The 71,901-nt window shown below is 45.8% G+C and overlaps 2 protein-coding genes across 2 annotated transcripts; both read left to right on the top strand.

Annotated features, from left to right (window-relative positions):
• Positions 1 to 1,073: 1,073 nt before the first annotated feature.
• LOC115325338 lies at positions 1,074 to 12,643 on the top strand. Its single transcript, XM_040209930.3, has 5 exons — positions 1,074 to 1,215; positions 2,259 to 2,400; positions 3,172 to 3,308; positions 7,916 to 8,039; positions 11,334 to 12,643. The coding sequence occupies exons 1-5, from the start codon at positions 1,158 to 1,160 to the stop codon at positions 11,539 to 11,541; spliced, it is 669 nt and encodes a 222-aa protein (XP_040065864.2). The 5' UTR covers positions 1,074 to 1,157; the 3' UTR covers positions 11,542 to 12,643.
• Positions 12,644 to 20,266: 7,623 nt separating this feature from the next.
• Positions 20,267 to 51,433, top strand: LOC115325339. The gene is made up of 5 exons (XM_029986058.3): positions 20,267 to 20,451; positions 40,677 to 40,818; positions 42,175 to 42,314; positions 46,142 to 46,265; positions 50,860 to 51,433. Exons 1-5 carry the CDS (start codon positions 20,385 to 20,387, stop codon positions 51,062 to 51,064), a joined length of 678 nt encoding a protein of 225 aa, XP_029841918.2. The 5' UTR covers positions 20,267 to 20,384; the 3' UTR covers positions 51,065 to 51,433.
• Positions 51,434 to 71,901: the final 20,468 nt, after the last annotated feature.

The following is a 71,901-nucleotide window of genomic DNA, read 5'->3' on the forward strand; positions in this document are numbered from 1 at the left end:
TGTCAAGCTGGAAGGCGACCTGCAGCGTAAACAGGAGTCTACCACATCCACCCCAGCTGCCGTGAAAGGGCCAGGGTAGCGGCCGGCGACGCGTGCCATTTCTCCGACGCCACCGGGCGGAAGAGCGACCACTTTTTAGGAGGACATGGTAAAAACAGACCAGTCGAAGACACGTTCCGGGCACCGTCATCTTTTTTACAGCGAAGCTGTTTCTGTTTCGGGCTCGGTGGATTTTTCGTGTGCGTCAACAAAAACTCGGAAAGGGCTCGCACCGCCCTCTCTTTGTCGTCGTTCCAAGCGTTTGCGTACCTAGTTTCCTTTCCTTCCGCCGGGTGGCGGTCCCGTCGCGCGTGCCTAGTTTCCTCCGGCCCCTCGGGGCGGCGATAGTCCTCGATGTGTGTGTGCGTGCCTTTCGTCACGATGACCACCGATCAAGACAATAAATCTGTTCGTTCCTTTGTTCAAAATTCTGTGTCGTGTGTTAAACAGCTTCGCTGGTCGTCCACCCCCACAGAGTAAAATAACTCCCAACGTTTTTTTTTTTTTTTTTTGTAACACACGCTTCAAATAAACTTTTCTCTTTGAGTTTAGTGTCAACGTAAGCACTGTTGTAATCAAGGGGGAAATCGGCAGGCCTCCACTCCACTTGATAGGTCGACATTTGTTGTCATTAGGTCAACAGTGACACTCACTGCTCGTGCCCGTACAAGCGCGTGTGCCACATAGTTTCAGACACTCGCAGGTGAAACCAGAGAGCCTAGATTTAAGAGATGGAGGAAGTGAAACCGCGGGGAGCGTTTTCAATTCAATGGCGAACGCCCCCTGCGCAAATGGGTCGTAAGTGCGCATGTGTTGCGTTGGCTCCAGACAAGAAGGAAAGCGGACGAAAAGGCGGAGGCACACGCAGACGATCAACGCTTACGTAACCCTCGCTCTGCAGCTCTTATTGCAAACGCGGCCTGCAAACCACGTGACCCCTTTCGAGTGATTGGAAGCACTCTGAAATCTGGGCACACTAGGTGTGACCTTTTGGCACGAAAGGCCAGTCCGATAAGCGGCCCTTCTTCGACTGTGATATTACGTGTGCGCAGCGGGATATCTTTCGCGTCCTGCGCGGTATTCGTCAGACGCGAGCCGCACCCCGGGACCCGACAGTCATGAAGGCAGCTTTCGGCGTGGTTGTTCTTCTCGCCTGCGCACTCCAGTGGCCCCGAGGTATGATGTGACCAATTGACGCGTGGAGACCCTCGATGAAATGGACGATTCGCGTTTCCAATACCCTAGTTAAACATTCACACTTAACTGCACCTAGGGTTAACCGCAGTTACCGATCGAGGAGAATGTTGAGAATGTAACTACACGCCGCACGCGCTCGCCTTCCCGGTATAAAAGATTCCATGTAAATAACCGATAGAAAGGTTTGATGAACAGGCGTGCGAGGTAAAATTCCTTTTGCTTTTGCTTTAGAGCATTTATTACTGCGGGAGGCACTCACTTAATCGAATGACATTTTAGCGAATGACGCCCCGCCCCCTACGTTTGATCGAACGACGCTTTAGCGAATGGCGGCGCTTATTTGAGCGAATAACGGATTAGCGAATGGCTTTTCGTTTCTGGCGCACCTCTTGATTTCTGTAATGTTACCTTTTTCACTTCCACGCCGTGTTGCCTCGTAATAAATTGCTACGTTGTTTCATTAAAACCAAAATAGGCACTTCCGTGTCGTTGTTTTCCGCCGCGGTAAAAGAAGGAAAAGCCAGACAAGCATCTCCGGCTCTAGTAAAAACAAAAGCGAAAGAAGCATATTCGCTAAAACATCGTTCGCTAGAACGTCATTCGCTGAAATGACCAATGTTCGCTAAAATGTCGATTTGCTCAAATGACCTCTTTTTAGTTAAGTGTCGCTACGAAGACTTGAAAGTATAAAACATCGAGGACGGGGGCGCAAACAGAACTTCTTTCATTAAGCAACAACATACAATGGCACAAAATATAAAATATAACAACCAGCTTCCAAAGGTTTCAACGTTATCGAAGGAGGAAAGGAGGAAATTGTTAAAAAGGGAAGAGAATTTAGTATAAATATAAAACAGTTTAAAAAGCGCTGGCTATAAACCTTATATATATATATATATATATATATATATATATATATATATATATATATGTGTGTGTGTGTGTGTGTGTGTGTGTGTGTGTGTGTGTGTGTGTGTGTGTGTGTGTGTGTGTGTGTGTAAAACAAATTATTTCTTTTTTAGGCATTTTGGCCGTCGAAGAATGCGATCTTCGAGGTGCTGCGAAATGCTTCAAAAAGCTGTTCGATGTCATGAATGACAACATGCCCCACCTGGCACAGGAAGAGGAGAGCGCTCTGGACGGTCAGATCGACATCCTCATTGGGTATATCATAATGATAATAACAATTATAATACCTCATTATTCCGGGCCTCTGAAAGACCGAGGTCGTGATATAAGGCGCGTTCGTGATCATATCATGATTTGAAGGGAAACTGAAGCGGTTCTGGAGTAAAAACATCTAAATCGTCTTTATTTGGCCTCCAGGATCAGGAATATCGAGGTTATTTTTCAAATTGGTGCACGGAGGCTGCAGAAAATAATTTTCAAAGTACCGCTGAATCCCCTCTCACCGGAGGGTTACGTCATATAAGGAGTTTTCGTAATCTCCACTCTCGCGCATCTTCAGCGCCTATAAAAGCTATGCACGCACACTTTTGGTACTTTTAAAAAGACCAGAAAAACATTTTGAGGAGACCTTAGCTAGGGTGACCAGACGTCCCGTTTTGGCCGGGACATTTGAGGTAGGTCCCGTCTTTTTGTCCCAATAAAGAATAATGTCCCGTTTTCGCAGGAGTACATAGTTTTGAAATTGTCACCAAGCGAGTTGAAGCAAACCGAAACTATGCCTAGTCATTACAAGTCTAGTTTACAAAAATTACAGTAGGTACTTTAAAATATTTACCCAGAGAGTAAAATTTAGAACTGCTCCTGCCTACAAGCACCTTCCGAAAGGACACCCAAGCTTCTGCGTTGTTCCCGTAAAAAAAAAAAAAAAAATTACGAAATTTGTGGCAATGAAAAATAATGATCGACAGTATGGGAGGTTCGCGTGCATGCAATGTTTCGTTCGCACACATATTTCTTCTCTCGCAGTCATCTCCCCGCCCAACCGGACTGCTTCGGACCGTCGGAGCAGTGCGCGACTGCGGCCGAGAAAGAATACTTTACTCGGGCAAGGCTGAACTACGAGAAGTTCCGCCAAGAAATCGTGCACGAGAGTTCCTTCAAAGGTAATCACTCTTAAAAGTTGCACGGACAAAAAAGAAAAAAAAAAGTTTGACTTTTATTTGTAAGAAAGAAGTGACGAGTAGAGGTGAAATCCATAGCGAGTTTTAGTAGACCGTGTTTTCCCCTCCGCTAAGCCCCTCCGTTACCCGGAACTCTTCAGCCAAGGCTATTGGCGCGCAGGCGCAGTGGCGGTTTCTTCGTAGCGGAGGGTTAGCGGAGGGGGAAACACGGTCTACTAAAACTCCCTAATTACAATTCCATTCATACACTTCGAACTTCCCGTTGTGTTTCTTTAGGTGACACGCAGTGACCCGTATCTCAACGTTATGAGGGAGTTTTCGTAGATCGTTTTCGCCGTCCCGCAATGCTCTCCGAAACCCGCTACAATAACCGAAACTCTACAATCAAGGCCGTCGGCACGCAGGCGCAGTAGCGGTTTCTTCGTTGCTGAAGGCTTAGCGGAAGGGGAATTGCGGTCTACGAAAACCCCCTAATGCTGCCTCAAATAATAGGGAGTTTCCGTAGACCGTTTCTCGCCCCCCGCTCTCCGCAGCACTGCACACGCGTCTCGCTAGCCTCAAGAGCGTCCCTAATAGAGGATTTTAGTAGATTGTTTAATTGGTACGCTATCCGCAATTGACTCCGTAAGTGTGACGTATGGGTCCAAACAAACCGTTGCTAGGGTCGTTGCTATGGACTAATGCATGTAGCTAGGTTTCACTACGAAAATCCGACCGTTCGAAAATCGGGAGTAGGATTTAAACTCCTAAAAATCACAGATATAGAAAGCTTGAATGTCATATATGTTTCGACATAAGTGTGGCGGTAATCGCTTGTTTCTGCCATATTTACGACTGCAACTTCCGGTCCTCAAGATGACTGCAGCAGACGACGGATGCAGAAGTATGCCGTCTGCCACACGCCCGCCGGCCAAGCCAGCGCCGGCGTCTGAATCGTGTAGATAAAGACGACATCCTGATATTGCATAAGTTTGAAATATAACGAGTTTCAGACGCTTATAAGAATTCATAGCGGGGTGCGACGCAAAATATGGTTTATTGAAAGTCCTGAAGTCGATTGATTTGATCGGCTGCTAAAAGATCGCATTGCACCCGTGAGAAAAGCACTTCAGGCGTTCGGTCTAGATCCCAAATTTTGTTCGCGGACTCGGCTACGGGAGGGTGCTTCGTACCTGGTTGTAACCATCGCGTGGAGAAAGATTCTTGCTGTTCCTTCAGAGTCCCGCAAGACCCCAAAGCACAAAATAACTGAATAAAAAAACAAAAAACATAGGGTGACTTTATTACAGATTGTACTCGCATCGGGGGTTCGATAGAGATCTTCACCAAAAGAGCACATCCACACAATTTGATGTACACCAAGGAAAAAAAGATACTGCGAAATGGCGATAGACATGAAATTCTTTAATAACCTGACAGCCTCAATTATAATAATAACAAACGACTTACCTCGACGGCGTACGATTTGCTTCTCATGCCGGCCTGCACTACGCAGGTAATGCACTTCAGCTCGTCGTCGTAACTGATCTGCATGGCGTGGTTTGATTTTACGGCATTTTCATCCCTCTGAACTAAGCTGGGTTCTTCACAGAAAAAAACGTACATTGCGGATGCCTGTACGGCCATGGCGATCGATGCACTTGTTTTTATCGCTCGTTTACCGACGCAATTCAATGAAGACGCCCGCTGGAACAGAGGCCAGCGAACCTATCGTGTCGTCTGCTACCAAAGCAAAACTGAGTTAAATACTTCTGAAATGGCTTTCATCGTTGCAATACGACACTGAGACGACACGAACATCTTCGTAATTAGATATCAAGAAGTTAGGTTGCTTACAAAAACTTATTTACTTACTTGTAAGCAAATGTCTAGCCTCAGGTGGAGTCTCCATGCATTAGCCCATAGCAACGCACCTAGCAACGGTTTGTTTGGACCCAGACGCCATGTTGTGACGTCATCACTTACGGGGTCAATCCTCTACGAGCTTCGCTATACATATCGCAGCCGAGCCTTCCTGTTTCCTTAGCATTTGCAATCCCCTAGATATTAGAGAGCCACAACGGCTAACGGCGCAGCAACAATAGCGATTCTTTCAGACGCTGAAGCTCGCGGAAAATAAAGTTTCATAAAGCGATTGTTAGCAACCTTGCATAAACACCGCTATCTTGATAAATTGCATTTTTTTTATTTAATGAATTGCTCGTTTTTAATTTGTTTTTATATGTAGTAATGATTATTTTATGTTTGCAATTTATTACAACTGGCAGTGAGGCTGGCCAAGTCGATTCGATTTGAGTGAAGCGTCGAGCCATCTAGGAGCAGCGAAAACAGTCGGAGCTCTCTTGGTTGTGTGATTGTGGTGGTGCTTTGTTTTAGTCCTTGCTGTTCACACACACACACACACACACAAACACAAAGATAATTAAGGCTTTGAAATTTTTTTGCATCCGTTCACTCGCTTCTTTGGTTTGTTTGCGTTCAGACCTGTGCGTAACGCGTTACTTCTACGTAGTTACTTTTTTTGGTAACTCAGCAACGACCTATAGTCGGTGACAGTTTAAGAGTTCGTGGGAAGCTTTTCCGCCTCTTCCTACCCTAGCAGAGCGGACGCTGGAGAGGAGTTGACGGCCTCTCCAGCGTTCGCTCTGCTGAAGTGAAAGAGCTGGGAGGAGCTTCTCCTGAACCCTTGAACTGCCACCGACTATAAGTACTTTTTCAGAGAAATGAACGAGTTATGTATTTACCTATTTCTCACCCCCAGCTGCCGCCTGTAATTTCCAACACGAAAACACGCTGCATACACCATAGAAAAGGTGTCCTGTTAGTACAGTCACAGTTATCCCCGAATGAACGCCTTTAAATGCAATGAATTATTAATGACGAGCAATACTGGAAGCGGTTACTGCTTCATAAAAGTGACGTACTCGGAGCAACGAGAACGTAACGGGTTACTTTCAAGCTGAGGTAACGCGCTACCTTTGTAACTGCAGCGACGAGTTACGTACTTCGTTAATTTTGGAGTGAGTAATGGGTAACGGTATTTAGTCTTCATCTCAGTAATGCGCATATGTCTGGTGTTGCGTCTAGGGTTCCGTGTTTTTGTGGTTTATGTTTCTTCCAATTTGGGACGCGTATTTTTCGGGGAAACAAGAATCCTAGAGAGGCTCAAACATAAATTGACCCGCGAGGTTGTGGAAGCCTACCACATCATGTCCGCCGCTAATAAATCCATAAGTGTTGAATCGGTAGCCTTAACAAGCAAGGAAATAGACTTTTTATTACGCACAATGAAGACCCTGCATGAGTCACGGTGCCCGCGAGACATCAGGCACGATGACAAAGTGACAGCCGACCACGGATGAGGTGTTCCTCTTCCTCTCTGACAAGGTGACCCCGCGCGAGCCAAGACTGATGCAAATACACCCTGCACCACGGTAACGTAAAGGCCAACAACGGATTTGGTGTTTAAACAAAGAACTAGTGTCTCAAGCATGTGCCCGCGAGGGAACACCCTACTAAGTGTTTTATATTTCTGTTTCTTTTTCTTTCTTTTGTCATCTTTATAGGGATCTTGACGAGGTTCTTCCTTCTCTTCATCTTTGTAAATATAGTTGTGAGTAGCGCTCTTTCCTGTCTCTTCTCTCTTCTCCATACGTGTGCGCTAATACCGTTCAAACGTTTAATTACCAACTGGCCCAGTTATCAACCCTTTTACAGTATTTTTCGGGGTTTATCTTTCCCACGAATTCGGTGTGTTTCGGTATGTTTTGAAGATTCGGCCAAATCATCGTTGTTTCTCTCTCTCTCTCTCTATCTCTCTCTCTCTCTCTATATATATATATATACATATATATATATAACGGGCATGGTGGCGGGAGGCCGAAGGCGTGGGTATAAAACTGAGAAGAAAAAAAAACCCTTAGTGAAAAACAACAACAACGGACGATTTAATCTTCGAAACGTCGAAGATTAAATCGTCCGTTGTTGCTGTTTTTCACTAAGGGTTTTTTTCTTCTCAGTTTTATATATATATATATATATATATCACGTGCACTTTTTATCACCGTTAGTTTATATATATATGTGTGTGTGTGTGTGTGTGAATCGTATTGGTATGTTTTTGACTTGAAACATCCTAACATAATAAGGAACTTATCTCTCTCCCTTTCTCCTAACATTGAATGATTTAAAAAAAAGTAGATTTGCTTTCACTTTACCCAATATTTGTGGCACGAGCAACACAAAGTGTTAAGCGTATATGTACATACGTTTTTTTTTTAATTGTTCGCTTTATTAATTTTGGTTGACAGCCGTATCGACGCTGTAAGCGAGAAGCGCAAGCATGTCACGGCGACTATCGCTGCGCTCAGTTCCCCCATACGGCCTAGCGGCCCCCAAACCTTGGTGAACCCCTATTCTAGAACTTCCTAATGCGGCTATGTAGTCAGAGGTGCGTGTGCACGTACATGAACGCCGATTCAAGCTGTGCACGCGCACTTCTCTCGTCGAAAAGGCCACATAAAGTTGTCCACGGCCGTAGTCTACCGAGTGCAGTGATTTAAGTGACGCAGGCTAATGTTCAATTTCAGAGCTGATTAGAGCTTTCAAGTGCTACGACGGCGAGCGTTTCAAGGCCTGCGTGTCCAAAATTATCCTGAATTTCTTCTCCGTGCCCCTGAAGACGTCGAAGGCTGGCATCAAGGAACTTACCGAGTAAGTTCAATGAAGCTTTTATCGGCCCACCGAAACCTTTTTGTTTTCACCTTTTACAACTTCATGATTTGGCTGCCAGGTGTGACACCTGACGTCCGGGACGTCACAGGTCACGTTAATCTGTGCCGTAATCAGTGTTACAACATTACCTTAGTTGTAGAAATCCCCCAAAAGGGAATATTCCCCCCCCCCCCCCCCCCCACCCCCCTCTCTCTTAAATCCGCCTCCCTTCGTTAGAGGCGCCACTTTGATTTTCGTTTCAAAACTGTGTGCTCCATAAAATAAAGACTTTCAGTGATACTTCTTTTAACAAGTAACGACAACCAATACAAATGTCAAAGCACATTCCGGAATAAAAATGGCGTCACTCAGTTCAGTCGTCTGCTGTGCGCCGCCATTCGCTTTCTAAGACCTGCACCGTCACGCAGTCGGCGCTTCAAAGAAGGTCGCTATTTGTTCGAAGCTCTTGTCTAGGAACTCTATCATAAAATCCCGTGAAACGCCATCTACATGCTGTGCTTTGAAATATACAAGGTGCAACCGCAAGGACTAATTACACATTATGCCCACCTCGCAAAATTCGAATTCCAAACGCACATACCCGAAATTCGGAACGCGAACATAGTTTCGCCAAAAGTTTTCATCTATTCTTTAGAGCCGAATTTTGACGTATAGTGAAATATTGAGAATCAAGAAAAATCGGAACAATAAAAACTGCTTGGGTCTAGTCGGTTCATATCATTTAAAAACATTGTACGCGTTGCGGTTGTGAACCACTTCTAGCTTCGTCGAAGTTTCGAAAAACAACGATTGAAAGGACGGAGGCAGAAATCGTTGAAACTTTCTCAAGAACGCGGTTGAAAAGTGTGTAAGAATGCCGTTGTTTATTCTGCCGAATAAGGAAATGCCTCTTTTAGATGGCTTCATGTAAGATTGCCGATTTCTTATCGGTTTATGGCTTGGTTATAAGTACGCGGTGAACGAGGAAGTGGCTGAGTGAATGTTTCTTAATAAAATCTGTTGTAAATTAGCAGCCTTCATTGTCGTACATGGTACTTATTTCGTGAGTGTCTCAGTTTTCGCTTTTTAACCAGAATCGGAGGCCATGTATATCAGCATGTTCCTCGTCTCCAGAGTGGTTTATGAGCTCGCTCCCTGGTGGCTTGCTGAACTCGAAAAAGGTAAAAACCAACAGCAGAGACTGGGGTTGAGCAAGATAATCGTGATAATTAATACTTCTAACGAAATATAGGAACAATGACCATCAGGAAGCAAGCTCATAACCCAGTGTGCAGACGACAAGCATCCGGCATAGGGCATAGGAAAAGCAAGGCCGCCGTTTTTGCTTGACTTTTAATATTTTACCACATCTGACTTGAGCTCTGAAAAAATATAGGCCACTTCTTACGAAGGTATATTCGGGTGCCCAAATTCAGGTATGTACGTTTGGAATTTGAATTTTGCGAGGCGTGCCAAATTTGTTAGTCCTTACGGCCGCACCTTTACATTCTCCAAGGCAGTGGTTCTCAAATGGGGGTCCGCGGACCCTTCAGGGTCCGCGAAGACATTCTAGGGGTCCGTGTTCATCAATCAAGCCCGGTCCATAATAGTTTTTTTTTTCCAGGTCGAGAAGAAATATTTCAGTTTTTGGGCGAGTTTCCTCGTGTGCATGTCAAAAAGAAAGGTCTACTTTACACTTAAATCCAGTTATTCAATTATTATTATATTTACCCTATACCTTCCCCCTGTCCTCACCCCTCGCCGATCCACAAGGGGTCCGCGAAACATTGGTGGTTGAGAACCACTGCTCCAAGGAATACACTGGTTACCGTGGCAGCCATCCCCCAAAACGGTTGTGCGTCGAATGACAGGAGATAGGACGGGGGGGGGGGGGGGGGGGGGGGTGGTCCTTGTGGAAGCAGCGTTTATGGGCGGTTCCGTAACTGAACTAATCGAGTACTGTTGATCGTAATCAACGTTACCAGATTAGCTCGGTTGTTTAACAACGGCGGAGGGGTACCCACTGATCCCCTTCAGTCCGCCTCCCGTCGGTCGAAGCGTCATCTAGATTTCTACAGCGGAGCTGTTAAGGGCTAGTTTCTCCAGTTTCGTGTCCGTGGACAAATAAAGCTAGACACAACGCTCTGGACAGCTACTGCCATCTATGAGCGACGGCGGCAACCAGACACCTGCTTGCCGGTTGTCTGTTTGCCACCGTGGCTCATAGATGGCAGCACGTAGTACAGCTCCGCTGCTCTTCCTTTTTCACAAGAGTTGAAAGGCTGGTATTTTTTGTTTCAAAACTGCGTATTTTACAGGGCACGGTGAAACGCCATGTAGACGCTGTGATGGCCGCAATGTGACAGCATGATGTCACGTAACACCATGACATGATGTGACGTGAGTCGGGTGAAGTCACGAGGTCATTTTGTGACGTCACATAACGACACACACACACACACAGCATCATGTGTCCTGCTCATTCACAACACATTCTGTGCTCCCTAAAATTTGTCAGCATGTTCCGGTTGTCTTGCGACTCCCGTCTGTGAAGTCGGGACCAGAGTTAGGGATTGCCAGCGACAATTTCGAAGGTGCCTGCACGAAGCACGGTGGACGGTTGTATCATCGCGTTTTCAAACCAACACCGTCGAAGTTGACGTTCTGACATTCCTCGTATTTTCATTAACGAAATTAGAATAGACCGATCTCACCAGCCAGTTTGGCTACGCCACCACTGCCGCAATGCATCCAGGGAACTTCAGTATTTTCGCACGTGGGATGACCATGCTAGAGCTCAGCGCGTGCAGGGCGTAAGACTGAACCAGCTGTCTCGTGCACTGCCAGCTGCCTCCTGCGAACTAAAGTTATGGCGGCATCACGCATGCGCCGAACGCTTGGTGAGATCGGTCTATTAATCGAGTAACTTTGACCGTAAGGTTCGCCAATCGTAGAAGGCTGACCACAGCGACGCTTTTGGTCTCGCATGTCGCCTGTTCTCTTAGCTAGGTTTTTCGCCGCCAGCGGGCGCTCTCACGCAGCCTTCGGTGACGCATCTCGCGAGCCTCGAGTTTGCATACGCGCATCCAAAGCACTGCGGAAGGCAACTGGTGCGCGATGCAGGTCGGGCGTTCCAAAGAGACGCCCTGCCCTCGCTTCGTCGGCGGCTGTCGCGTAATCATTTCGCCCGAGCGACGAGCCGCAGAACGTTGTTTTACCTGCCGAACTTTCGAGACGATCCTTACTGTTCTTTACACCTCGGCGCGCGTCTTCGCCTTCTTCCACTTCCTCCAGTGCCGCCGTCGAGGCCACGCGGACCTGCCTGGTGCCCCAGGGAACGTGTCCCGAGTCGGCCAAGCCAGGCAAGGAGGTCGCCGAGAAGCTGCTCGCCGCCTTCCAGGACGCCTGGAGCAAAGACGTCAACGGGGTGCCAGCTCCCGGCTCTTCCCTCGGAGTAGTGGCGCTGGTGCTCGTCCCGCTGGCGGCGCACAGGCTCCTCTGAATGGCTCGTGGGGAAATTCCCTCGGTGAATTGGGAGCGGTCTTGGAGCGCGTCAGCTTATATTGCCTGGGTGCTTACAGCCGTCTTTGGTTTGGATGGTCGCCATTATAACTGGACTGGTTTCGCGAAGCCGCGGTGCAGTTCCCGCAGTGCTCTTTCGCTCCATTCGTTCCCTGGTTACGTCCACTTTCCCGCTTACGTATAGGGAAACAGTCGCCTCGCACTCTTCCAAGAACGCGCCGCGAAGAGGTGTGGACCGAGCGGCCATGGCACAACGTATACGCGACAGCGTACCGAGGCCCAGAGACGACGCGGTTTGCGGCTGCGCGAAACCGCCGACACCCTGGAGAAAAAAAAAATTGGCTCTTCTAAGACAATAGAGGAACCGTTGGCGGCGATCAAGGTGAGTTGTGGTGGCTGCGTTTGAAACCGCTGACGCCTGGGAGGACTGACCAAATTCCCGAGCACCACGGTTTGCGGGCCGTTGCGAGGTGGGATGCGCCATCTTTCGCCGGGTTAGAACCCCTGCACGAAACGCTATACGCGTTTCGTCGAGATTCAGCGTAGCGACAAGAGCTACTGTGGCATAATTTGTTTTGTTTGTGTCTTCTTGGTTGTGCGAGCGCGCACTTGCGTCTACCGCACTAAAGGTGCGAGCTCTTTTGGGGCGCTCTAAATTCACCGAGGGAATATAAAGTCCGTTACTCCGCGCGGGGACTCCTTTGTTTAGTCTTCAGATTTCTATTAAAGCAAAATGAATACGGGACCGTAAATACCTTTCTAACTCCAAGTTTCCCCTCGTTGATTGTGACTAGGGTTCTGTGTTTTCGGTAGATTCCAATAAACCCCGGTAAATAACCCCCGACAGGGTTTTTATTAAAACCGTGCAAAACCGAACAACCCTGAATTAGATGCATATTGTTGGGCTAGTTGGTACTGGGAATTTGACGTCATGATTGCGCTTAAGAAGAGGACAAAAGGGAGACTAGACAACACGGTGCGCTCCGTGTTGTCTAGTCTCCCTTTTGTCCTCGTCTTAAGCGCCATCATGACGTGAAATTCCCAGAATTAGAGCTGTCCTCGAATAAAAACTACGCAAGCTTCTGCAACTGTCTCCTTTCTTCGCCACTCTTCGGGGCCACACACATTCATTTCTCTATCACTTACCGGTACCGGGACGTTGCCGAAGTTCGACGAATGCCGGGTGCCGGAACACTGCGTTCGACGAATGCAGTGAAGACAACGGCTGTCTTTGTCTCCACTTCACTCGCCGAACGCGCTCGAATGTGAAAGCCAAACGCCGGACGCTGGCGTTTCGCGTTCTATAACGCGTTCGGTGAGTGCAGTGGAGACAAAGGCTTCAATCCTACCCACTAATCATTCGAACCCGAGCTTGGCGTTCGGTCTTCCCCTCTCGTCTCCTGCTCTCCCCCCATTTCTCGCTGCAAACTAAGTTGCAACAAAAAGACCCTTGGCCCTACTCTGAGCACTTGGCGAAAAAGTCGCCGAGAATTTTGGCGTCTATGACTGGAAGGCTCCAGGGTTACGTGGTTTCGGCGTCTCGCTACCGCGAGACGCCGAAACGCACTTCTCCAGAGCGAATAAGTGTGTTTCGGGTCCTCGCCGCTGCAAAACCTGTGCGCTGATGTTTAGGTTGCCCGAGAAATGGCTCTTTGATGCTCTGTGCTACCAGATCCTCGCGCTCCAAGTCTGCAACCGGGCACTCTGTGGCTCCGCCGTTGAACTGCCAGGCTTTGTGAGTATAGAGGAAGCTATGCCCTAGGATAAGCTTCTCTCCCCCCCCCCCCCCCCCCCCCCCCCCCCCCGGCAACCACACACACATCCAAATTCCTCCACTCTTTCCCCTTTAGAAGAGCAAACGCTGGGGAAGAGGCGAGCGGGAACTCGCCTCCTCTGCGTTCAGAGTGGAAAGAGGGGAGGGCTTCGTGGGGAAGCAGCTTGTTCTGCTTTTCTTATGCTACAACAGGGTGTGGTTATAATAATAGAATAATGTCTTTATTTGTTTCATATTAGAAACGGGGGACTCGGAACAAATAACTGCAAGGGCAGCTCGACGAGTGTTCGGACCCCTTTTACAACAGGCGAAATCCAACGAGCAATAATATACCCCCAAAAAAAAATAGTACAACGATGAAATGAAACATACGGCAGGTCACTTTAACGAAAGCACACAAAATACAACAGAGATAAAAAAAAAATGTAGCATTCAAGGCGGAGCAGTGTGAAGATACCATACTTTAGTCTACTGTTTGAAAAACAACATAAAAGTAATAATATGCAAGTACCTCCGCCTGCGTCAATGCATTAATATTCGAGCCATTAACACATAACTCATTTGATACGTCATACTACGTAAAATACAATGTGCGCAAATGTGTAACGAGCCTTTTTTAAATTTTTGTTTGGACATAGTTTGTACGAAGAAGTAAATATGCTAACGTTACTGAGCTTTCTAAAAAATTCTATTTTCACTTGTCAAAAAAACTTCATGTAGGTGACAAAAAGCCTGTATTGATAAACGATGTGAATGAGATTTATATTAAATAAAAAATGTTTTCAGTGTGATGACAATATATTAGCAATAGCATGGAAAACCTTTCTTGCGAAAGGTGAAGTTTGTTCAGGGGGGGGGGGGGGGGGGGGGGAGGGGGGTTATCTTTGTTGTTTTCCCAAATTCAGGGAGGGGAGATATATTTTACCTATGAATTCGGTGTTTGTCGATATAATTGTTTTTGTTTCGGACAAAAATATATACATATATATATAAAAAAAAAAAAACGGAGCTTATGAGGAGTTTTGTCTGAAAATAAACAACATGTGCATGGAATTCCCCAACTTCCGGAGAACATACGGGTGAGCCAATTACTTGGAAAATGTCCAGGTGGATGGATACGTCGAGATGGATACGAGATAAGGTGTGTAGTTCAGAACAGAAGGAAGGACCAACCTCGCGCTGTCAGTTCAATGGGAGCTGTGTCCCGGGTCAAGAAAACAAACAAACAAAATTAAAAAGAAAAAGCTGTAGATAGAAATTTTTTTCCCCAGAAAGTTTTTCTTTTTTTTTTTTTCCATTTAAGCAATTTGGGGGTCGGTTCAGCCCGATCTTGATAAGACCGCCTCCCCGAGTTCTCGTGAGGCCTATGAACCCCGAGTTTGCGGGTTTCTTCGGTATTCACCGAAAACACGGAACTTGAATTTTAACTAGGTTTCGGTTTTTTTTAAATGATAAATACCAATTAACCTAAAAAATTAACCTCCAAGATGGTTTAATGAAAATCCAAGACAATTTAAAAAAAGAAAGAACAGAATTGGAGCTGTCCTCGAATAAAATAAAATGTGAAACTTCTGGGGAGGGAAATCTTTATCTGCAGTTTCATTTTCGATTTCCTCCACGCATACGTACCATTAAAAATGTCGCCCCCAAATGACCATAAGGGATCACAAACAGTGTCAGCACGGCGAGGAAAATTCTGGCCGTGACGTTACGGATGGGGATCATACGAGGACACACCTCTGACTGCAGAATACTTTGCATGCGCAAACACTCGCCCATAAAAAAGTACTTTCGAAAATCACACACTCGCGGTCGCGTCTTGGGTAGCATTAAAGCCAACTTGTGATGAAGGATGGGACTGAAGTCAGTGCAGTAGCACCTCTGGCTCCATTCGAGCTTTTTTGCCCTTGACAACACTTAGTCGAGGGCGCAGCTCAATCAAGCATGGTGGAAGGCAACGCTCGTGTACGGGAGGCGAGGCTCGACGCTCATTGGCTGGCGGAAAGGTCGCGTGATAATAATAATAATAGTAATAATAATATTAATAATAATAGGTTTATTTCCAACAAAAGGTGCAGTGTTGGGGGGGGGCTTTGGAAAACAGCTGTTGATACGGCTTGACTATTCCTAAGCCCCTATAACTTCAGCAGCCACAAGCAGCGTCCACGGAAAAAAGGAAATACACTGAGAACACTAACCAAAAAAGAGGTTGAACAGTCGGCAAAGAGACATATGATACTGAAGAAAATAAGCGGACACTATAGCAAAAGTCACTTGCATACATCGTTCAAGGCACTATAACAAAGTTTCCGGCGTACAATATTTAAGGCAAGACAAAAAAGAGCACTGCCTTACAACATTCAAGGAAAACCCAGAAAAAATACTGTACGTTAATTAATTGTGCAATACTCAAAACAAGCATATCCTCCTCTACAAAAAAAACAACAACAACAACAACAACAAAAAAACACACGAAGGCACCGTTCAATCGTGCCTGATTTGACGCGCCTTGTGTCGTTCCACTTCTTTGTCCTTGTCTTTTTGGCGCTTTTATTTATTTAAAGAACCATAAACCAACTGGCCCATCTTTCCACTTTGCTGCCCAGAGAGTATCATGTCCCGCAAGGTACCCACCGATAGCGTGTCAAGTTCTATGTTGTGCATATGAAGGTGGTTGATGGTCGGTAGCCTGTGTGCTGTGGTATAATGGCCGTAATTCGTTCTAAAGAGGCACTTGCCAGGGTTGCGGAATGCGCGTTTGGTACGAGTGTACTTTTTGTGTCAGATTCGCTAAATGTTCAAGATGATGTACATCCATGTTTTTTTTTGTTTTTTTCAGTCATATATTTTGCGCAGAGGCGATATCTAGACAAATCAAAAATTTTAATTACACCTACTTGAGTAAAAGTGAATCCGTTGGATATGCGAGTGGGACTTCGCAATTACTTCTTAGTAATTATAATGCAATTAAATGTAATACTTCTTAGTAATAAATTAAACGCAACACTTGTTAGTACCTTTTTTCTTGCAAAATGAATATTTTTTTCCAGTTAGTAAAAGTAGTTATGCCCCATACTAGATGACTATAGTTTATATCGGAATAAAATAATAAATTATATAAACAACTTTACCTGAAGTGGAAATATGTGTTCATTACGATATATCAAGCTAACAATGGTGGACAATTTGGATTTAATGTAATTAACGTGATAGTCCCATGACATTGTCTCTGAGAAAAAAATACCCAATGTTCTAAAAGAAGCGACTAACTCAATTCTAGAAAAGTTTTAACAAATGGTCTTGTTTATGTCAACATCTTTATTCTTTGGGCGAAATAGAACTGCCTTAGTCTTATTTATGTTTATTTTTAAAGCGTTACATTTACTCCATCTCGCTATTTTTTCTAGCGTATCATTCACGGTATCTATGCGAGATCTGAGGCGGTATCACCAGTAAAAACTAAACTAGTGTCTTCAGCATGAATAATAAACTTCGTTGATTGGCTGACATTTACAATGTCATTTACGTAAAGGTTGAATAAGAAAGGGCCACACGTGCTTTCCTGGGGAACGCCTGACTGAATGGATTTTATTGCCGATAAATAACCATTAATGTGTATGGGAAGACACATATGAATTTATAAGTAATAACAATTGACCACGGAATTCATACATTTCCGTTTTTTTTTTTAAATATCAAATTGTGATCAAGATGGTCAAAGGCTTTCGTAAAGTCATTAAATAAACTGAGAGTTCGTTTTTTTTTTTTATTTTCAAAGTTCTTGAGATTATATTTTTTTTCTGTGCAAGAACAGCAAGTACAGTGTACCGCTGTCTGCGGAAGGCAAATTGAAATGAACTTGCTATATTAGGATTATTTGCAAATGAAGTCATTTAAAGTAGTAAACTTTTTTCCAGGCCTTTTGAAAACACTGGCAAAATTGAAACCGGTTTATAATTCCCTATTTCATCTTTATTATCTTTCTTAAATAAAACCGTACTTTTGCCAGTTGCATTCGCTTGGGGAACACACCATTTGCAAGGGGAGGTTGAATATGAGTCAGGCTAGGGGAAATAGTATCTATTACATACTTTACAGGCTTCACGTGTAAACCGTCGGCGTCACAACTTTTACTGTTTTTTTAATGCACTGAAGAGGGATATTACCTCTATATCAGTAACGGGACTAAGGAACATGGATGCACAATTTCGAAAATGTATAAACTTCCAAGCATCTGAGTCTGGGGTGTCTTTAGATAAACTCACGAAATACTCATTGAATACATTCGCTAATGATTTTCCTGTCAATTCCTCACCATCGCATTTTATCGTTTCTACTTGTTTCGGGGTACATGTACGATTTAAAACAGAGTTTAGCTTTTTCCTTATAATATCGGTTCTATTATCACACGTTGAAATGAAATCAACAAAATATGTTTCTCGAGCGTTTCGAAGTTCTCTGTTTAACTGGTTGCGATAACGTTTGAAGATAGAAAGTTTTTCTATCTCCTTTGTTTTCAAGATTTTTTGATATAGCGCTCTTTTTATACGAATTTTTTCAAGTAATTTCTTCGTAACCCATGATTTGCCAATTTTCCTAGAAGCACTTTTTTATTTATATGAAAAACAGCTTACATAGAGTTTTTGAAATTCATTGAAGAACATAGTGTACGCTTTATCTGGATCCGTTTCGTGAAGGACGTCGCTCCAGTCCATGGAAGGAAGTTTTCATCTAAAGTCATCCAGGCTATCTTGCGCTATATTCAATCTGAAACTTTACCACCGTTGGTTTATTCTGTCTTTTATTTTTGTTTATCTTTACACACAAAAGTATACCAAAGTAGTCCCTTATGTCAGTTCTTACTACGCCAGATTTAGTTTGTGATGTTGCAAAGCTCCTAATGAACAAATCGAGTAGTGTGGAAGATCCAGTAGTGATCCTAGTAACCAAAGATATCGTATTCATACATCCGTTTGCTTTAATTACCATATCCCTCTGTCTTTTATCCGACGTTTCAAGTAGCACGTTTATATTGAGGTCGCCCCCTAGGATTATATTGTATTTATTTTCATTTGCTAACTCAAGAAAAGATTCTAGGCGAGCAAGAAAAGTCGTAAAATTACTAGCCGGCGGACAATAACAAACTGCGATAACACTATGGCCTATCAAAACAGACAGCATCTCGTAATGTTGGTGAACACAGCAATAACCAGTAAGCATCTCGCCGGACATGCTGTTCCTATACAAATCAAAAGCATAACGCTGACTATCTGATTCCGGGAAGAATGGGGAGGTTCTGGAAAACCGCCAAGGCCTTAAAACCCGACTAGCGCTAGTATCTTCATTCCAGGAACTGCTGTCAAGTTTATTATATGCCGCGTGCTAAGCTATCGCGATGAAGGGCGCCGTGAGCGTAGACGCCGTACTCGATAACGTTTCGGAGCGGTACCTGAGCGTTGCACGTGTAACGCAATTGCCTAGCAATTTGCGACACAATTTTTACGTGAAGTCGGTGCACGCGTCCGGGTATCGGGGCGTCTTTCCACTCCTCACTTTCCTTCTCTCTCACTCGCTGTCTTCAGTGTCATGTGGTACACTGTACGGAGTGAGGAGGAGCACACGGCCCCCTAGACAACAATGGCTTGGTCATGGATTTGCGACGTCACCCGTTGGAGGCCAGCTCGTGACAGGGATTGTGCAACAGTGCTGCCTGAGCGTTCGGCTAAGACGCGTTCATCATCATCATCGTAAACTTAATTAATCGATAAAGTGAAAGGACCTTGCGGTCTCTGGTCGGTGCCCTTAGTCCAGGGCTCCGTTGAGTGAGGATTCGAGTCGCAGCCGGAACACTGACGCGGCACTCGTGTTCAATTCGCGTCCCGCGCTGGCCTCCAACACGTGACGTCACACATCCAGCAGCACGGCCTCGTTGTCTAAATAATCGTTTTTTTGGGTTTTTTTTTTTTTTTTCGTGGCGGTTGCCATGTTGAATTTTTACGTGACTGAGTTGGGGAAAAGAAGCAAATCACTTTATTTGCGGATTGGAAGACGCTAGAATTCGAGAGATTCGTGCTAATAGTTTTTTTTTCTATACTTTTTATATTAATTATGGTTAACTTTTTTACTTTAGATTTTGTCGCCCAACCTAACTACGTTATATTTCAACATGGCTGCCGTCAGGCGAAAACGGTCCGTAGAAAGATTTTATAATTCGTTCCGCGCAGCCCTTTAGAAAATAATTATTTGAAATGTACTAATTACTCTTTTTAATCGGTGAAAATGAACACACGGATATAATTAGAAACCTGCTGAGCGTCATTGAAAACCACAAAATAAGTCAATGTTGGGAAGAATTAATTGCATAGTGTACACGTTCTTCCCAGATGTATTGCACCTTAGCTGCAATAAACGTGCAGCAGGCGGAAAACTTGTGTTGCGAAAACACGAATAATTATTTTATCATCCGTGTTTCTTCATCGCCAGCCTGTGAACGAGGGGAAATTTTAGGGCATCTTCACGCTTCAAGCGGGCTTGAATTCTTCTTAAACTTTCTTAAACTTGACGGATTCAAGGGTTTTCAAAGAGGCTCAGCAAGTTTGTGATGGAAGTCATATGTCTCTTCTCACTAGTAAAAAGTCTGTCCGTCCATCCTAGGCAATTAGCTTGTTTATCAATGCTTCTTTTGCAATCCCTGACGTCCGCCGTGGCTGTCAATTTGTTTTCAAAAAGAGCCTTTTTCTTCAAACTTTCTATTTGTAGGATTTTGTGGGAATATTCGCAGAAACACCCTAAATATCTGCCTAAACAAAAAAAAAATGTTTTATTGATTCAAAAATCTTATTTCCATAGTCTGAAGCCCTCATTCTCTCGTTTTGGGCTTCGTCATACGCGGCTGCGGGTCGCAGGTTTACTCGCCCCTAAAAGATAAGGATCTTCAACGCGACGGTTCTTATCTCGCCCCGTTATCTGGGGCCAGACTACACACGACCGGACGCCGACGTCGAGTCGCAGCTGTGCTAGAACCCGGTAGGTCTTCCAAGCTTCAAGCCATGAAAATTCCGGGCGCCATTATTGGGCTTGCGGCATTCGTCGTCTGTGCGTTCGTACTCCGGCAAGGTAAGGCCAATCTGATATACAGTTCGAACCAAAGGAATCGATGGCCGTTTGAAGGGAACGCATAGATCGGTTTGTGGAGGCGAGCTACAATTTTTTACAGAGATTGCCGAAGAACTTGCAGTAAGGTTATCAAAATTTCACTGAACAAACTTACCCGAATAAAAAGATCGAAATAAAAAAAAAAAAAAAACTTCTAACGAAAGGCTCCTTTCGTTAGCAGATGGACGCCGTAGGTGGGAATTTCAAGTTCTTCATGTCCAACCTTTTGCTCAAGTTAGTTCAATTAAATTTCCATAACCTTAATTCCCGTTCTGCGGACATCTCTCTGCAAAATGTTTGACCGAAACGTCCAGAAAACAATTTAACAATTAAGAGGCCCTCACAAAAGCCTGCGAGGCAAGCATCAGCAAGGCTGTGGCGGCATCTGCTTTGCGCCTAGCAGACGACAAGGGTGCAGTGTGGTTGCAATCTTGAAGAGAAATTCCGCCGCATAATGTAGGTGGGGTGCGTATGGTGTTTCAGAGTGCGTCAGCTATGTGGCGCTAGGGGTACGGAGGGGCCAAGGCTGCCGTGTTATAGCAGGGTTCATTGCTTTCGGATAAATCCGAAAAACCTGTTGTTAGCGCCGCTATTGTGAAAACATCTGCTTTGAGATGCGGACCGCGGGAAGGGCTCCTGGCCAAAGTGTTCATCGTGACGTAATGTCCATCGGGTCAAAATGTCCAACAGGTCACATGAGACGCGTGTCAAAATATCCATCGTGACGAAATGTGCAGTCGGGTCGAATTGTCCACCGAGTCCCGACAAACCCGACAAAGTTGGAAACCCGACAAAAATATTACTAAACAGGATTCTCTCGGAACCCAGAAAACAAAAGTGACTGAGAGCTCCGAAACTACAGAGTGCGAAACATTAAGTTGTCATTGAAACTTTTCGCTTTTCCCCCTTCCGCGTTCCATGCCACTGTTCTTCCGGTGTATGACCAGTTGGCCCAGTGACAATCTGTCCTACCTATGACGAAGTCCCCTGTGACCAATAGCCCTGCTGCGAGTTGTCCTTTTACGAATTGTCTCAACGATCGCCCCACCCCCTCCGCTCCGCTGGGTTCAATTTAAGCTTCACTGTGCCCTGTTGTGTCCGGGGACCTTGTGGTGTGGTGAAGTGCAACATTGCTTAAGGCAACAGCGTTCCGTTTGTTCTCGATCTATATCTTGGGCGTTTCAGCCGCAGTGGTCATTATGTGAAGCTAGCTCATTCATGTTCCAAATTTAACATTCGGCATATTGTTCCAGCCATTGGGCACGTTTTGGCGGAGGTTGAGCGGGCCGTAATGTTTCCTTTTCAAAAAAAAAAGGCTGTTCTCTCCTAAACATCCGACACAGGAAAATGTGGTTTGTCACAAAATTGAAAAGTTATTCAGGTTTGCGAAATCGTGCAGATTATGATCGTTTGTGCGAGAACGCGTGTCTATATATACTACATATGTATACAAGTTGGTATCAGTACAAGTGTTCGAATAGCAGTCAAACTGTCTAACGGGTCGAAATGTTCATAGGGACGAAACGCCCAATAGAATCAAAATGTCCGTCCCGGTCAAAATGCCAATCGAGACGAAATGTCCATAGTGTCAGAACGTCCGACATTGGACATTTTGACTCGATGTACGTTTCGTCTCGAGGGACATTTTTACATGGAATCCGCGGAGAGGTGAATGACGGGAAGGCATCTGGCGATCTCGGCAGGACTGGTCACGTTCCACGTTCCACGAACGGAGCGACTCCGTTCGAATGGCGTGATCCATCTCCGATCTGGTCTACTAACCCCGGCGCGCTCCAAAGCGACCAAGGGAATTCGCAATATGTTTTTCTTTCATCTTCGACCATTGACAAAGAGATAGCTTCCCGCTTATCTCGTCAAGGTTCGTTCAGTACAATGGGCCATTATATACTTCTCGACCGCGACGAAAGTCACTGTTCCCGTTTCCAGTTTGAACCATACTAGTTGTGCTTCCTAGAGGGAGGAAGGGTTTGGTGTTTATAACAGTGCAGTATGTGCACCGGTAGATTTCATAGGATGGGGAGGGCAGCTGAATATTTTATGCGTCAGGGAGTTTCGTCGTTTCAAAGTACCGATGTTTATTTAAGTAACACTTGTTTTCAAGATATGTCGTGTGACGGTTAGTATACTGCCGATCGCAAAGGCGCCAACGCCAAATGCAGCTGCTGAAATATCTTTCGATACCGGTGATTTGTTTCATGAATTTAGTGTGCATTTTGTCCGGACATTATATATATTTTTTAAAGTAGAAGGAAACTCCGAATTTCGGGGAATTGGGAATCTAACAAAAATAAACTCTGATAAACCTTGAATTTCCAAAGATAATATTCTCCAAAGAACACCCTCCGAATTTCACGTACAAAAAAAAAAAAAACTAAACTCGGAAAACACAGTATTCTAGTTATAGCTAATGTAGATGTAGACATGATAGGTTAAGCGATGATGGAACACGTACATTGACATGACGAACACCATGTTATTCGGTTGACTTTTGACGTAGTTTGATTGGCCCGAATAACTCGTAGCATGGGCTGCGTCCTGATTTGAGGGGACATTGACAGGGTATTTACTTTAATGCAATTAAATGCAAAGGTGCAAGGGTGCCGGACAAGAAATGATGAAAATAACCCCCGGAGAAGGGGAACAGGAGGGACAAAGGACCGGCACAAATCTTTAAACTCCGCTAGGTGACTAGTGCGCGACCGAAAAAATCTGCCTGGTCCGGGTATCGAACCCGGGACCTCTCCATTACAGGTGGAGCGATCTACCAACTGAGCTAACCAGGGGTTAGGCGTCAGTAGAGCAAACGGGTTTTATCAGCTGCCACCAGTCCAACACCAACAAGGGTGAAGCTTGCAATTTAAGGTTCAGATTATAATGCAATTAAATGCAAAGGTGGAAACGAGCTGGACAAGAAATTATGAAAATAAGCTATGGAGAAAGGGAACAAGAGGGACAAAGGACAGGCACAAATCTCCAAACACAGCTAGGTGACTGGTGGGCGACCGAAAAAATCCGCCTGGTTCGGGTATCGAATCCGGGACCTCTTTATTACAGGTGGAGCGCTCTACCAACTGAGCTAACCAGGGGTTAGACGTCAGTAGAGCGAACGGGTTTTATCAGGTGCCACCAGTCTAACACCAACAAGGGTGAAGCTTGCAATTTAAGTTTCAGATCATAATGCTATTGAATGCAAAGGTGCAAGCGAGCTGGACAAGATTTGTACTTGTCATATCCCCAAAACCTCAACTACCCAAAACCAGAGGTCGGCATTTTAGGTCGCCCTCACTCACCCTCACCCTCACAGCCACACTCACCTAAGCCCCTCACTCACCCTCACCCTCACAGCTACACTCACCTTCAGACCCTCACTCACCCTCACACTCACCTTCAGCCCTTCACTGAACCTCACTGAACCTCACGGTCCTCACGCACTCACCGCCCTCACGCCCCTCACCGCCCTCAGGGCCCTCACGCCCCTCACTCACTCATGACCCTCACGCTACTCACCGCCCTCACGCCACTCACCGCCCTCACGACCCTCACCGCCCTCACGGCCCTCACCGCCCTCACCGCCCTCACGGCCCTCACGCACTCATAGCCCTCACGCCACTCACCGCCCTCACGGCCCTGCCCTCATGGCCCTCACGCCACTCACCGCCCTTGCGGCCCTCACACCCCTCACGCCCCTCACGCACTCATGGCCCTCACGCCACTCAGGCCAGCTCTAGATGGGGCAATTTCGCCCAGAAACTTTACGTCGCAACACCAGCAACACGGGCCGCCCGCGTTCACACGCAGCAACCAATTGCTGCAGTTTGCCATCGTCATCATAAAATTTTATTTTTCTTGCACTATTTAGACACAATTACGCGTTATAAACGTGTTTTTATGCATTTAAACCTCGTTAAGAATACTAATGCACCTTTCTGAAACAGGCTATTTCCAAAAAACGATCGATTTCAAACCAGAACCAAGTCCTTCAGTGTCATCATCACCGGCACGAGGTATCGCGTGAAAATTTTGCGTCCCTGATTGGATGCAGCCGCTTCAAACGTATTCGAATTGCTCCGAGTTGCTTGCTTATTTCAAGCCGGACCCGATCTCAGCAATTCCTGTCGATCTAGGGAAAGCTAGAGAACAACCCGCCATTAACACCAAAATTGCTGAGAAAGATGCTCGATCTGAAGGGGGCTTCACGCACTCACCGCCCTCACGCACTCATGGCCCTCACACACCTCATGCGCTCACCGCCCTCATGGCCCTCACGGCCCTCACGCCTCTCATGCCACTCACTGCCCTCACGCACTCATGGCCCTCACACCCCTCACGCACTCGCCGCCCTCACACCACTTATGCACTCATGGCCCTCACGCCACTCACCGCCCTCACGCCCCTCACGCACTCATGGCCCTCATACCCCTTACCGCCCTCACCGCCCTCATGGCTCTCACGGCCCTCACCGCCCTCACGGCCCTCACGGCCCTCACGGCCCTCACCGCCCTCACGGCCCTCACCGCCCTCACGGCCCTCACGGCCCTCACAGCCCTCACGGCCCTCACTCACCCTCACACTCATGAATTTTCCTGGTTCAGAAACTCACTCACCCTCACCTCACCTGTGAAGATGAGGGTGAGTGAGGGTGAGTGAGGGCCCTCATGAGTGAGGTTTGCCGATGTATGCCCAAAACCCAGCCCATGCCCAGCTACCCAAAACAAAATATGCGGTTCGAAATTCGCTTTTTTTTTTTTCCTCCCAAAATCCGCCTATCGAGAACTGGCCGGTTTGATCGAGCTCACTCTCTTCTCCGTGGTCACGTGCCGTTCAGAGACCATGGGGATGTGTCAGTTAATTTAAGTGGTGACTTTAGAGTGTCGGCCTCTGCGTTTTTACCGCCTCTTGACCTATGCACATTGCACTCCATTGTGTTTGGTACAAGAAGCAACAAGGCGCTTGGAATTGATAACGTCCGTCTTGCCGATTTGTGTCGAAACTTTGACGCTATCAAAGAGGTCCTTGTATGCATGATAAATAGTTTTTTTTATTGTCCGGTGCCAAACCTGCAGATCTGAAAACGGCGCTTGTTAAACCGATTTTTAAGGGAGGAACGGCAGATAAGCACGAATAGTACCGTCCTATCTCAATCCTGCCATACATGGGGGAAATACTTGAAAAACATCTGTTCATTGTGATGTCTAGTTTCACTGATAGCTCTGACATTCTTTCCCGTAGTTAGTATGGCCTCGTGGCAGGAAGAGGCACACAGCTGCTGCTTGAAGACTTTTCTGATTTAATTCATAGTGCGTTTGAAAACAGTATTTTGTCCTGCGCTTTTTTCTTGAACATATCGAAAGCCTTCGATGCGGTTAGCCACAAATTACTCCTTCAGAAACTTCATAGTTTCGGCTTCCGTTGCCCCTTCTTCAATATACTGATAAACTTTCTTATCGATCGTTGCCAAATCGTATCTGTCGTGCATTTTGAAAGTGCACAGGTGTTGATAAAGGCTGGTGTCCTTCAGGGATCCGTCTTGTCACCGTTACTTTTTACCCTCTATGTAAACGATATTTCAACCAGAGTATCTGGTTGTGCCATCTTTCAATATGCAGACGACAGCGCACTAGTACCACGTCATCTCAGGTATGATAATGCTGTACGGCTTTTGCAAGGCGACGCGGTGCAAATATTGGGCTGGTTCGGCGAAAATTTATTTACAATCAATGCGTCGAATACAAAAGTGGGCTGCTTCAGTAACTCACTGAAAGAAGTGAACCTTGGCTTGCAAGTGGCATTACACTACTCGAGTTGCCTCGACTGTGAGTGTCCTCATCTCGGGCACGTTCATCGCGCGAAATATTTAGGTGTGTTAGTTGATTCTGACATGTCATAGAACTCGCATTTGTCGTCCGTTTGCGGGAAACTTTGGAGTGTTCGCTGCATACTTTTTAATCATAGAGTGTTCGTGCCATTCTTCGTGAGAAAGTCAGTCGCACATGCCCTTGGCTTACTTAGATATGGTAATACAGTGTTTGGGAATTTCGCGGAACTGTGGCAAATTGAAATTGACCGTATATTAAAGGCTTTGTTGAAGAGCGTAGGATATCAGATGGAGTTTTTACCTGACATTAATGTTTTTTAAGTCCTACAGATGCCAAATTTTTCTTCTTTTTTTTTTAAACTAGTGCTGCGACATTTGTGGAGTAATGATTTTTAGCGCCCCTTTGTACGTCAAAGGAGTCTTCGCGGCACACCACTTTTTTTTTTTTTTGTATTCCCACATGTGTTACGCGTTACGGCAAAATAGTTCGGCCTTACTATGTACCCTTAGTTTTCAATAAACTTCCGGAGAGCATATTCAACGCTATTACAAGGAGAACGTTAAAAACAATGCTGACCAATGTAACAATTTAGTGTGATTTCCCAAAATCTGCCATTGGTGCTTTGTGCCACCTGCGTTGCCGAAATGTTGCCTACTGTTTCTTTCTTCTTCAATTTGTACTAACCACATGATATTTTCGTTGACCGACTTGCCAGGTCCTGTCCCACGAGCCCATTGTGCCTTGGACAGGCCCGTATTTGCACTGTGTTACTGAATGCCTGTGAAACAATATTTATTATTTTTATTATTATTATTATTATTCCCGAGTTCTCGAGTGTTCCGGTGTTCCGGTATTATTCCCGCTCTCGGAAACTTCCCGAAGAAGTTCCCGAGAGCGGTCGGTCTTTTTGAATGCTCTTCGCATTTTAAGCAGAAACCAAATTATTTAATGCCCGTCTACAACCATCAGCCAGTCAAAGACCCATGAAGAAGCCAAGGGAACTTGACGGGAGCGGTCCTCAAGCCAAATCAGGTCACCAGCATTTTTGTTGGCTCTAGTTTCCCGGTAGCCTTCCGCAGCATCTAAATTCTCGGCTTTCGCTACCGCTTCAGTCGCGCAGCTCTAGCTCACCTAGCGCAATATATTTCGCGGTGAGCTGAAAGACGTTTCTCATCTGCACGAATCCTCTCGAAACATCATGACAGCGGCAATCGACTGGTGACCACCGAAGCTCAATCTGCGTTTCATCAAGCCCATGCTAGAGCCGGCTGATCGTTGTTGGCGGTCACGTGCACCACAATAACAGCTAGTACTCTGATTTTGCGGGTGAGCCTGGAAGTGTCTCTCTTGCTTGCTTTTAGTTTGATCATTTTTTTCCGCTTCTATCTTCACCTTATTCGTCGTTGAGTAAACACTATGGCAGGACCTGAGATTTGTGCTCGATGCTCCGATTCGGTGCCAAAGGACGGTCGCTTCATGAAATGTGCAGACTGCGCGCTTGCCTACCATTTAGGAAAAAAATGTTCCGGTGTCTCGGAAAGCACGTTCAAAGGGATGTGCGCCGCAAAACATGAGAAATGGCGCTGTCCCGGATGCCGGGGAGGACTGTCTAAATCAAATCTTGACGGCGATCTCACTCTGTCATCTCAAGCGGATCCCATTGCCTTTTTGGCAGAGCTATCGACGGTGAACAAAAAACTTGACCTTCTGCTTGCGTGGAAGGACACCGTTGATGCCCTTCACGAACTACACCCAAAGGTCGACGCTTTATTATCAATGAAAGAGGCGGTCGACACAATGCGCGACTCGGTCAATGCGATGCAGGAATCAATTAGTTTTGTCTCGTCACAGTATGACTCCCTTGTGACCTCAGTTAAATCTCAGGCCACAATAATCAAAGGGCTATAAGCTGAAACATTATTCTTGCAATCCACCGTGTCTGAGCAGGCACGTGAAATCCAACAGCTAAAAATAAATCAGAATGACATGGAGCAATATAATCGTCTCTCCAATTTAGAGGTGCATGGCATCCCATTTTCACCCCAGGAGAACATTATGGATCATCTAACAGGGCTCGCACATCAAATCAACATTGAGGGTTTTCATCCTTCACATATCGTTTCTGCACATCGCCTGCCGGTGAAGTCTGGTGCAGTACCACCCGTGCTAATACGATTCTCGTCTGTCTCCATTAAGGAGCACTGGATGGGCTACCGAGGACGCCTGGGTTACTTACCTCGTGATGATTCTCATCCCCGAGTATATTTTAACGAAAACCTCACGGATTCAAATAGGAAGCTATTTTGGATGGCGCGGACCAGAGGGAAGGAAAATAATTTCAAATTTTTATGGGTCCGACATGGCAAAATCTACGCTAAACAGAGCCAGAACTCTCCCCTCCTCCGCATCACTGACACTGGTGCACTGGATCAAATCACTTAAACATCGATGAGTAGCTCTTCTACAACTTGTCACTCCCTTCCAGATTGTAATTCATTTAATCATATTTTAGGTCCAATTTCTAATCATTCATTAACAATTATCCATGTAAATATTAGAAGCTTAAGAAAGCATTGGGAGGAGTTCCGAATAGTCGTAAACAACTTAGACCCAGCTGTCGATATATTTGTTCTAACCGAGATTGATGTGACAGCTTCTCAATGTAATCAGTTCGTCTTAAATGGGTATAATGAATTTTTTTACACGCGTAATATTCGTAGGGGCGGTGGTATTGCCATCTATATTAAGGACAAATGGCTGACAACGAGTTCAAGTGTGTCTTTTCAACATGCAGAATCAATCGCCATCAAAGTTACGTACTGCACATTTTCTTTATTCTTGCTGGCAGTGTACAGGCCACCTTCGGAGAACCCCTCGCTTTTTCTAGCAGAACTGGACATTATCCTCAAAGAGTTGCGGTCAGAAGGGCAATTTTGTTTAATAGGAGACATGAATATTGACACTTTAAAGCCTAACAAATCTACAGTTTGTGACTACTTAAGTTTACTGTCGGACTATGGAATTGAAAATACCATTAACATCCCAACAAGAGAAGAAGTTCTATCTGGTAGACTAGTAGTCTCTTGCATCGATCACATAAATATCAGAGCCCCAGATGCACTTGTGAAAACCGCTGTCATTCATCAAAAGCTTTCCGATCACTACTTGGTAGGTTGTCACTTGGAGCACCAAGCTACCCAACAGAAACATAGTAGAAGAAACCAAACGTGCGTAATTATAACAGATACTATTAAATTCGATGCTTTAGTCGCTGCCTTCAACTGGAATGACTTCCTGCAGTCTACAGAACCTTGTAATGTATACCCTGCTTTTGTTGCAATTTTTCAGTCTTTTTATGATGCCTCCCAGAAAGTAGTCAATTTCAAACAACGATCAGATAAGCCCTGGCTCGACATCAATATCATGAGAGCCATTAAAGATAAAGAGGCGTTATGGATACGCTCTCGTCGCGCTCCTAGTAACTTGGAGCTGAGAGCAGAATTCTGTTGCGCGAGAAACAAATTGAATGCGATGATCCGATCCTCAAAGCGCCGTTACTTCCAAAAAAAGTTTTTTGAGACGAGGTACAATCCACGAGAAACCTGGGACTTAATAAACGCATTTCGAGGGCGGGCATCTAGGCAACCCATAATAGCATCCCTAGAGAAGCATTTCGGTTCGGACTTGCAGTCAACTGTGAATGACTTCAACAAGCAATTTGCGACATCATCGGGAATTTCCAGGGATTCCAGAGTGACATTCATCACTCCTAGTCATGTTGACAAAATATCTCCATCTGCTTTTCTGCCCCTAATATATGAGCACACATTGCGATCAATTGTATTCGGTATAAAGCGGAAAAAGTCTCCAGGTATCGATGGCATACGAATTGGAGACCTCTGCCGAAATTTTGAAACTATCAAAAACGTCATTCTTATTATGATAAATGGTATCCTGTCGTCTTGCAACATTCCTTCTGAATTAAAAACCGCACTCGTACAACCACTCTTCAAAGGGGGAACACCAAGTCGGATGGACTGCTATCGACCCATCTCAATCTTACCGTGCATTGGCGAGATATTGGAAAAACACATATCCAATATAATGACTAGTTTTGTTGACACCTCTGAAATTTTATCAGAGAACCAATACGGTTTCGTAGCTGGACGAGGCACTCAGTCCTTACATGAGAATTTCAGCGATCTTATACACACTGCATTTGATAATAACCTATTTACGTGCGCCCTTTTCCTAGATGTTGCTAAAGCATTCGATACGGTCAGCCATTAGTTACTTCTTCAGAAACTTTATAACTTCGGCTTCCGCGGTCCATTTCTTGCATTGATAGCAAACTTCTTTTCTGATCGATCGCAAATTGTAAGTGTTGGAAATTTTCAAAGTTCGCGCGTAATGATAAAAGCGGGAGTTCCTCAGGGATCAGTTCTGTCACCCTTACTTTTTAATTTGTATGTGAACGACATCTCAGCCAGAGTATCCAACTGCAGAATATTTCAGTATGCAGACGATACTGTTCTCATATCTCGTCATCTGAATTATGACGAAGCAGTACATCTATTGACAGAGGACGCGACGCAGCTAATGGACTGGTTTGACGAAAATCTAATTAGAATTAACATGTCCAAGACACAATTTGTCTGCTTTAGAAATCCACTAAAGAAATTGAAACTGCGCTCGTCGGTTGTCTTACACAAATCAAACTGCCGCAACTGCAAATGTCTGCCATTAGAATGTGTTAATAATGTGAAATATTTGGGCATACATTTCGACTCGGATATGTCCTGGAACACGCATCTCTCACAAATATGTAACAAACTTCGGAGTGTTAGTTGTTTACTATTTAATCAAAAAGTGTTTATGCCATTTACTATTAGAAAGTCAATCGCGCATGCTCTAGGCTACAGTATACTCAGGTACGGCATCACTCTGTTCGCTAATTGCTCAGAACTATGGCATGACAAGATCAATCGTATTCTAAAAGGCTTATTGAAAAGCGTTGGATACCAAATGAATTTCACATCTGACATAGAACTCTTTGAAACTCTGCAATTACCAACTTTTTATTCTTTATTTCTACAAAGCGTTGTGCTTGGCCACTTCTGGAGCGATGACTTTAAGCGTCCCTTCATCTCTCAAAGGAATTTTCGCCACGTAACTCGCTTTGAAACCCCGCGATGCTTCACGCGTTACGGTAAGAGAGTTCGCTCATATTACGTTCCTCTCATTTTCAATAAGCTTCCAGAGCGTATTCTCAAGGCTACGACGAGAAGAAATTTGAAGAAAATGTTAACTAATTTCAACATTGCATAATTTAGTATACTTCTCATTGTAATCAATATTTTTTTGCATATCATTTTACGGAAATGTGATTGCCCCCGCTCAAGAAGAGTTATATACTCTACGACATTTCTTCCGGTCTACTTCAGCCCATTTGTGCCTGTGCATGCGTGTGTGTGTGTGTGTGTGTGTGTGTGTGTGTGTGTGTGGGCGTCTCCGGGCCTGTCTTCAAACTGCAATCACTCCCGAGGCAACGACCTGGTGCTGCTTCGCTGTGGTTTAGCGCTGCAACAAGAATGACATTTGTGCGTGTATATGTGTGTGCAGATGCGTATGTGGAAGCAATAATGTATTGCAAGCAAATGATAATCTAAACATTTTAATAGACAACTTAGCAGACTGGGTCTGGGCCCATAAGCCCATGCAGGCTTTGTCCAGTCCCGCTAATTGAACTTCTTTAAACTTCTCCCCATCGCCAATAAAATTATTATTATTATTATTATTATTATTAGAGCGCAGCTCTTAGGCGCGGCTTGAGCTGCATCGTCGTCGCTGTCGCTGTCGGCGCCACATCGCGTTGCATTATGGGACGTTTCCCATAATGATGTCACACGTGACGTCACTTCTGACGGAACGAATGACGTCACATGTGACGTCACCCTCGTGACGTCACGTGGCGCCTAGATTTAGTGGAAATATTTACCCGCTATATTTGACGGGAAAATTTTCCCGCCAAATTCATTCATGTATGCTGCTTTTCTTCCATCCTCTCTTTGTTTTAATTTTATCAGGTTCATTTTTCTTGCATCTACGCAGCGCAGCAAACCGTCACAACATCATGTGGTGCTTTATTGGTCTTGCGGGAAGCGTTTTCCCGCTAGATTTAGTAAGGCAATTTTATTGTTGTATAACCATAAATAAACTAAGTTCGCTCCAAGGCGCGTGACGCCACATACGTCATTGGCGTCGTGGAAAGCGTTTTTCGCTAACGGGGAAATCGAGTTGTATTCGCGGCTCCAGCGAAACGGACGCCACCAAGCGGGAAAACCGGGAACCAGCCGGACCAGGTCGCTTTGCGCTCCTCCGCGTCTCTGGTGGCTTTCGCAGACACGTGTTGTCGGCGCTGTGGCGAACAATGTAATTTGTCGAAGGTCCGATCATTTCTTAAGTTTGCCTGAGTGTTCATTAGTGTGGTGAAGCCTCAGTAGATTGTTTCCTTCCATCACGTGTTTGAAAGCCCGTTTACTCCACAACACACGGTCCCGTGCTTTCGATTTCTTGGATGGGGACGATTTCTTGGATGGGGAGGAATCACGGAACAACGTTTTGATTTCTTGTCTGTCTCGAATCACATTCAAAGCGACGACTAGTGGGTAACTGGTAAATGGTTTCTTTATAATGATGTAGCAAAGTTGACTGAGGACGACAGACGAGGTGTTTCACTGAAGGGAACACCAATGTTGCAATCAAGTGAATGGGGAGGTTCGATAGCTCCTTTTCTTGAGTTTGGTTGTGTTCGATTAGCTTCAAGTTTGAGCCACTCACGCCGATCGGTGCGCTATTCATCTTGTTTTTCGCCGTAAAAAAACCTCTGGAGTCTGGACCACACCGAAGGAGTTTGGTTGATTTCGCAATTACATGATTCCGGAAAACCTGCTCGCTTTCAAAAGGCGCTGCTTTCAAAAGGTGGGGGACGCGCCTCGCAAAGTTAGAAGCTGTCACGGCATTATGATCTATCGCGCCTCCAATATTTATATCATACTCCCGTCGAAGCCAGCAGCAATGCGTCTACATTGCTCAGGTTGACCGGCCACAAAAAAATGCTAATTTTCTCCGTTCAGAATTCAAAGTCAAGTTCAGTGCAGAGAGGCTCTGCGTGAATCTCCGATGAAGACTCTCTTCAGTTTGTTCGCATTCATCTCCGTGCTAACGGCTAGAACCATTTGGCTGAGATTAAGTCATATCTCTCTGTCTGTCAAATATACTTTTATTCAGCAGTTCACTTAATAGCTAGTCAACTAAGCTCATATTTCAACCCGAAGAATATACTAATATCGCTTTAGTGGGACATAGTACGTAATATAACACATAGCCCGCTCATCAAAATTACTTCTCGATTGCTACTAAAACCTGAATTGAAATACGAGTATCAGCTGCTTTGTGGGGCGCCAGCGGGTTAACATACTCCTTGGCCCAAGAAGCGCTTGCTTAATTTTCGTAATTTTCCTGCAGCCTGTATTGTTGACCGAGCAGGCGACTGGAGCTGTTTCTTAAACGCGGATACGCACAAAAGCTCGATTTCGCGGACAGATAAGTCGCATGGTCGAGGCATGCGAGTTAGCTGAAAATTATTCTCGGTGGAACAATTCTGTAGTCATCGCCGCTTTCCTTAGCTTATCAAAACTGATTAGAGTCTATTACCGTCTCTTCGGAGCCCAGTTTCGGTTTTGAACGAAATCTCCGAAACAAAAGTTTGACATGAAAAGAACCCTAAAACACCGGGAGAACAAAACTATGCTCTGCAAGTTTATGTGCACCGGTTACACTTAACCGTTGCAGTTCAAATACCTATAATATTGGGCATTAAAGGGATACTTCAACGAAATTTGAAATATTCGTGTCGTGTTCAAAAATAGGTTGAATATGATCCACAATATCCGTAAATGACAATCGCACGTTTGTATTTTGAGCCTGGTGGCTGTATTTTTCGCTATAAACGGCCCACTCTGGCAAGCGCTCGGAGAAGGCCCAGCTTAGAGCACGTGACATCCAACGCAATCGTGACGTAGGTCGTCTCAAGACGAGCAAAGCTACGGCGAGGCTGACGTCGAGAGGATGGCCTAGTCGTTCCAGCCACCGAAGCGGCTGCTTTTGTACGAATTTTGAGTGACGGGTTAATCTCCTGTAATCTTGTAGGGGGACAATAGCGACTTCTGCGACACACAAACGGCATTCTCCGAAAGAGGGGAGTTCCTTCTTCCCCTCTTCTCTCGTCGTGGCCGAAGGCGAGACAACCTCCGCCACTAGCTGTCAAGGTTCCTAGACGGGCATTACAAGCGAGGCGTTAGCGACATCCACCAGTTGCTCTTTGCTAATCGTTTAATTCGTTTTAAAATTCTTTTTCGTGACTTTTTTTAACAAGATATCGGTATGTTCGATGTGATGCTGCTTTTTTGAACACATGTAGACCAAAAAATGAGCGCCGAAATTTCGTTGTAGTATCCCTTTAAAGGGGTAGTGAAACGAAATTTTAGCGCCGATCTTGTTGCATAAATATGGGCTAGGGACAGGCACCACCTCGGAAATATAAATATTGCGCTGTAAAACACAGGAGAACTAATTTTAAACATAATTAAACGATTTCAAATTCTCATCTGGTGGATGGGGGGAAGTTCTCGTGACATCACTTGTGCCGAAATAGCAGCGCCGTTCTGCGGCAATACGGCGTGCCGGCAGAATTCGCCTAGGCCTGAACGCGTTTGCAAAGCCTTGGCGGAGAAAGCCAAAGCGTAGTTGGCCACAGTGAGCTCGTTCTCGTTGCGGCTCTTTGCACGACACGACCCGAGCGTGCTTCTGGCACGGCCGGTATTAGTTGCTGCGAGTCGCGAGCTGCGAGCCGACGTTAAAAAAGGATATGTTTGAACTACGAGGGTGTCAGCAAGAGCCACGAAAATACCTGCTCACACTCGGAGCGGACACGCGCGTTTGATCGAAGTGCTGGATTCGCTCTGTTAGACCGCGTTTCGGTAAGCGCTTCTGGACCGATCTTTTACGATTGCAACTCGATACTGACATGACACTCGGCAAAGAAAGGTTAGACCGACATCGTGTAGCTCCCACGAACTGCTATAGCTCGACAGTGACGTAGCGTCGAGTCAGAATAAAAATGGCATACTAATAACAGAGTGTACATACCGAGTTGCGAAGGTAATCCGTATGGCGTTTATTTGAGCTCTATATCACACAAAACAAGGAGATAGATTCAATGAAAGTCCCTTTTCGACGACAGCGTTCGTCACCGCTGTCTCAGAAAACAAGGAGATCGAGATGACAAGGGGAAAATATTGACCTCTGAAATTTAGTTCAGGGATCAAACTACTCATCCGGTAAGGGTCCACAAGGGTCGCGCGGGCATATTCCATTCAGCAGGCCAGCCGGTCATGGACAGACGGTCTTGGCCAAGGACCGCCGGAGCAACGGTGCGCCGAGTCGATGTTGCTGCTAGGCCTACTATATTCTGCCGAGCTCGCTCGGTCGGCAGAATCGTGGCCGTTGTAGCTCTTCTCGTGTGTTTGTGGATCCTGCGTTCTTGATCGTCGTGGTCTGTTTCAAGTACTCCTTCCTTTTTTCTTGCTGGTTGAAGTCGGGACGCACGAGAAGAGCACGTAGAAAAATAAATGTCCGTTGGTGGCCGATACCAAGTAACTGAGCGACGTTGTCGGCCTTGTTGATTTGATCGTAAAAAGTGCGTAAGACAGCTTCGGAGCTGTCGTAGGATTCTGTCGTAACCTGCTCAAAGGTTACGACAATTTCGTTTCGAGAGTACGGGTTTTCTCTCAAATTTGTCGTACGCACTTTTTTCGTCGTGAGTTCGCTTTGAGAATCCGGCCTCAGAGCTGGTTTTGTCAGTGCTGCCGTGGTTGCCGACTTGCCGTGGTGCAGCGTGCGTGCAGCCCTTGCACATCTCAAACGGCCACGTTGTCACAGGTCGTATATCGTCGACGCGCCACCAAGTGGCAACGCTCGTAACCAGAACATTCACGCCGCAGCCTTTCCCGACTGGCACAAGTGACGTCACGAATGCGCCCAATATCCCAAGACGCATCGCGCTCTACGATGGCCGATTTTTGAGCGCGCGCCCAATCGGGCCCATCAGGGTGAAAAATATAGCCATCCGTTCAAAATACAAACGCGCGATTATAATTTATGAATATCATTGATCATATTGAACCTATTTCTGACCATAATAGGTGTATTTCAAGTTTCGCTTCAGTATCCCTTTAAACAAAAGACAATCTGTTAAATTGAATGCGCCACCCGTTCAGGCGGCCCGGCCGAGTCGACGCGACCTGGACCCAGCCGCCATGTTTGTTTGGTGGTCGCGCCCCCTTTACACGTTTGCAGGCAAGGAGGTTAAAAGTACTAGGAGGGGGCACGTTGCAATATTGGTGAAGCCTAGTCATAAAAAGTTTAAACGATTTTGTGCCCAGCGTGACCACAGATCTGTCTGGCGATTGGTGCGCGTGACATGTCACGTGTGAGATGGATGGTTGATTGTAGAAGGACTCCTTGCAGGCTTGCGTGCGCTCCGTTCGGTAGGTTTTCTCAGATCGAAGTCTAGACTGTGGTGTATTCTAGTACCCCACAGCAAGACGAAGTCTAGCTACGGTCACGTGATGTGGTCACGTTGGCATGGAAGTGAGGAGAGTAAGGGGGAAAATGAGAAAGAGGCGAGGCGTCAAGGGAGCATGGCTTGTGGAGGCTACGCGGCCGACGTCATGGCCTCTCCTACCCTTCTATCCTCCTTGTTTACAAATCCGGTCTCAGGGCGCCGTCGTCTTGCCCAGTGGGGTGCGCTCCTGGGCGCGGCCATGATCCGATTATGATGCCTTAGCAAGGCTTCGTAATCGGATTACGACGCGTCCAAGCGCACCCCAGCCAAGCAAGATTGCAGCGCCCTCAAGGTCGCTGGAGTCGCGAATACTCCAGCTCAAGCTGTTACGTCATGCCATGGTGGTGGCGCTTCGGGCGCACATCCTTTTTAGGGGTGTGGGCGGAAGTCGCCGTGTGGGGCGCCCATTCATGTGTTGTTTTGAAAGAAACTATACACGTTTGCAAGTCCGGCTTCAGGGCGCTGCCATCTTGCTTGGCTGGGGTGCGCTTGGACGAGTTATAATCCGATTACGAAGCCTTGCGAGGGCGTCATAATCGGATTATGGTTGCGCCCAAGAGCGCACCCCACTGAGGAAGATGGCGGCGACCTGAGACCGGACTTGCAAACGTGTATATACCCTTTCAGGCAACATTTCATGGGCGCCGCCATCTTGGCGTCACGTGACTCTGCCGCCATAGCCGCCCTTCAGTTTCTCGCCGTTCCTCCGCGTTGTGTGCTGCACCGGCCACTACCGGAGCTTTGTTTTCGCGTTCTTTTACGTCCCGCGTTGAAATCGTGTGTTTTCTTTAGGTCTTTTCGACATTTCGAGTTTTCATTTAATCATTTCATACCTATATTAGCTCTTGTATTTTCTAATTTATGAAATGGAATCGGACAGCGAAGGGATCGACGATACAAGATTATGGCTTCAGAGACGATGTAAGTTCATCCCATTCTAACGTTTTTGTCGCTAATAAAGGGCAGTCAACACCATTGCGACATATGCAAATTTCAACTGACGCAGTGAGGCTATCGCAGTCGTGTTCCCACGTCATGTGCGCGCTCGTTTCTGTAAAGCTGACCCACATGTGAGCGATTTAGCGTGCGACGAGACGAGCGACGGCGACAATGACGAGAGTCAGCGACGAAGATTTCTCACTGTCGCCTGTTGCATCGCTCGGTTTTTTTGGGTTTCTAGAAAACGTCGCTCAGCGTCTTGGTCGCTTGCTCCCGTCGCTTCCATGCGGTTTGCCTCGTCGCGCGACTGCCCAAGCGACAGCGAAGCGGGTCACCGTCGCTTGTCTCGTTGCTCGCCGAACCGCTTGCATGCGGTTTATACTTAATATCGAGGCGCCAATGCTTCAGTGCTGTGTGCATGGAAATTAATTGAGTACAAACCATATGTAAGCGATTTGGCGAGCGACCAGATAAGCGACGGCGACCCGCTTCGCTGTCGCTCAGTATGTCACGCGACGAGGGAAACCGCATGGAAGCGACAGAGCAAGCGACCAAGACGGTGAGCGACGTTTTCTAGAAATCCCAAAACCAAGCAATGCGACGGGCGACAGTGAGAAATCTCCGTTGCTTGTCTCGTCGCACGCTAAACCGCTTACATGCGGGTCGGCTTTACGGAAACGAGCGCGCATATGAAGCGAGAAGCACAACTGCGATAGCCTTACTGCGCCCGTTGCAATTTACATATGTCGCAATAGTGTTGACTGCCCTATATTAGCGACCAAAACGTAAGAATGGGATGAACTTACATGGTCACCGAATCTTGTATCGTCGACCTATTCGCTGTCCGATTCCACTCCATAAATAAGAAAATACAAGAGCTATGTCGAAATATAAATATCAAATGATTAAATGAAAGTCCTTAAAATAGAAAAGACCTAAAGAAAATACAAGATTTCAACGCAGAACGTAAAAAAACACGAAAACGAGGCTCCCGTAGTGGCCTGTACAGCACACAACGCGGAGCAACGGCGAGAAACTGAAGGTCGGCTATGGCGGCCCGGAAAGCGCGCGAAGGGCGCGCCGACTGGTGGCAGCTCGAGTAACTGACTCGCTGAAAGCGACCTGCCTTCTCGTCAAAACGCCGAAACTGGGGCTGTACCAAAGTAGCTGGTAAAGGTGTGAAGATTAGTTTTTATGTGTTTTCTGCCTGCTCGGTATGACCGAGAACGTGAATAGGTGCCGTGGAAAGGAAAAACCAGTCATCGTCGGACCATGATTGCTTGTGCGGGAAGCCCTTTGGGTCGAATTCGCGGATATTTGTGGTCGTCAGATTTATTTGTTTTGTTCTGCAAGAACGTTGGAAAACCGTCGAGTTGTCCGGAACCGGCTATGCCGGAACACATATGGGCCTCGTTGAATGCGTTTTCACGTTCAAACGGCCGTCTGATCGTTCAAACTGTCGTCTGCATTTTTAAACTCGTTCAAACTGTCGTCTGCTCATTCAAACTAACGCGGTCAGTATACACCAAAGGTTGCGATAAGAAGTAAGTCTAGGACTTATGTGATTGAAGTTTGCTTGGGGTACGTATGCTCGGTGTAAACAGCAGATACACGGAAATGTTCATAATTGATACCTGTGTTCATCACCGACTTGTTATGCCTGATTAAGTTGGTCCGATACTGCTTGTGACTTCCAGTGTCGACGCCGAGCGTCGCAGTTACCGTCCACGCTTTTGCAACCCGAGCGATGTCGGGACTGAAAGTAGCGAACAGGATCTGATCATTTGAATCATCAGGCTTTGGCGTCCATTCTGCGGCGTTCCCGAGGAATGAATCGCCACACGTCACATTATTTGCGCGACGTTTTGCGGTGAAAAGAGTTGCCAGATGTCGCAGTGTTGCGTTACACCACGATTTGACGCCTTGACTTTAGGTCACGTGACCACACCGCGTAACGTCGGCTCACGCGACCACGTCCCGTGGCGTCATCTCATGTGACGTTGGTGAATAAACAATGTGTTCTTCACCCCCAGAAACGACCGCTAAGCGTATTCCGAATTCCTTAAAGAAACACTGACACCCCCCAATTTTTTTTTCCCAGGCAATTTATAATGGTGTTAAAAGACTACACAATCAATATTTTGTTACAGCGCCGCGTATATTTTTAATAAAGTCAAAAACCGCAACTGCTTGAAACCGAAACTGAACTGGGGAGGAAGAAGAAATATAGAGGAGAAAATTGCCAAAAGTCACGCTGTTGTGCCTCATTTTTTTTTTGTTTTTTTTTTTGTCAACGTATTAGTAACGTTTTAGAAGCCACAAAAAAAAAATGGGTGTCTTATTTTCAGTCTTCGTTTAGTATTGAGTGTGTACCTTCGATGACCCGCGACTCTGATTATCTTTGGTGGTTGTGTCTAAGCCATAGAAAACGGCACGTGACCACAGAAAAGAGAGTGAGCGCGACTCAAAATGGCCAGTTCTCGATGAGCTGTTTTAGGGCGGAAAGAAAACGAAGTTCGAGCCGTAAATTGGGTTCTGGGTAGTTGGGCTCTCCTGTGGCATGTGCAAATAAAAACCTTGGCGAGTGTAAATACCCTGTCAGTGTCCCTTTAAATACTACATTCAATGTATTATATGAAACTTTGATGACAAAGGTCGCTACCATTTTTTCGAGTATATCTTTGCTCGCTCACGAGACGATGATCGCAACGTTCTTTATTCAGGTTCTGCGGCGTCTGCCAAGTGCGCCTTTCCGAAGACAACCTCGTGCTTCAAGAGTCACCTAAATGACCTGACAGGCAACTTGACCGACCTCACCAGGAAGCAGGGCGCCGCGCTGGACGCTGCCTTGACCAACTACACAAAGTAACAGCGCCCTGAATACCTAGGACATAGACTTTCCGGTGTTTATGTTTGAGGAAAATCAACGAATGCTTTTCGCCCGTCATTCTCTTTTGAAATATCTGTTATTTCGATAATTTGTTTCGAACGAACGCCTGAAACGGTAATTATCGGTAAAAAAAAAGTAATAAAAAAAAGTAAGTCCATGTTGTTTTTTTTTGTTTGTTTTTTTCATTTTTACGAATCAGTGACCTTTTTGTAATTCCATTTTTTTACTTTTAACACAAACGTTTGTTTATCGGTGTTATTTGGTTAAGAACGATTTTGTATTTTCTACATCGATGGATGTTTATCGCTGGTCCTCGGTTACCAGGCAATCTTTGGCCTCTTGCTCCTTCATTTTCACGTGACATACTTGTTTATTAAAACTATCAAATCTAAGAAAATAAATAATGTTTTAGAACTTGGATAGGTCAAGTGTGTTAAAATATAAGCTTCCTCTACAAAAAGTTATTTTATCACAATATTTAGCCCGAAAAACCCATGTGGATGATTCCGAAACGATGCTCCTATTTTCGGGCGGCCGTATAGAAATGGAACCATATATTTCGCAATCGCTCCTTACTCAAACCGTGCCTCGCAACGCAAATATTGCGCAATCTTTTTTAAATGAATTCTTTTGGGGTAATTGGTATTCTATATAGGCATGGCCAAACTTAGCAACTTTTTTTTTTTTTTTTTTTGCCACGGCGTGCGAAGAATTAACAGCGATAGCTGCGTTTGCGCGTAGTAACAGCCACTTTTTGTGCATCTCCAGTATACATTAGCTCGATAACACTCGACACAGCCTTGTGGTCACTAAAGTATGTGAGAAAGTGAAGAGTAGTGTTTCCCAACTAACGTTCATTTGCAATCTGGCTTCTCTAGATAACCGGCCGCAGTGAACTGGTTCGTCTCGCTGTGTTTCACAAGTTCTGTCACAACACCATCGTTTATGCTCTCCTGAGAACCCTTATACATTTCTCTTCGTCACGATCACTCCAACACGGTTGAAAGAATATCCGGTCGAACTACCGAACTTGCGTGATTTTACCAAAAGCTCGCTCTGCAGTACGCAGGGATCCTGAGTTCAATCCCCCACCCTTACCCGTTTCGATCTGGATGAGCATCGTACCGACGTGCGTACTGCCCTGGCTAAATTTCTTATCTACAGCTGAAACACCAGCCGCTCACTGTGGTTGACTTATTCCCAGTTCTCTAAACATACACACAATGCTCTCACCACTCGCTCTATCTATAACTGACTGGATCTATCTTACTTATGATGTCCGTGCGTGTTCCTGTGTGCGTGTGTGTTTACACTGCTCCTTTCTTCCGCAGACAGTTTTCTGCAGCTTTCCAGTGTTTCGTGGAGTCGGAAAAACGCTGTGCCAGCTCCCAGGAAACGCAATACATCGGCCGTGTGCAGTCCACCTCCGATCTTCTCGTCAGGGAACTCACCAACAAGACCGCCTTGACGGGTAGAGTACACTTTGTACTTCTGAACTCAATATAGCCTCGTTATACTCGTCGTCACTAACTCTTGGCAAAGCACGTGTCTTAAATGAATATATATATATATATATATAGTTCGGCTCAACGGTGACGCAACATTCAGTCGGTGTCCCACGCTGGCCACCAGTAAGTAGCGTAGCAAATCCAGCACTACGGTCGAGAGCCTAGATTTAAGAGCTTGAGCAACTCAAACCATGGAGAGTGTTTGCCGTTATTATGGCGGATGCCGTCTGCGCAAGTTTGTCCCAAGTGGGCATGTGTTGCGTCGCCCCTTGCGAGAAGGAAAGCGGGTGGACACACCTGCAGGCAACCACCACTTTTATAACCTTCTCTCAGCTTACATTCCAGCGGTAGGCCATACACCACGTGACACCTGTTGAATATTTACAGCCGTAATCATAAATGGACATCGACTCGAAACTCGACTCGAAACTCGACTCGAAACTTGACTCGAAACTCGACTCGAAACTCCACTCGAGGCCGGTTGGGCGCTTCATCAACCGACCTCGACTCCAAATGCTACTTGACTCGAGAACCTCAAGGTTAATGTCAAAGTGTCGGCTACAGGAGAATGTGGGTTCTTCTCTAGAAGAAGAGGGGGTATAAACGAGTTTTCCTCTTCCGCTAACCCTCCGCTACGAAGAAACCGCCGCTGCGCCTGCGTGCTGATGGCCTTGGCTGAAGAGCTCCGGGTAGTGGAGGGGCTTAGCGGAGGGGGAAACACGGCCTACTAAAACTCGCTATAGACCTTTTCTGTGTACTCTCGTCCTCAGCCACCTAATAGGAGTATCCGGTATGGGCGACGAAAAAATACTAAAACGTTTCATCCGGAAAATAATAAAATAGAGGCGAGGCAAAATGAAAATGGGTGACGGTTACGCTTATCTCCTAAATGCCTTCTATTGTCGTGGCAAAGGCAAAACAATGTTTTCGCCCATACTGGAAGTAACGTCAATTCAAGATGGCGGCGCCCTTGCAGAAAAGGTCTATAGACAGGGGCGAGCGCGTAGTGAGCGAACGTGTCGGTTCGAGTTTTGGGCTGACCGTCCAGTCCTTGGACAAACGATCTTCATTAAAAGCGGAACCACCCCGATCGAGCTTTTGGTAAAACTCTGCTATCTACGTACGCTACATTAAAGCCCGCACCGAGACAAGCAATGGTGATTGCGTTATGTGTATGTTTACATACAGCCGAAAGTTAGTTAGCCCAAAAAGGTGTCTGATGTCTCAGCTGTAGATGAGTAATTTAGTCAGTGCAGTACAACCACTAACCCGGGGTCTTTAATGTGCACAACGCGGTAGTGCTACAGGACACCACGCCGGCATACGATGCTCATCCAGATCGAAACGGACAGGGGTGGGTACTGGACCCATGGATCCCTGGGTTCTGCAGCGCGAGCTTTCGCTCCACGTTCTCCGAGCTGGTGTGCGCTACACTCTTATGAAAAAGGGTTCGATAGTCCTCCTTGACGGGAGGAACGGTCTTGTAACCTATGCTTTTTTAGAAAGGGAAAAACTTTCGTCCCTGAAGCAGGGGAGCAAATAGTTCCTCCGTCGCCTGCATCTCATTATGGCGGCCCTGAATCGACCAAGTCGAGCGCAATAAGGCTTAACGAGGACGCTAGGTCTCTTGTACGGGACGAGAGGAGCAGCAAATAAAAACGTAACACGAGCTTTCCGCGAGCTGTATTCATTTCCGAAGTCAGATTCCCCCCACAGGTACAGAAACTTCCGTTTCGAAAGCAGTTACTTAGTCTTCTCGTCGTCAGCACTACGATGTTAAACGGAGACAACCGATACCCAGTTACTTCGCGCCCTTTACGTCTTACCTTTGTTGTTCCTCGAGTCACAATTTCTTTGTCAACCGCACATCACGGAGGAATGGAAAACCAATCCGCGAAACCAAAAGCCGCTCTCAGAAGAAAAAAAACTCGAAGCCGCTGTTGATCGCGTAGCGTGAAAGAAGTTTAAATCGCTTGCCACCAGATGGCAGGGTCAAGCAGAGTAATTGCAAGTAGCTAGGCTGGGTGTCGCTAGGTACCGCCCAATTCAGGCTCTACAAAAAATATTTTTATTCATTCAGGCCGCTGTCGCCGGCTCCTCGCATTGACCACACTCTCTCTATACACGGACTTTGGCACCACCGGCCATTGATGACTCGACTAAACCAGTATGTGCAGCCGTGCAGTTCCCGGAGTGGTCACTCCAAAAGAAATGGCTTTGCGATCGCGTCAAGTTCGGTTCTCGAGTGCGGATATCGAAGCCCCTTTCTCGAGTCAGGCTCCTTTCAACTGAGTTGGTTCTAGCAGAGTTTTGTGTAAGCCACTTGACAAAGGAGTGTTTTTAGAGCGCAGATCTTACGCGCCCGTTCCCGTATTAACCGGCGTTGGCGTCGACGTCGGCGTAACCGCGGGTTGCATTATGGGACGTCACAGACCCGTACATCAATAGTGTTTCCCGCTAAATTTAGCGGAGAAACTGCTCCCAAGCAGGGCATCTAGCCTGCTAGATGTAGGGGGGAAATTGACTTCAGGTGACTTCAACAACAATTTAGTTTGACCTCTAAATTTAGCGTGAAAAATTTCGTCACCACTTTCTGTCACGTGGCCTATACACAAATTCGGTTTCCCCGCTAGATTTAGTGGGAAATTTGACGCCACGTGTCCTTAACAATAATTCAGTTTCCCCACTAAATTTAGCAAAACAAAACAACAGAACAACAACAACAACAACAACAACGTAACATGACTTCGTGCAACGTGACCTAGGAACAAATTCAGTTTCCACGCTAGATTTAGCGGGAAAATTCACGTCACGTGTCGTCAGCACCAATTCACTTTCCCGCTAAATTTCGTGGGGAAAATGATGTCTCGTGGCTTTACGTCACGCGATCTAAACATAAACTCAGTTTCCCCGCAAAATTTGGCAAAAAAAAATTGACGTATAATCTCCCGTACTGACACCGGTGGTGACGTCTTTTCTTTAGTTAACTTTTTTTTTTTTTTTTTTTTTGTAAAAATTGCAGGAGTGCGCGTGTACAGGTTTGGTGGGCGCTAAAGATGTCCGGGACCGGATATTCCGAAAATCCCTTTTATGACGTAACGCTCCGCGAAGGAAAGGGGGTGGGGAGGGGAGACTTTAGCAGTACTTTGGAAGCGATCTTCTAAAACCTCCATGCACAAAATTTAAAAAAAAAAAGAATAATAAAAAATTAAATCATTTTGGTATTTGTGATTCTGAAGGTCAAACGAATGCGATTTATGTGTGTTTTACTGAAATACAGAAACGCTTGAGTTTCCTTTTAAGGGTGAACGGATGAGTATAGAAAACAACTGCTGCGCATGCGGCTTCCCCCCCTCATTGAACGTCATCGTTAGTGGATCCACGCAGCAAGGCCTAACAAGCATCAGCGTTGCCGCTGGTGGGTTTTCTAGTGCCACACAACGAAGTCAATCAATCAATCAATCAATCATGCGGCGCCAGACGCAGGCCTTGCCTTCTAGTTGGCATTGGAATGGGGCATAATGCTTCAATGCTGGGCGAACAAGTGGAACTCCATCCGGAGAATGGGACAAAGGGAAATATTGTGGAAGCCCTATTACACGCGTAGCCCGTAGGACTCCTGCAACCGGTCGCTAAGAACAACATAACCAAGCCTGCGGTCATGGTACTTCAAAATATTTGTTTCCAATAAAAAAAAAAAAAAAAAAAGCAGCGTGTTGTAAAAAATTAGGTTTTCATTAAACTGATTTTTTTTTTTTTTTTGCTTTTTCTGCGCGTTTTTGTGTTCTAGCCATCGTGACGGCGTACAAGTGCCACGACGTGGAGCGCTTCACACCGTGCATGTCCAAGGCGATACGCGATTTCCTCTCCGAACCTCTCAAGACATCGAAGGCTGACGCCAAGAAACTGTGCAGGTGAGGCTCAACGAAGATTTTTTGGGAAGGATGTGGTAACTATACGGATAAAATGTAAGAGAGAGAGAGAAACTAGAGCGGCCTCTGACGTAGGAGTGGCGATCTCTGATTGGACAGATTAGTGGGTAGACCCCAAGGCCAGCTGCCTCAGTCTCGGCCCGCTGTCTACCTCCAGTCGAAGCGAACAAGAGCGTCGACTGCTCTTCGTGGTGCGTCTTTTGTTCGAACGCTGTGCATGCATAATACAAAATGCCGTCCGCGGTTCGAATGCCGCGTGCCCAAGTTTCCTCCTTGGACTCATTGCCATGCGGCATTCGAAGCACGGATCTCGTGGTTACTTGCGCTCGAATCTGTATGCAGACTGCCTTTAATACGATGCATAAAGGTCATTCCATCTCGAACGTTTCAGGTGATGCGGTCGACCATTTTAGATTAAAAAAAAGAAAATAATTCGTGGCTTTTTATCTCAAGGTCCTGAACTTTTTTCGAAAAACTTTTCGCTGAAAACATTTTTTTTTATGGTGTGACAGCGTGGTTTGAACATTTAAAATGGGCGTAAATTTAGGCATTATTCACTAATTCAGTAAAAATCACTTTTTTTTTTTTCGAAACGCTTTACATTTTTGTTTTATGGAATTCAAACGGCTCTTAGCTTGCTATGTGTGATAATTATGCAAATTTTCTTGTTAAAATGTTTCTAAAAAAATTCAGCAAAACGCACAAAAAGTTACCACTTTTCTCAATGATTTGTTTAATTATTGCTTTGCGCCTGACATTTATAACTTTTTTCGTTTGTCTTGGCTTGTTTACCTGGAGGAATCCGAGAAGATTTCTTGGTATTCTGTAACCAAATCCAAAATTTGTGGCTTGTGCGCGGAGTCTAGGGCTGATTGTTGAGCACGTTCTTCTCAGTGTGTTGCCCGGTCAGAGTCAAGGTGGGAATACCGTCTACGTCCTCTTCCCCACCCCATTGTCTCTCTCGGCACTGCCGCTACTCGTTGCCGCGCTGCAACTCGGTTGTGCTTGATCAAGTTCTGCTCTCTCTTCATATTTCTTCAGCATATCTACATGGAAGACCTTCCTTCTCCCTCCAACTTCGAGCTTATAATCCACTTCATTTCTTTATGCAGTATACATGAAAGGACCCTTCCACTCTATAAACCTCTTGTTATTGTCAAGTCCCTTGTATTTCGCTTTGGCCTCCTCCAGGCATTGAGGTCCAAATCGACACGTTTCCTCTAGTTTTTTTCGGAGTTCCTGGAGGTAGTCATAGGAGGTATTCCGTCTCCTGGTTCAAGGTCTCGTTGGACCACACTTCCCTCTGGATGGTCAAAGGTACACGTATCCTTCTCCCACAGAAGAGTTCAATCGGCGAAAACTTCAAGCTTGAATGTGGCACCTCCATGCAAGCGGAACGCAGTGCTGGTAAATACCGATCCTAGTCTTTGGGCCTCTCTTAGCACATTTTTCGTGGCATCTTCTTTAACGCGCCTTTAAACCGCTCTGCTAGCCCATTGCGCATTGAAAGGTAGGGTGTAGTCAAAAGGTGTTTTATGAACAGCAAACTGCTCACTATCATCATTAAATCTGACGTAAACGTGGAACCAAGGTCACGAAGGACTTCTTCTGGCACTCCGTATTGCGTGAACATGTCCACCAAAGTTCCCTCACTACCGGCGTGCCGATTGATTCCAGAGCCACCGCGTCTAGGTATCGAAAGGCACCATCCACCATTGTCAAGATGTACATTTTCCACGAGTTAGATTTCGGGGCGATGAAGCCGATCAGGTGCACCGCCTCCCTTTGGAAGGACGTCGCAATCTTTGGCATGCTACCTAAGGGTGACTTGCCCACTGTTCCCCTTTGCTCTGTCCTTTGGCAGATGTCGCACGAACGAACATATATTTCAATGTCACTTGGCATTCCGTGCCAGAAAAATTCTTCGGCCCACCTAGTCCCACACTATCGTATACGTTCTGGTGGCCTGACATTAAACCACCATGAGCCATCGCAATGACCGCTTGCCTGAAGTTCTTTGAGAGAAGCAACTGCTCCGTTCTTCTACCCGAGCTGTACGTACAACTTCCGTACAAGTTACCACAACCCGCTTCTCATAAAGAATGCATACTTCGTCCTTCCTCGATGCTTCTTGGTGATCTTTCCGATGTTGTCCAAGCATTTATTCAAAGTTGGATCATTTCTCTTCGCTTCTCGCAGCTCCTGTGAGGTGGTTTGAGAGGGTGACACTTTTGGTTCTCTTCATTCGGGAGGCGGTGGCAGCGATTGATTCATATCCCTCTTGGTCTGCACCGCTCCTGCAGTGTCCAGGGTCTTTTCTTCACCATCTCCCAACAAAGGTAGACGCGCTTTTATGGGCTCCATCTTGGTCTGTTTCCAAATATCCTCTTTCATCGCATTTTCTTACGTGGATGTTCGGACGCCATCACGCGAGTTTGACTTGATTCATTGTCTGAGTCCCAGTTTGGACAGGAATCGTTGACGTCTCGTACCATATGCGGTACATTACCCAACACCAGATCGTAAGGCGGATCAGTCTCGCATTTCGCGGTTAGCTTTCCACTGAAATATTCGGAAGATATCTTACAGTCCTAATAATCCAAGCGCTAGCTTCAACTTTAAACAGCTGAAGTTAGCGCATTGTGTTGTCTCGTTCCTACTATCGTCCCTATATTAAAGCACTATCATGTTATCAAAGTTCCAGTACCAACTCGCACAAAAATTCGCATTACTCGATCCTCCTACCCCTGGCTCGGGGCGTATATACTCAGTTTCACCTTAAGTCCAGACGCAACCGAGGCCACAAGCTGATGTGACAGCTTCAAAAGCGCACCGTCATGGTGTTCGTCATGTTTCTGTAGGTGCCCCATTATTGCTGAACCAATCTTAAACAGAAAAGGCCCAGTGAGATGCGCTTTTCATGCATGCTTGATTGCTCCCATTACCTCGTAGCGTCGGGTTTGGACTTGGGCTGAAACGCTGTATAGTTAAGACTGTGTGTTGCGGCCGATTGCGAATGATCCTGCCTTCTTTCCTTTCTCGAGCACACACTCGTCCCCCTCTTTCTCCTTTTTGGAGAGCACGAACGTACCCAACCTAGTTCGCCCCTCCAGCTCGCACTTGTAATTCGGACGACGACATAACGCTACACAGATAGCAAAATATGTCACAAGGTATGTCTGTACAGCCACAGTTGACTCCCCGAAAAAACACGTAGAATAAGCGAAAAATTATTAACGGCGACAAGTAGTGTAAGTGGCTACCGCTTCGTAAAAATGACACATTTGAAATTGAAAGCTAAAATAACCCGCTACTTTCAAGTGGAGGTTACGCCTTGTTTTTGAATCGCAGTAACTGGTAACGCACGTAGTTACTTCGTGAGAATTAAGTGAGAATTTGTGCGTAAACAAATAGTGCAAGAGGAAACCGGTAAACAACCTTTAGAAATATAAATGTCAGATTCAAACAGTGACCCTTTTACAGATAAAGACGACTCCAAGCTTCGGGTATGCACATACGGGTATGCACATAGGTCTGAGGTAATCGGATTAATAGATGGATGTATGCGTACGACTGAAATCGCTTTAGTCGTGGAGTGGTTTGCACCATCGTTTGAAAACTGGACAATATACCTTTTTTCGATATCGAGTCTGGCAACTTTGATCGCTATCATCATCATCATGCTAGGTGGCGCAAGCCGCCGGCCCTTACAGTGGGTATAGTCATTACCATCCATCCATCCATCTATAGTGTATGGCATCTGTGTCAATCTAATGGCGCCCTTGGGCTGATGAAAGAAGCAGTTGAGGATACTAAACGGAGAATATACGAAGCCTCTACGTTCGAGAGGTCACTGCAACACGACGCACAAATTAGATACGACGGCTGCGTAAGCGTTTATTTTGGAATGTAGTCCAATCAATCTCTTAGCAGCAGTTTGGCTTTACAACCTTTTGATGGCAGATTTTTAATCCAAGGGCTTATGGGTCGTCGCTTCGTAATGGTTTGTTCTAACGTTCACCCCATCGCAACTGAAACTGATCAAGAAACAATTGTGAATTGATCGAAGAACCTATAGTAAAGTTGACATTTGGGCTAGTTTGTAGTCTAACATATTGAGGTATTTAGCGCACAAGGTAGAGAGAAGAAGGACAGGACAGAAAAGAGCGCTCTTTTCTGTCCTGTCCTTCTTCTTCTCTCTACCTTGTGCGCTAAATACCTCAATACGAAGAACCTATTCTCATGTGCCACTGATGTGCGAAGGTGAAGGTGCCCGATGAAGTAAAGTTTCATTACCGACATTTGTTTGTCGAAGATGAAACTGCTTTCTCAGCCACCAGACGGCACTGAATTCTGAAAATTATCTATTGCTCGTTCTGAGGAGAGTGTGTTACCTGCAGCTGAGCATACAAAAAAAGGTAGTGCATCTCCCCACAAAGCTCCCTCCATTTCCGCTTTCGTACACCAATCATATTTCGAGCTTTCGCCGCTGCGCAACGAGCCACTGCGCATGCGTATAACTCTTCTTGGAAAAGCCATTTCGCTGCCTTCACCTCCGCGTTGCTTTTTCTTCCAGCAACGTGGACGATGCCTCGAAGACCTGCCTGGTGGCCAGGAACTGCACTCCTGCGGCAGAGCCCGGCAAGAAGGCGGTCCGCAAGCTGTTCACGTCCTTCCGAACCATCTGGGGCTGCAAGGGCGGCAGCGGTGCTCCGGCCGCCGCCTCCGTCCTGCCGACGGTGTCCGTGATGCTCGCCCTGATTGCGCGGAAGATGCTGTGATACCCCAGTCTACTGGACACTGTATTGAACCATGGTTAAAGGCGCTAAAAAAGACGTACACAAGATAGAAGACGAACACAAGCGCCCGTGTTTGTTTTTCTATCTTGTGTACGTCTTTTTTTAGCGCTTTTAACCATGGTTCAATACAGTCAACACCAATTAGCCCAACAACAAGTTCTTTTACTATACTGGACACGTGGGAGCCGATTGAGGTCCGCGAAGGTGCAACTACAAAAAGAAAGCACGGAGTTCCCCAAGGGGGGTTTCGTGTTTTCGGTGGATACCGATGCAGTGTCGATGGCGCTTCTGAAAAATGAAGTGACGAACCACGTTACTCATCACTTGCAAATAAAGAGGACGCGTTGCCGAGCTACGTGACCTCAAAAGAAAAGGAACACTTTACAGTTATTGTTACGAATAAAAACTAATGCACGTTAGTTTTCTGTTACTTTTGGATGGCGGCTATTCTCCCCGCTTGGCATTGACGGCGACAGCGTTTTGCGACACCGGGACAAAGAAGTTACCGTTGGCTTTTTTTTTTTTTTTTTCTAAAGACGCCTAAAAACAGGACAAATTTTTTTGTTTATTTAGTGTAAAAGCGCCAAAAAAAGACGACTAAGACAAAAAGATGCTGCACAAGGCGCATCTACTACAATGAATTTAGCCACGCGAGCTAGCCTGTCTGATCATCCTGCCATTCATTGCAGCAGATGCGGTTGCACGTCTGTGTTGGATGAAATTAAGATTTTGACTCGACACCAATATCAAACAAGCAGAGAGGTGCACGAGGCAAATAAAATTCGTGATAGATTGCATTACTGGGGCATCAGTCGTTATATCAAAGAAATGTTTTGAATATATTAGGCAAGCGTTGCACCGACAAGTTGATGATTAACAAGTTCTTGGGGGCTTCTATTAGGCATGTGCTTTCCGAATAAACAACAGCTGCTAGTGCGCCCTCTGTTGTATTTTTTCGTATTTGTCCTTGTCTTTTTTCGGCGCTTTTACAATTCAAAATTATGAAGCAACTGGCTTCAATTTGCAACAAATATTTAAGTCTACTTTTTTGAAGTCTTGAAAGGAAGATGTACCGAGTAACGGAACCACTTTACCTGTTAAACGAAGTAAGCAACGTAAGTGCATTATTCGTTACTGTTTTGAAAAAAACGTAACGGGTGCGTTACCGCTTTACCCCCAAAAAGTGTTACCGCTAACTCCGTTTCCAGCAGCCCGTTACCCCTAACGCTGATACCGTAAACCCCGAACATAAGCCCTGGGCCCGTTTGCTCGAAGCCGGTTAACTTTAACCGCGCTTAAAAGTTAACCGCCCTTCCCTACTAGGTACCTACAAGTACCTAGCCAAGTTTGACGAGGGCTGGATGAGCGATAGCTCCGTGTTTTATTATGGTGTGGTAGCTGGTGTCACCTACTGGCTGTAGCGAATATAAGTGGCTTCCGTGGAAAGGTTCCCGAAATGGGGGGACCCAAAAAATGCGCGCTGCCTGGTTTTCGCGACGCAGCGCGGCATACTTCTGAGCTTAAGAAACAATTTTTATTGCTCGTGGTACAAATAATGGGCAAGGTAAAACTAAATTAACTCTTGTTTGGAAATTTTCGAAATATTTGGCTGTATGAAGTAAAGAAAAGCCTCGTTGAAATTTCCTTCCGAGTTCAAAAGAGGACGACGAAGTTGAGTCCTAGAAACGATGTGAAAGAAGTGAGCAGTGAAAGGCGGGCGGTGCGCCGGCAGCATGGTTGGCCAGCATGTAAGAACTGTATATAACACCGTCATAAATTGAAAAACCTGTAATTCGGCTCCACTGAAAATTGACCTATTAGTAAATTACCCGAACATCGAGAAGAACGCTGGAACTGTAATTGTACGATCTGCGCGCTGGCATTCCACTTATAAAAGATTTGAAGTAAATAATCATAATAAATCTTTGACGAACGCGCGTGCGCGGCAAAATTTGTTTTAGGCTTTTTGCTTCAGAACTGTTATTACAGCAGACGCCAGCAGGTGCAGCGCGTGTAACTACACTCGTAGCATGCACCTCGGTGCTTTTGAAATCTAGCAAAAGGTCTATGGGAACGCTCTCTGCTTTTGTGGGCTATCAATACCCGGCCGATTGAGTCAAGGCAATCCACTTTCCAAAGACGTTGCCATGCCGACAACTATCGCGTTCATTTAGGCTTAGGAATGGCCAGAGTCGAAAGTCTATAAAAAATGTGGCGAGATCATTGCTCATGTTTTGCGTTTTAAGTGAGGTAAGGCCAAAGCGAAAGCCTCCTGCACCATTCATTGCTGACTAGCGCGCCCGCTACTGCAGCTACTACGACGTATTATTTCCAAAGCGAGCGGCGCTCACTTACCGGGGCACCGCCATGTTTCCCCGCCGTCCTTACGTGACCCAAAATTCCCCCTCGTTGGGAAATCCGGTTAACCGCGGTTCCCTGGAGTCGGTGTTAATAAAATCGGGAGAAAAACAAATTTAACAACCGAATTGGAGTTGTTTTTGAATGAGAAGAGCCCAAGTTTCACCGGCGGAAAATTGTTCACTAAAGCTTTATTTCGTGTTGACTCGGACGTAGCCCGATCGGAAATGTCCGCGAGGCGGGTTCTTTCTTTGGAGCCCCACACACTCAAAAAAGGTAGTCGATTACAATTACTCTTAGCTAAAATATATTCTATTAGGTCATACTCGAATAATTCAAAAGAAAAGTAATTGACCGTTACATGAGAAAATAACCGTTACTTCTTTTATTACTTCAACCTTTCAAAACTGCATTTTTTTTAACCTTTTTCTGCGGGAGAAAACCTTTTGCACACGGCGCTCTGGTGGTGACATATCACGCTCCTGCACTTGAGCGTGAGCGGCGCATGCTTGATGCCGTGTTTTTATTGCCATCTTTTGGGCGCAATGAAGCCGCTGTTTCGCGTAGAGGAACAAGCAAGGCTTTCGCCTTAAAGGGGTGGTGCAACAAATTTCAGACTTTGGCCAATTAACTTCGGAAATTTTTCTGCGTCACCTATAGAACGAAAAGCAGAAAACCGCATCTTCTTGCGAGCACTAGTTCTTACTAAAAAAAAAAAAAAAAAAGAAACATCGAAGGTCAAAGTGCCTCTCAACTTTCCACGGGGACTTTCGAATGACGTACTCTTTGGGTTCACGTGGTTTCCCCCTGGGTCCTCTCTTCAGAAACCCCAGCCGCTTCCTTCACGATTGTCGACTTCCAAAAGGATTAGTATCGTCGAAGGTCGTGACGAGCGATCGACACAAAGGACGCTTCGCCACGGGGCTGACGGCGAGTGTAGCAGCGGAGAGGGACAGGTTTTGTTCGCGTATCCCCCAGAGACGCTGTCATTTTAGTTGCCGTAACCACGACAGGCGGCTGCAGATCGGCAAATAATTCGTTTTTTGCTTTGCGATTACGCAGCAGCATTTTTTCGGGGAAAGGTGACGTGGTTGAAAAAACCCCGAGACTGCGGGTAAACGACACAACACTAAAAAGTCTCTAACACAGCTGAAATTTTTATTTTCCAAACCTGGTTATATAGGCAACCTGCAATGCTGTTCGGTTTGACGCCATCTAGCGACTGAAACAAGAAATATTGGGTACCCCTGGGAGTGGCGGCTGCATTGTTCAAACGTGAGCTATTACTCTGGTGGCGCCGCTGAGCCTAGTGTCTGAAGCAAGAAATACTGGGTATCCCAGGAAGCCGTGATCGCGTAACGTGCCAGTAGAGCGGAAGCTACGGCCCTGGCGGGCCAATCGGAACGTGACTGCGTATCACCGGAGCGCGCCTCAACTCCGAAGAAGTATCAGGCTTTTCGCTGCGTCATGCTCCAATATGTGTGCGTTGCGCTCGTATACGTCGCACATTTCGAAGCCTTCGGCACGCAATGTGGGGCTTATCGTTCGCCGTTTGCCAAGTTACAACGAGATAGGGTGTAACCGTGCGCTCTCACCCTGCTGGCGCCGCCTGGCCGTTGCCGGCTGCCTATAGGCACTTCGATACAAAAGAAAAAAAAGGGGGAGAGGGTGAGAACCCCAAAGAATGCCACTTTCCACCAACGTAACCTCTGACTAAACAACAAGGACAACAGACTCTGCGTCACGCACTTCTCTTATCTTTGACCCCTCGCTTCCCAACCGCCAAACACACTGGTAACCCCAAGCCCAGTAACACATATACAAAAAAAAAAAAAAAAGGAAAGAACGACCCATCGTCCCTTCCACCCGAAAACCGACAGACATAAACCTTGAAGGTCAGAACTTCTCACAGCCTAAGAAAACGCCGCAGTTCATTGTCCAACCCAAACGACGGCTTATTAACTGCATTCCCGTGACCTAATATCGTTAATGACTCTTTTATCAACCGCTTATGATCATCTTTTTCCCGCAACTCTACTGAAGTTAGATGCCACAACGGTACACAGTTTCTACATTCGATAACATGTTTTGACACTTCGGAGTACGGGTCTTGTTTCATTATACAACGTTTGTGTTCCATCATGCGCTCATTTATACAACGTTTAGTCTGTCCAATATAACAGAGGCCACAATCAAAGGGTATCTTGTAAACGACACCCGACGAACATTCTACATCCTTTTCTCTGTGTTTTATCGTGCAACCTGAAACAGTTGAGGCAAAAGGGGTCAAACGGCTCAATCTATAATCTGTAGAAAAGGCAGTGCCAATATTAAACCTGCTGGCTAACGCTTTGATGTTGTGCGAAATTTTATGAAAATATGGAAGGACTACTCGCTTTGAAGGTCCAGGATTTTTCCGAATTGACTTCTTTGGACATATCATATACATCAACTGCCTTAAAATATGTTCCTGTGGATATCCAGCAACCTCGAAACGTTCTGTCAGTCGACGAAGAGAAGAGCCAATAAAATGTTAGCATGACTTCTGTACTGTTGAATTGACGAGATTCCGAATTATTCCCAGTTTGACATGTTTAGAATGGCAGCTATTGAAAGGAAGAAGAGGTTTTGCTGCGAACTTTCCGTACTCCCAACAAAGGCCTGAACTATTCCTAAGTTGAATATCGAGATACTGTAAACGGTCGTCATTCGGTCTCTCTAGCGAAAACTTTAATTCTGGCGCTGCTTCGAACACTACTTTCTCCAAAGAATCCGCCAAGGAGCCATCTGTCGAACAAACCAAGATATCGTCTACGTACCTCCTCACCAGAATTTCCTTAGGGGATCTATGTCTAAAAGACTCTAGAAGACGCAGATCTAGGTCTCTTAGATAAATATCCGAGAGAGTTGGGGCTACCGCCGAACCAATACACACACCCTGTTGCTGAATGTAACTTTGACCATTATGTTGCACAACCGTAGAAGCTAGATACACTTCTAAAATCTTGAGAACATCCTGAACAGATACCCCCGATTGCGACTGGAAACTGACCAAATGTTTTTCCAAAAAGCTGCTGACCCTAGCCAATAACGTCTTAGGTTCTAAAGAATAGTACAGATCTTTTGTGTCAAGTGAAAAGATCGTGCACGATCTTTTCGTGTTTTTGGGTCACTTCGGCTTCCATAAACAGTGTAAAAAATGCAAACTGCCAATTCTTTCAACATTAAAATCGTTGCACTGCCCCTTTACTAACTGAGCAACGGAGTAACAGAGGGCAGTTTTGTCACCACCTCGTTCGGGACTTGTGTATCCTGTGCATGCCTTTGAACTAGATACGTGCGCATATTGTAAGATCCTAATATAAATTATGGGGCCGTCTCAATGTTTAGGGGGAGGGGGGGGGGGGGGGCATTGAGGTTAGAGAAGTCGTTGTGAACTAATGGTGAATTCCACTCGTAGATCTGGAGCGCTTTCCTAAATCCGCGAGGGAGGCAAAATTCCGCTCGTTCGGGTCACCACCTCGTTCGGGACTTGTGTATCCTGTGCATGCCTTTGAACTAGATACGTGCGCATATTGTAAGATCCTAATATAAATTATGGGGCCGTCTCAATGTTTAGGGGGAGGGGGGGGGGGGTGGGGCATTGAGGTTAGAGAAGTCGTTGTGAACTAATGGTGAATTCCACTCGTAGATCTGGAGCGCTTTCCAAAATCCGCGAGGGAGGCAAAATTCCGCTCCGTGGGACCCGCTCCGTATCGACGAGGGGAAGATAAACTTGCATTTTTGGGGCGACCTCCCCCACACCCCTCCTCCTTCCGCCGTTCAAAATGGCCGCTGCTCGAACTTGACCAGCCCACCAACGCCTCAGCCGGCTGATCTTTCCGACGACCAGTGACGACTGTCACTGCTTAGCTGCAGAAGTAACACGCGACACAGGCCGGGCGGAATTATACGTACCACGGCGCCCATGTCACAAATAGCGAAGACGTCCGCGTTCGGCACCGTCACATACCTTTCGGCCGCCTCGAAGCGGCGGGGCACGGACAGCGATTGCCAGCGGTGGAGTTCAGATTGCTAGTACGACTTTAATAAACACAGAGGTAACAAACCATCACTTGCGCGGTCGTTGCCTAACCACATCTTGCTTTATTTCACGGGGAAACGCCGATGGAATGCAGTGTAAAAAGGTAAACAACCACTGGCTGCAGAATGAATAGGCCTAACCTTGCGTCTGCCTCCGGCTTTTCTGTCGTTCTTCCTCGGTGATCACAGATGTCAGCGCTTACGATTTGCCACGCTCCACATTCCCGGCTTTTTATCCCTGATCTACGCGAGGTAGAAGCGTTCGAGCCGTCACAGTCCAGAGTAAACAACCGACGCACCCGAACAGATCCAACTCCACCGACCGGCCCGCCGATCTCTCCAACCTTGCCGCGCATGCGCACCGCCGATTTAGACGGAAATCACGTGGGCCGCTCTGTCAATTTCCGGAGAGATCTGCGAAATCCCGCAGAGCAAGTTCGGCGGAGTTTGGGGCGCTCCGTGGAGCGGGCGCTGCCAGAGATCCACGAGCGGAAGATGACCAACTTGAGCCAGATCTCCGAGCGGAATATGCGCACTCCAAATGGAGCGCTTTTGGAGCGCTCGAGATCTGCGAGCGGAATTCACCATAAGAAAAACAAATGGGGGGTGGGGGGGTGTACACCTCCCCAAGTTAATGTCTGCTTAGTATAAGTTTAATGGCCTAAGCTGCTTAGCTTTGACACAACTTCATTTTATGTTTTTCTGAGACCTGTCCGGAGGCGAGCATGGTGCCCCGACTGGTGCCCTATGCGTACACGCACGTGCCACGTGCACGTAGCTTTGCAAGCTGGCAATTACGCGCACTTGCCAACATGAGCAGAGACGTGGCGGCGGCCAGGTGCCCTGCTTGAAATTCTCCATACAAGCCGAGGAGCAACGATAAAACAGAATCATATGTCGGTGCGCAGAACTAAGCAACTAGCCGGTTTAATGCGCGTGATCTCTGGCTAGACGCCATTGCATCAGTGCACACCAACGTCGCTCGAAGTGAATTCGTCGCCGCGTATTCTTCTAGCTAACAGGACGTCCCTGGCCGTAAGATGCAGTCTCTTTCCGTGGTAGGAGCACGCGCTGCTGTGCTTGAACTGGCAGGTGAGGTACGCCTCGCTGATGCGCTGCAGTAGTGCCAGAACTTCTTTCCTAAACCAGAAGGCCGTGATGTACTTCGGGGCGATCCTTTGGACGAGCCGATGAAAAGGCAGTTGCCGAATGAAGATCTCGGTACCCCTCTCGTATGGTCGAACCTCCCAGACGTGCACGGGCTCTGGAATGAAAACCCGCCGGAACTGAGATGCGTGTGAATGTAGCAAACTCTTACATAGCAGGGCCGTAGTTCTGTATTCTAATTGTCGCCATACGTAAAACTTTACTAATTAAAAAGTTAGCTACTCTGGGAATATGAGTAATCATAGAAGATGCCACCCTTATTATATCTACTGTATATACAACGGGAGTAGAGCAAAGGCAGGGCTTGATGATTCCTGAGCACCTTACTCTTGTTGCGCACCCAATGACATTGCGGCATCGGCCGATAAGGATGCCCTAGAACCAATGACGAGGTGAGGAGCATGGCCACACTCCCCAAGGCCGCGGGGGCATTGCAGAGGGGAGTAGGTTAGAGGTATAAATATAAGAAACAAGAAAAACAACAGCAATTCTAAGAGTGATGCTATATGCATGGCGTCGTGCACCTCGACCGGAAACGGCTATCCGCACGACGTGCAGAGGTGATATCATTGTGGGTCGCCCTGTTCGGAGGCACATTGGGGGACGGCGGGCGCATCACTGGGGCGGATGGCTCATTAAAAAAATATTTACCCACCCGTGAATGCCGCATCGCGGAGGCCCGCCGGCGACCCAAGCTCTGATGTCTCCCATTGCACATCCGGAAAGAGAGTCCCATACCATTTAGTTCAGCAACGTTTCGTCGACATTTCTTATTTAGTGAAAATTGTAAAAATGAAATATCGCAAATATCGCCGAAATGTAAAAAAAAAAGAAAAGAGTATGCTGCCATTTTTGTTCATTTGAACCAGGGTCCGCTTTGTGTGAAACGGCCACCTTACCAACATAAGTGACTACAATATCGACATTGTTAACTCAAGTTTGAAAGCGACACCATCAAATAAGGTTATCAGCGTCGCTGGAAGGTGGTTCCAAGAAAGCATAGCTCGTGGTATGAATGCGTCGCATTCAAAGGCGTGTTTCGGCTTATCACGTTCAGTGATTGCACTCTAGCGCCAGAGGCAATTTTCTGCGCCATATTGATGAAAATCCGCCATAGTACGCCGTATCGCGCCACCTTTCTCCTAGCGGCACGCAACCTGAACCGCGGCAAATTGAAGTAAATCTAGCGGCTCTGCTTTCAATCGGGCAGGTACTTCTTCCTAAGACAAACGCAAGCCTTTCCGAGAACAAGACGAACCTGGCAGGTATAAAACGAAAAGCTAGACAAGCTTTGAGGGACGGACCTTTGATAGGTCTGTGTATTCAAGGTAAACGATGCGCAGTAAGTTGCTGAAACAGTTGTGCCCACGTTCTAACGTTAAAAGAATTAGTGATTTGTTTGTATTTAAGCCTGTGGAGACAAACATTACAAAGTGGCCTATACTGTCTGCAGCAAAACAGAAACAAATACTCGGAGGAGATCGGCAAACTTTACAAGTCTCTTAACTAAATTTAGGTGATAAGATTTTATAGCTGCAGGCTCAAAAGTACTGTGGAAAGTGATGTTGAGGTCCTCAAAAGGGCGTCAAATATCGCGTTTATGCGCTCTAGTGCACTCTACAAGCCATGTTTAGGTGCTCTAAAAACTGCCTCCTAATCCTAATTTTACAGTATCATCAATGCCTTTTGAGAACTGCGAAACTCACGGGGTCTGAAGCGACGCGATTTGATCACCGGGCCAGTCATGCGGGGGCTGCGCGTTCCATGGATCTTGACCGCTGTGGACGTCTGCTTTGTACGGGCCATCGGATGGAGGAACAGACGTTTGGTTAAGCATGGGCAGTCTCAACGATTCTAACCGTGGACTCAATTTCCGCCGTCGTTTTAAGGCTGCAACTTCAAGGTCACAACCGTTGAGAACGCGTCTGATTGGCTGGTCCTTTCGAGGTTTGCGCCGCAAAGACCCTATGTTGCACCGGGGTCGGCTAGCGGACACAAAAAATGAGGTCACCGGCCTCGGTTGCACTGCGCCAGGACGAAGTGAAAGTACTGACCCTTTCATGGTTTCAGTGGCGTGTAAATAGGTCAGGGCATTTGAACCCCAATCCCGAGGGAATGATTTAGTCACTGTGTTGACTAGTCTACATTTGATTTCTCTGATGTCGATTTCTGTTTCTGTGTAAGGTACTTTATTTTTATTTATTTCTTTCTCTCTTTCTTGTCGACGTTTGCTGGAGGTGTCGGCTTTGAGAACTGCAGGTTAAGGGTTCTGAGACGGGGACAATAGGTGACCCACTTACCTTTTGTCTTTTATTTTTTTGTTTTTGCGCTTTTTCAATGTATTTTTTTTTATGGTTCCAGGGGAGCAAGGTACAGTCGTCCTCAATATGAGCTTGAACAGGCCGCCTCCGACCGATTGCAGAGCTCTTTATTCTGGCTACGACCGATTGGTACTGCCAGCTCCAGCTGGCGGCGCTTCTACGAGCCACTGCGAGAATAAGCGCCTGCGCAGAAAGGACGGATGCGCTGTTCCGATCAATAGCGCGTATCAGCCCCGTTATGGAATTTTAAAACCGCCTGCGGCCCGTATGTTTCGTTTTATTGATAGTTGGAAGCGCTGGCTGCGATAAGCAATCGGCCACGAACTGCGCTTTTTGAACGACAAATTCTGCTGCGTAGTTTGCGCGTTTCGGCATGGTTGGTCGATATTCACTCTTGATGGTATAAATCAGATCTGTTTGACAAGGAACGGTAGGAAACGGGGGAGTTATGACTGGGTCTTCAAGTCGGTATCAGTGAAGACATTTTATCGAATGATGCGCTTGTTGCGGTTGTTGCAGGAGTATACGCGCGGCGGCAGAGCGGTCGTTCCGGTCGCTCCGGTCACAACGGACGCATTCGTGGATAACGGGTTCGTTTCAGATGTCTGAACTAAGTCTGAACCAGCCTTTACACAGCTATTATAGGCGCACAGCTGATCTTCGTGACTGTACGCCGTAGCCGAAACCTTTTCCTGCTCCGGTGAGGACCTCGCGTCGGGCAGGAAACCGTCCGCCATGTTTGTAAGCGTAGCTGGGTTGCTTACTATTGGCTAGGAGCAAGAGCTGAAGCTCGTTTCTCGTTGGCTGTTGATTCGTGTGGTTGCATGCGGTTGCATGTGTGTGTACACGTCGCGCACAGTTATCCTTGAAGTCGCAGCGGTTGCATTCGTTCGTAAGCATAGTGGTCGCTCCGAACGCAGGTGTGTGAACCTGGGGTACTCCGACGTTTTCTTCATAGTCCCCGATTTGCCTAAAAACTTGCTAAACACACCAACCAACATCGCTGAAATAGTAACCAAGATATTTGTCAAAATCGCTTTTTTTCGCGAAGTTATAGAATTTAAAATTTTGGTCCTCATCGTGTTTTGTAAAGTGAAAAGCTCCACTGGCAACATTGAAAAAGTGACGTAATGGGAAGGCAAGGGTTCACTCTTTGGGCTGTAGACTTTGTTCCCAACTGATTACAAACCGTTTCATGGTGTCAAAAGAATGCTTTGGAAGGTCGTTCCAGCTACCGCGCAGCAGCACGAAACAAATGCTCGGCATAGTTAATTTCTAGACAGCAAGCTCGAACCGCAAGCCTGCCTTCCCGTGACGTCACGGCAATGAAAAGCGCGGGTATCTTCAAATCTTGGTTTTGGCATCATTTTCATTTGCCGATTTCACAATAACTGCTTTGAATTTCGTGATCCTAAATAGCATATCGGAAAGAGTAAAATATGGCGATTTTGAAATTAGAGTTAGGTGGGGTTGCTCAAAAATTCGCCAGACTGCGAGCGCCGCTCTCAAACAACATTTCTTGGAGACGACTCGCGAGAATGAACCGGGATGAGGAGGTCTTGGCATAGAGTTATTATAATGTACGCTAGAGGTTCAAGTGGCGCTAGTGTGCTGACACAAATTGAAGCAGACGGCAACCAATTGAAAATTGACTTCCGGTAATGCATTTCTATGGGAAAAAGTGAGTGCATTTTCTCCCTGCGCACGATCATAAGAGCAAATATCCCAAATAATTCGTACGTACTAGGTAGTTTGGAACATTTCTCAGTCAGGCCGACGAAAGAATTGGTCAGTTACGGCGTTTTTCTTACGAATTCATCGCATTAAAAACGGCGCTAAAACGGCTTCGTACGTGTATTTATGTGCACTGTCGGACGCTGTTAGCGCGAACACGATGCCGGCTCTTTTCAGCATGAGAAATATCTGGAAATTAAGGGAGACGGCAAGAACTACGCAGTAACACTGGATCAGTAACTACCCGTGCATGTACGATCAAAATAAATTGAAGGCCACGAAATCTGATCCGATTTTAAATAAGTAGGTACTCCGCTTTATTATTTCTGCTCTGAGCGAAGATGTTTGTTCTACGTTCAAAATATCAACCGCACGCTCGAAATCTTTGAGAACAAGTGCCCGATAAAAGCTGCCCGGCAGACAAAACAATACGAAGAGACACTTTTCATAGTCCACGAACTTTATTCTCCTCGTTTTGAATGTTTTTATCCGCTCATGCACGGCGGGGTCACTTTCATATGGTGACCAGATCGGGCATATTATCAATATATAAGCGTCACCGGAATGCTGGCGAGCCTTGAACACACTCTATATTCCTTTCGATTGTTATTTCGCTTATAATCGTCGCTTGTATTTACACACCTGCTGCGGAACACACGTTTTGGACTGAAATGTAGAGAAGTTAAACATTTGTCACTGATGAAGAAAAATGCGCTGACTAAAGCAATTACACTTTTACAGTGTTAATCAAAGTACATACTATTCAGTACGACCCAAATAATTAAAGTGTTCCGTGCTATTTTCCGGCGAAGAGACAAAATGCACGCGCGTTTTCCTATATGAATTCACAGGAGCACCGCAAAAGTAGACTGGTTGCTGTCTGCTTCAATTTGCGTCACGGAAGTCGCATAGACACTAGCGCCAGTTGAGCCTCTAGCGTAAATTATAATAACTCTATGGGTCTTGGCGGTTTTCACGGAAGGTGGCTGTGACGCATTCGAAAGTCCAAGGAGCCCTTCAAGAACTTTCGAAGTTCAAAAAGAAGTGGCAGGAGTCTTTAGCACTAAAACTTATTGCAACGTTAAAAAAAAAAAAAAAAAAAAAAAAAAAAAACGCAGGATAGGTTTTTTGCACAAAGCCCTCCAATTTTTTTTTAATCGAGCAGAGGAGGCAAGTGGAGAAGAGAACACCACTAATCATGGTGTCCAGAAACGAGAGCGCCTTCGGCCCGTTGTTTCTTAACCTGCGACAAACTATAGGTTACATTTTTTTTAACTTTTACATTTTTTTTAACACTACTTATCCCCGCATGGAGATTTTGTATTGGGCCGAGAGGTTTCGTTTCTTCTTTTTATTAGGATAGATGTTTTCACAATCTATTTTCTAAGGCAAGTTGTAAGTTTATAATAGGTCATTCTATCTGGTAATATTCATTTTGTAAATAAATGTTAGGAATTTTGAGGCAATAAGCACTTGGCTACATGCTCATACTGCAGGCAACCACCAAAGTTCCTTGCACAAAAGATGCGGCATCCAAACCGTGAGGAATTTCGTCTTCACCAGCTATATGTGCATGGATACGTGAACACGACACGAGCACGCAAATACCTTCACGAAATGGCACATTTTGTAGAACTGGACTTACAACACCTGTCTAATGATACAGCGTGTGCCCTAAAACATTTGCAGTATTTTTTTGTGTTGTTTTTATCGTAAAAAAGCTATGCCTTGCCAAACGCTCAGTCTTCACTCAAATGTAGTGTTAGCAATCTGGACGAGACGCCGATATTTCAAAACTTGCTCTCATTCAAAAATTATAAGCGATTTTCGAAAATTTTCAGTAAGATAGTAAGGCCCGTTCCTGTAAGCTCATGCCATTCATCTTTGTGTGTTTGTGGACAGCCATTGTGCTACATAAAAATGTCCGAAAGTCACTTATAGGCTCCTTGCACTGACGTCACATCGCACACTTTTGAACACCAAGTAAAAGGAGGAGAGGGAAGCTGCTTTTGTAAGAATTTTGAGTGACAGGTTAATCTTCTATAATCTTCTGGGGGGAGAATAGCGACGCCTGTACAAATCCGGGAGGCACAAAGGAGGATTCTGATAAGAGGGGAGCTCCTTCTTTCCCTCTTCTCTGGAGGGCATCGGAAATGACGTCATGTGCAAGGAGCCTATACGTGGCTTGCACATGACGTCATTTCCGATGACCTCCAGAGAAAAGGGGAAGAAGGAGCTCCCCTCTCACCAGGACCCTCCTTTGTGCCTCCCGGATTTGCACGGGCGTCGCTATTCTCCTCCCAGAAGATTACAGAAGATTAACCTGTCACTCAAAATTCTTACAAAAGCAGCTTCCCTCTCCTTCTTTTACTTGGTGTTCAAAAGTGCGCGATGTGACGTCAGTGCAAGGAGCCTATAACGTTTGAATCCGAATAACTACAAGCTCTGAAACGTTGTCCCTTGATCCAGACCGCTTGCGCTAAATTTGGGTGCAAACTGAGCGTTCGGCAATGCATAGATTATTTTTGCAGTAAAAAAAAGCCCAGCATTTTCAGGGGGGGGGGGGGGGGCGGGGGGGGGGGGGGGCACCTTGTACAAAATGCTGAGTGTGCAGTCACATGTAGAACGGAAAACGTGCTGATATCGTTTCCAACAGAATGTGTGCTGTTTTTGAACATAATGGCGCGCTTCCCGTAACTAGCAGCAAACAGCACTTGTACCAACGTGGTGGTGTACGGTACATACGCATGCTAATCTTGTTGCCCCAACATGTCCCGCACTAAGGAATTGCGGTACATGTTCCGTAGCTCAGTGAAATAGAACATGTTCCGGCAACATGGTTAGCAGGGATTTGTCCCCTACTCTTAAACGGTCTTTTTTTCTAACGGTGTAGAGAAGCGTTTAATTATCGTAAGCCGAAACTTCTTTCAACTGGCTCACGCATACTACAGTTATTTCCCGCAAGTATAATTGCACACATTTTCAATCACAGTCGGGGAACAGTTCCTCAGGATGGCTCAGGCGGTGTTGGACCACGCGGCTAAAGAAGTCCATCACTCCTATAGGCGACAGTGCAGGCCGCAAGGTGAGCCGCTCTCTAGTCCAACCATGGAAGAACATGGCTGGGCAGGACTGAGCATCTCGCGTGATTTCATTTCGCAACACTGATTGCGGGCACTTGCAAGAGCGAAAGAGAAGCGCGAAGGAACTCCACCAGTTGTGATCCTGGGCCGACTTGCTAGAAGAGCGTCTCAGCTGAGACTGGGTGAAAGAAAGCACTGCAAAGGCAGGGGCTGCAAGTAGCGTTTTCTCTATCACGTGTTGGGTAAACGACATTTCCCAACTCCCAGCTGTTAAAGATGACGAAGTACATAGCTTCTACAAGAGCCGATCGGAGTCAGAGCGCTCCTTAGACAGATGCTACACATAGAAAATTACCTCGAAAGCGCATTTTACAGGTCAGATTTATGGACTAAAATTTTAAGTCCCAATTTCTAATAAAACAAAAAGTCGTTGGTTTTAGACGCGTCACAATTTTATTTTTTATTTTTATCGCACTTGAACCAGAGACTTGACAGTGTGATGTGTCAATGGGACTAGTAAAATAGGTATTTGAGGTAAGTTGTGTAACTGGGAGTAGTAATAATATACGTAAGCGAGGTGAGTTTCAACTTGATACCTTGAGCCGCTTATTTTTGAGTGTCTTAAAATAAAGGGGCTCGCTATAATTAATGACTCGTCAAAAATCAGCGACTGAGAGTATCAAGTTGAAACTTGCCTCGAATACGTATTTTACTTGTTTTATTTACCCAATAAAAAATCTGATATCTAGTTCAAGTACGAAACAAAAATTTAAAAAAACTGACTCTTTTAAGGTATATTTGTATTTTTAGTAGTTAGAATTAAGACTTAAAATTTTAATGCGCGAATTCGACCAGCAGGATACTTATTTGAGACAAGGTTTTGCTTGATACCTCGAGTCCCTTATTTTTGCGGACAATCTTAGAGTTGGAACTTTATTTTAAAACATCCTGTTGTCGTAGAGCAGAAGGTTTCTAGTGAAGCAGAAGCTTCAAGGGCGTGCATGTTGGTTTGCATAAAGCACGCGCTGCGCAGGTGTGTACGCGCTACAGGCAGGTTAAAGCATAAGGTCGTATGGCTTCGCGCGTACGTAACGCTTAATTTACACCCGCATGTTGGAAGTGCCGCGAGCTCTCTGATACGCGAAGAAACTCTACCTCCAAACACTACAAAGTGAGATTGAAAACACCGGACCCGAACGCCCAAGGAGCGGTGGGTGGGAACGGCTCGTGTTCCGTTCTTGCACTTGAGCAAGCAAACGTCTGCGCAAATACGCAGAACTGGCATTGTGCGCCGTGGAACAGACGCAGTCAGACTAGCATCTACGGCCTGTGCAGCGTATCCAACGACGCACCACTACCCTGCAGCATGACGGCTGGTGCTGGTTGTAGTTGCGTACGACAGATGGCACACTTTTCGCTGAGGGGTCTATAGTACACCCAGGATAAAAACGTCGGAAAAGGTATGCAGGGAGTATTTCAGATAATGTGTGTCTGGAAGTTTTTTTTTTTTTTGGGGGGGGGGGGGGGGCATTTATTTATGATGTGTATCTTTAAGCTGGTCGGTCCTTTATTTAAGTTGTCAAATCTCCAGTCAGTAATTAAATGTATTTTATTGCTATCATTAAATGTGTATGAAGTTCCCATACCCAGTTGAGGTAGACACGAGCGAACGATACTTGAAAATATGCAAGCTGTTGAGCCGATGTGCAGAAATGTTCTTTTTTGTTCGCTGTTTGGCACGTGTGAAACACCTGGTCGCGGGTTATGCCAAAAGGGACATTGTACTCCCATGATAGATCTGAAGAAAAATACACGAAATGTGCAGAAAGATAAATACAATAAATGGTATTCTTCAAAACAATGTAAAAATAAACAGGTAGCAGTGCGATACTATTCTTAAATATACATAAATGATCCGAAGAAGAGATGCAGATTCTTATAACCCTACTACAAATCACATTTGGGTTTCAGCTTGCATGAGCTCAAAACTTCGCGAAATACTGCCTCAAGAGGCTAACGTTATATTCGGTTTGACGTGCACTCCTCTTGGGCCCTCGCTTTTCAACTCTGAACTTTTTTCAGTCACGCGCTTTAACATTTTATTAGGCTGCAGTATATATCATCGCGAGACTGCTGCTGCACAAATTTGCAATTTGAACATCTACATTTGCTAGTGGCGCGAACATCGCATTTTACCAGAAACCTGAACTGTTTAACATGGCTCGCACGTGACGCCATCACACACTCTGCTGGTTGTTATTACGATTTTTTTGCTGAGAAAATCAAATTCGGTGTTGCAAAATTCACGGTGCAGAAGGTTTACGCTCAGTGGAAGCCATGTATTTGAGAGACACTAATTAACCTTGCTTGGTGCAGCGTCGTGAGGAACAGCGCAAGCGTCTGGTACCACGAAAACGTGCTTTCTAGGAAGACTGTTTTTGCAAACAAAGTAGTTTCCGGGGCCACGCTTTCCGCTCTGTGTCGAAGATCCGGGCCAGAGGAATGTTTACAGCACAGTATGCTATTGAAAGCACCCCCCCCCCCCCCCCACACACACACACACACAGACACACTTCCCTTTTGTTCGTTGCTCCGCCGGAGGGGGACTCCCTCCTTGTTTGGAGTTGTTAATTCTACAATTATATCTGTGCCACTTGTTAATAGTAATCTTCCTTTCCTTTTTATTTTGTAGTAAAAAAACTGTGAAGTTTAAACGAAGCTTGGGGAAGAACTTGAGAACGACACTCCTGTGAAAAGTTGAGCGTCTGCTAACGTTCGGCTGTCTTTCTGAAGCCACTAGGATCTTTCTTTTTGGGGGTCTCTCTTATGCACACTTGTAGTTTTGTGTAACGTCAGATTAATAAGGCAAATGTAGTTCTTTTAATGTTTCTATCCTCGTGGACAACTTTCCCAGGCAGTTTAGCAACGACGAATACATGTTTGAGTGCGACAAAATGGGTAGTGCAATATTTTTTGCGCTTTCTCTAAGTACTGCTATGGACGTTTATAACTTAAATAAATATCGCAATGAACGTTTATAACTTGACTAAATACCGCTATGAACGTTTATAACTTGACGTGTATAACTGGCAAAAACTCCCATTAGTTTTCCTTCCCGCACGAAGTCAGACGCGGAAGAAAAAAAAAAGAAGGAAAGAAACAGCTTTCCCCTCCTCGTCTTGCAATTAGAACGAGCGCGGCAACGAGATCTGACGCTGATAATATAACGCCAGCGTTTATCATAGTCATGCGCTGGCGTTGGCAAATATTAAAGCATAGGCTGAGTTTCGGGCATTGTTGGAGTTCGGCAGTTCTCATCTTTGAAAGAACACGAGCCATTACCCGAATATTTGGCGATGCAGATTGTCGTGAACCTGAGCACTCGACTCGGGCGCATGACAGTCGAGTAAGTCACAGTGTCACGTGACTCGCGGTGCGAAATCGTGAGGTCATGTGACGTCAAGGTGTTAATAATACTAATCAATCTAGTGACTTTCTCAGTTTAAACCGACCTTAGGCAGAAAGTCACGTGACGTGCTTTATTTTACAGCTTTTCTTCACACCACGATGTCGCGTGACTACGTGACACATAATTAATCACAGTGCCAATTCAAAATCGCCAGGAAAACACAATTTGTCACACATTGCAGTTCTGTACATGACGATTAGATCAGTACATAGAAATAGAGCTGCCAATATTTGTATTTAAAAATATTCATGTTGTGATACCAAAAAAAAAAAAAAAAGAACACCGTGAACCGCTTTGACCCGTGTGCCATTATATTTTTTTTCGATTCAGTTCCAAGATGGCGGCAAATATATCGGTTCAGTTCCGTTTCGGCTAAAAATAATGGTTCGGTTCCGGTTTTCGGTTCGGCTTGGCTTCAATTCGACACTCTGTCTAGCCGTTGTTGGGCGACCTGCACTGCCTGCGGTTTTTCCGCTGGGCTGGGAATCGTACTTGCTTCACGGCTCCACGGGAGTGTGCGAGAAAACCGCATATGATTAAGTACCCCCAAACCTCCGCCAGAAATGTCGCGGATGAAAAAGGATTAGCAAGCCTACAGGTGAAAATATAGGTTTAATCGGCGAACTTGTGCAAAAACCAAAAGAAATAACGAAGGTCGAGAAATTAGAAGCGAGCGTCAAGGTGTCGTCATGACAGCTGACCAGTGCGAGATTGAGTCGGCAAGGCCACGCTGGGCTCCTTTCCTGCTACCCTCGGTATCTCGAACATTCGGCGTAGAATGTTCGTGAGTTTCGATAGATCGAGACTGACTCGGCAACGTCCTGTTGGCCTTCCAATCTGTTACACCCGAAGTAAAAGTAAACGAGAATCTCCTAGAGGTATGGAGCAGAGTTAGCGCGGCAATATGAGCGCGCCTCCAACTATGAGGAAACGAGGAAGCTTTCCACAAGGGTTGGAAAAGTTTAACAAATTATTAAAAGACTCCTGCGTCAAGTGTTTTAATACTTCGTGACAAACTTTGTCAATCCAAGGCGCCAATTTTTTTTTTTCAAAATTAAGACAACTTTGATTTCATGCAATGTAAAGGGCTTATTGCAATTGGCTTCAGGTCTTTCGCCAGACATAGCAATTGATTGTCCTTATGAAGTTGTTTTCAGCCCTTGAAATCCTGTGTTGTAATCGAAGAACTAGAGTCATTTTGAAAATGCTCCCCAAGTATGTTGTCCTGACCTTTCAAGGATGACAAAGATGAAGAGAGAAGGTGGACTCTAAAGTACTCGTAGTTGCCTCTAATTTTACAAAGGCGATCCCACACTTCCTTTGAAGAAACAAGGCTATTCAAAGTGGAGACATACCTCTGCCATGTACTTCTTTTAGCTTGTTCTTTCTGGCGAGCTTTAGCGCGCTTGTTCCTAAATTCATGTAGGCTTCAAGGAGTAGGGCAACGGAGAAATATACCCCGGGTTTTGTTCTGAAACCTCATGTTGAGGAGCTGTGGTCATTCCACCAGGCTTTACATTTTCTCGGTTGACGACCATACTTTTGGGGAATAAATCATAAAGCAGCACAAATTACGGCTTCAGTGACAAACAGTTACTTCGTCGGGGTTTATGATGAAAGTACACTGGAATCAACTACGGCGTGCAAGGAAAAATTTAACCAGCCAGCCACCTACGCCTAATTCGTTCAGCCAATTTACACATTGGAATAGAAGGAAGGTTCTCTAAACTCTCTAAACTGACAAAAAATGGTTACTACCAAACGAGTTATTTAAAGCAATGTACGAAAAACGTGGAAATAGAAGATGCTATAAAAAGATCAATGAATGTAAGAAATATGGGCTGCGCTATCAAAACTTGGCTCTCCCTTACTCAGAAGGAAAAACCCAGATGATAACAAAAACGTTTTATAAGTACAGCGAGTGAGACCTGAGGAGTACTTTTCCATAACAGGTGGTGGGAATTATATATATTCGAGTATAAAAAAAAAAAAGAAAAAAAGGTTAGGGCAGCTTTTGGACGTGCGCTTCAAGTTCATGGATATGAAGGGGGACATTGGGCGGGCCTCATCTACGCACTAAAGGAGTTTCACAAAAAACGAGTTTGTTCCAAAATTCGCGTCGAACCCAGACAATCTGCCACTCTTAGGAATTCTGGGGCTGAACAAAGCCGCCCCCTTCTCTAGCGGCTGCTGGGCTGCAAAGGTGGCCTCTGATTAGTTCAGCTTATCAGTACACTCCAACGTTACTAAAACACTCAGTTGGGAAACTCCCATAGAGACAGCTTTGAAAAAATGGCCCCAATCTGTCTCCGAGCACCGAGCTAATGACGAACACAACGCCACCATTCCTCCCGCAACGGCCACTCGAAGAACTGCACGTGACTTGTATTTTGGCTCTAAGAACAGATACAGCGGAAGAGGTTACAGGGGTGCCACCCCCGTCTCCCCGGCGGACGCGCCGCGTTCAACTACTGAAGTTAAAATGCACCTAGGTCGGGGCGCGCTACCTGAAAGGCCCGCTGAGGCATGGTTGTATGAAAACAATACTAATTGTTCCGCAAAACCCTGCGAACTAAAGATGATAAAAACATCACGCGCCCATTA

The sequence above is a fragment of the Ixodes scapularis genome, unplaced genomic scaffold, assembly GCF_016920785.2.
Source record: "Ixodes scapularis isolate PalLabHiFi unplaced genomic scaffold, ASM1692078v2 PGA_scaffold13__105_contigs__length_92229423, whole genome shotgun sequence".
Taxonomy (NCBI): domain Eukaryota; kingdom Metazoa; phylum Arthropoda; class Arachnida; order Ixodida; family Ixodidae; genus Ixodes; species Ixodes scapularis.

Coding starts and splice junctions, on each gene's coding strand:
- LOC115325338 (XM_040209930.3), top strand. CDS start 1,158: ATGAAGGCAGCTTTCGGCGTGGTTGTTCTTCTCGCCTGCGCACTCCAG. Junction 2,401..3,171: donor CAGATCGACATCCTCATTGG/GTATATCATAAT, acceptor CTTCTCTCGCAG/TCATCTCCCCGCCCAACCGG. Junction 3,309..7,915: donor GCACGAGAGTTCCTTCAAAG/GTAATCACTCTT, acceptor GTTCAATTTCAG/AGCTGATTAGAGCTTTCAAG.
- LOC115325339 (XM_029986058.3), top strand. CDS start 20,385: ATGAAAATTCCGGGCGCCATTATTGGGCTTGCGGCATTCGTCGTCTGT. Junction 20,452..40,676: donor TGCGTTCGTACTCCGGCAAG/GTAAGGCCAATC, acceptor TTCTTTATTCAG/GTTCTGCGGCGTCTGCCAAG. Junction 46,266..50,859: donor GACGCCAAGAAACTGTGCAG/GTGAGGCTCAAC, acceptor TTTTTCTTCCAG/CAACGTGGACGATGCCTCGA.